This window comes from Callospermophilus lateralis, chromosome 4 (assembly GCF_048772815.1).
Source record: "Callospermophilus lateralis isolate mCalLat2 chromosome 4, mCalLat2.hap1, whole genome shotgun sequence".
In the NCBI taxonomy this organism is placed as follows: Eukaryota; Metazoa; Chordata; class Mammalia; order Rodentia; family Sciuridae; genus Callospermophilus; species Callospermophilus lateralis.
This window is the reverse complement of record NC_135308.1, coordinates 48,245,617-48,312,156: the sequence shown is the minus strand read 5'-3', so window position 1 is coordinate 48,312,156 and position 66,540 is coordinate 48,245,617. Positions and strand designations below refer to the sequence as shown.

General features: G+C 42.3%; 2 pseudogenes; both read left to right on the top strand.

Moving 5' to 3' along the window:
- Positions 1-26,976: 26,976 nt before the first annotated feature.
- On the top strand, positions 26,977-28,279 carry LOC143398230 (melanoma inhibitory activity protein 2-like; annotated as a pseudogene).
- Positions 28,280-28,743: 464 nt separating this feature from the next.
- On the top strand, positions 28,744-29,440 carry LOC143398229 (melanoma inhibitory activity protein 2-like; annotated as a pseudogene).
- Positions 29,441-66,540: the final 37,100 nt, after the last annotated feature.

The following is a 66,540-nucleotide window of genomic DNA, read 5'->3' as shown; positions in this document are numbered from 1 at the left end:
GGTCGTGACCTGCACCTCTTCCCTCCTTCAGGACACAGAGGTTTTGAACACAGCCATTCTCACTGGAAAGTCCATCTCGGTCCCTGTCAAAGTCATGGGAGTTCAAGAGGATGTTTCTGTGGTGGACATGTGGAGTGCAGGTCAGCCAGTGAGGATGTCATGAAGGTATGGGTCTTCGTCTGCCTGTCTCCCAAGTGCACATGGCTTTCAGGGCTCACTGTGCCCAGCCTCCAGATCTAGTGAGCACTCATGCTTCTAGGGGCTGTAGTCCAGAATGACCTCATTAAATAGCAAATGGCTGAATCAGAGACACCTGGGTCAGATCATGGCTGCAGGTGGCTGAGCTGCTCCCCTCTGCTGAGCCAAAATCCCAAGGGCAAATTTGTGCTCATTCTCAATTCTCAATCTCCCTTTTCTTCTCCTCCCTCTCTTTCTTCATGGGATAATGTTTTCTTAACATCAAAAGTCCCCATACCAACTCAATTGTTACCAACTCTCTGTGCCCAATAATATTGTTTGCTTAATATATTTTCTTTAATGGACATGCTTTCTTGGAGTGGCTGGTTGGATAAGCTACTGGTTAGAGTGTGGTATTAATAAATGCCCCCTGTTTCAAACTTAAAAAAAAAACAGATTTAGTCTTGTTATAGGATAATAAAACTCATGAGCTTGATGTACTAAATTTTTGTTAGTAACATTAAAATAAGTGACTATTAAAATTTCAAATAGCTAAACCTATTAAAATTTCAAAAGCTACCTACCTTAATTTGAATATAAACTGAGGCATATGGTTCAGTTGGGGTATCTGTCTAAAGGACATTTTTACTGTATGCTTTGTTCTAATTAGCTACATTTCTGACTCCAAATTCTGCCAGGAAGAAGTCCATGTTTTCAGTTTTCCATAGTCTTTACAATGTTCTCCTTGAACTACTAAATTTGGTGTTTCTGCTCATTTTTTCTTAGTACATTGGTTGCTGCTTCATTTGACAGCAGAGACCTGAGGGAGAAGGGACTTCAGTCTTGTGGGTGATCCTTCCTCCTTCAAGTGCTGAGAGAGGCTTAGGTTCACTTTATCCATGTTTTAGAAGACAACAATACCCAGCTCTGCCCTTTCTCGCCTTCTCTCAGCTCTGGTTCAGACAGTTAAGGAAATTGTTCAGTCTGAAGAACTTCATGGCAAACAGTAAGGCCTTCAGGAGTTCCCCACATAGAAAGGGTCTGGGAAGAACTTATTTCTCCACAGTGTGACCTGCAGGACACTGTGTCTTGGTTTAGAGACAGTTTAGTAAGGAACAAATGGTGTATTTGTGAGATCTAATAAAAAACAATGAGGCTAAAGGAAACTCACGTTTTGTGTGGGTTGTTTCCTGGGCTAGAACACTAATTCTCTCTGAGAAGAAGTCTGGACTAGCTTAAGACCTGTACATACAGCCCTTCCTGGGGCACATGATGATGCAACAAGCCCAGGCCTTACCTTTTCAGCTCAGGGAGACCAAGTGCTTGCAGGAGGTCATGTGCATGGATGAAAACATGGACCATGCACTGCTTCTGGCTGCCTTTGGCCGTGCACAGTTCTTACCTTCCCCTGCCTTCCAGAAAGCAGGATCAGAGATGGCTCTGTGTGCTTATTCCATCAACTCCCTCTAGGTCAGTTTCCTAAGCCTTCAGTCCCCTCCTGAGAGCCTCCTGTGGAGCCCCACACAGGATTCTTGTTCTCCTTCCTGAAGAGCTCAATTTGAGGGAGGCCAGTTCAAGTACAAGTTCATGGATCCTGCTAATAATACCCTTGGCCCATCCTGATAGTTAGAGTTTTGGAAACAGATGGGTTTTGCCTATTAACTGTTGCAACCTCATGAAAAAGCAGAGTTCTTTAGCAAATGATTGTCCACTCTTCCAGGAATGAAATGGAGCCCACAGATCATGAAGCTCAGCCCTACAGTCAGACAGGTCCTGCAGCTGTCCTTACTGCTTATATCAGTGTGCCAGACTTAGTTAAACAGCTGTGATGCACAGGCTGTGGCTTCATTCTTAATGTTCATAGTAAATTTTGCCATGACTCCAAGATGGATGGAGATGTCCACAGAGCCCTATGCTGGCCTCAGCCTCATATCAGGGACAGCACCAGATAGTGAATAGTCATTAGTACCCTTAAGAGAGCCCCCTCCATCTGTGGGGCTGTTGATTAGTTGCTCCTTCACAGCATAGGAAACACCACAGGGCTCCAAGGAGGAGTTTGCTGGGTCCTCAAAGATCTTCATGCACTGTAAGTTCAGTGGCCTGAGTCAAGGATTGAGAAAGCAAGGAAGTGAGAATTCATGAAGATGCAAATTATGCCAATGCACAAATTAGCTTCTTCAACCTGGGATTGTATGACTTTTGAAAGACAGAATCTGAAGGCATAAATATTTTAAAAACCTGGAAATTGACTCTGATTGGGCAAGATTGGAGAGGATAAATGCCAAGTTTTAAGTCAACAATTACTCTGAAGTTAAAAATAAAGAAAAAATAGTAGGTGTTGCAGCTTGAGAGAGAGACAGAGAGAGAGAGAGAGTGCACATGCACGTGTGTACATGCACTGTGTACATGTACATGGATAGTTGGCTTTTATTATTTAATTTGTTGCAGTCATGTAAAAATTGGCAAATGTGAGCTTCTAATGAAAAAATCACAAGATCATGTGGTCCTGGGCCTTGGGCCCATGTAGGCCTCACCTAGAGTTGAGTATAGGATACCCTTTGTGTAAGGCCTGCACCCCCAGCTCACCACAGTCTCCACTACTCCGTCATCTTCCCCCCAAGGAGGTAGAGGGACATTTATCACTTCACATCATACTTGTGAGGCTGGCTTTCTGATCTTAGATTTCAGATCAAAGTGAGTTTTTCTTGTATTGTGGTCTTATTCTATCTTCCTGATTGAGATTTCTGTATCTTTATAGCCCCTAAGAGGAGAAAATTGGATTGTGTTCTGCCAAACAATGTCTGGGTGGCTAAGGATTCCTGAAATCAATTCAGAGGAGAAAAGGCTATAGCAAATGTGAATATTTAGCTTGTGATGAGAAGAATAGGCCCAGGGATGAGGTGATGACCATGATGTTATGTCTATCAAGGGCCATCATGTGGAAGAGGGAGATTTGTTCTTTTTGCATTCCTAAAGTGAAAGCTAAAAGGACCATTTTTTAGTTAATATAAAGGAAGGATTGCATAGGTAGTGAGTTCTTTGGGTAAGCTTTCAGACAGATGAAACTCCACCTCCCTTACCACTAGACTCCACCTCCCTTGCCACTAGACCTGGGGCAAATTCCATAACACCTATGAACTCAGATTCTTATGTACAAACGGGGATGATAATGATATAGTAAAAAGTTACCTTCTATATAGATTTCTTCTAATGTCATTGGGCAAGGAAGAATGAACAGCAATCAAAATAGTTCTGGAAAGTCCTTTAGAGGAGACCTGGGTTTTGAAAGTTCAAAAAACATTTGATTAAAAAAGTTTTTTCCTTGCTTTAATCCACACCCAAAGGGGAAGGGTTAGTTTAAAGGAAATGCTGAGGGGAGCTGAGATAAGCTTCATTTGGGTAGCTCCCTCTTTTTCTTCTCTGTGTCTTCTGGTGGAAGTTTCATCTCATGGCAATCCAGGTATTCTAAGCATGTCTAATTGAAATTGCTCAAGAGAGGAAGATGGCCGCGAAGGGAGTGCAGTAACTCCGAGTACTGCGTCACTGTGAGGGAAAATGATGAGTTAGAACGGCTAAAAGCTATCTGGTTAGGAATTTCCAGCAAAATTGGGGTGCTCCAAAACCTAGTGGAAGGATTTTCATCGCACGAGGATCAGCTTCAGGGGCTCAAAAGCGAGCGATTTGTCCGTACGGAGCGCTTATTGTTCGGCAGATCGCCCTGCGGCTGGAGTCTGCGGAGCGCACTGGGAAACGACGGGCTGGTGGCGCAGAGATACAGCGATGCTGATTCTGCGGGCTCCTGCCAGCTAGGCATTTGCTGAGCTCGGAGCTGAATTCTGGGTTGGAGACGGGGAAGGAAACAGTCCAGTTCGGTTCTCCACACCGGTCAGACCACGGAGGAAGACAGCGGCCACCATCTTGGAGAGCTGACGTCACCATCCTTGTTTTTGACTGATTGCAGCTCTTTCAGCTATAGAACAGGTAATTTCAGGCTGACAATTGTCTGCGTCTCGCAGACAAATTGCTCAGACTTAGTGCTAAATAACACGCGGAAACTGCTTCTTGGAGCCTGCTCCTATCAGAACACGCACCGAGCCCGGAGCGGCGGAGCTCCGGCTACCGGAGCTGCTCTGGCCCAGGGCTATAGAACCCGCGGAAACTGCTTCTTGGAGCCTGCTCCTGTCGGAGCATGCACCAAGTCCGGAGAGGACGAATTCTGGCTCCCGGAACTGCTCTGGCCCAGGGATAAAGAACCCGCGGAAACTGTCTCTCGGTCCGGGTCCTGCTGAATACTGTGAAGGCCAGAGGGGCGGAGCAGAGCCGCCGCCAGAGCCCGGAACAGGCCCAGCGACCTGCCGGCGTGGTGTCGCGTCGCCCCGGCTAGAGCAGGGGCCGAACAGAGCCGCCGCCAGAGCCCGGAACAGGCACAGCGACCCGCCGGCGTGGTGTCGCGTCGCTCCGGCTAGAGCAGGGGCCGAACAGAGCCGCCGCCAGAGCCCGGAACAGGCACAGCGTCCCGCCGGCGTGGTGTCGCGTCGCTCCGGCTAGAGCGGGGGCCGAACAGAGCTGCCGCCAGAGCCCGGAACAGGCCCAGCGACCCGCCGGCGTGGTGTTGCGTCGCTCCGGCTAGAGCGGGGGCCGAACAGAGCCGCCGCCTGCGCCCGGAGCAGGTCCAGAGACCCGCCGGCGTGGTGTCGCATCGCTCCGGCTCGAGCAGGGGCCGAACAGAGCCGCTGCCAGAGCCCGGAATAGGCCCAGCGACCCGCCGGCGTGGTTGTCAAGAATCCCCAATTGGAGTAGGGGGAAAGCAGATCCTCCACCCGCGTCCGCAAGGTAGGCAGGCCTGTGGCAGTCTGGCAGAACAGCCCCAGCGGCCTGCCGGCGTGGTAGACACGTCACACCACTTGGGGGAGGGGCAGAGCAGAGCCGCTCCCCGAGCCTGGATCAGGCCCAGCGGCCCGCCAGCGTGGCAGTCACATCACTCCATTTGGAGTAGGGGCAGAGCAGAGCCGCAGCCCGCGCCCAGAACAGGCACAGCGACCTGCCGGGGTGGTAGTCACGACAACCCAATTGGAGAAGGGGCAGAGCAGAGCCGCCGCCCACGCCTGCAAGGTAGTCAGATCCGCGACTAACTGGTGGAACAGGCCCAGGGGTTCACGGACATGGTGACGTGGTAGACACGTCACACCAATAGGAGGAAGGGCAGAGCAGAGCCGCTGCCCGCGCCTCCAAGGTAGGCAGACCTGCGACCGACCGGCAGAACAGTCCCAGCTGCCCACCAGCGTGGTAGACAGATCACCCCAATTGGAGGAGGAGCAGAGCTGCCGCCCGCCCCTGCAAGGGAGACTTTTCAACTATACAAGAGCAATATAAAAATATAGGGGGAAAAATTTCAAAAACACAATAGTTTCACTAAGCAGAAAGAAACACGAGCAATATGAAAAGACAAGGAAAGAAAGGACCACAAGCAATGCAGGTCAACTCAACTTTAGAAGAGGTTATAGCTGCAGCAGATGGAATGACTCAACTTTAGAAGAGGTTATAGCTGCAGCAGATGGAATGTCAGATAAAGAATTCAGGATATACATGCTGCAAATGATCTGGAGTCTCAAGGAAGACATTAGACAGCAAAATCAGACAATGAAAGATCATTTCGACCACTTCGACAATGTATTACATAAACAAATCCAAGAAGCAAAAGATCAACTATACAGGGAGATAGAGGTAATAAAAAACAAACAAACAGAAATCCTAGAAATGCAGGAAGCAATAAACCAACTTAAAAACTCAATTGAGAATACTACCAGCAGAGTAGAACACTTAGAAGATAGAACATCAGACAATGAAGACAAAGTATTTCAACTTGAAAAGAACATAGATAGCTCAGCAAAACTGTTAAGAAACCATGAGCAGAACATCCAAGAAATATGGGATAATATAAAGAGACCAAACTTAAGAGTCATTGGGATACAGGAAGGTATAGAGGTCCAAACCAAAGGAATGAACCACCTATTCAATGAAATAATACGAGAAAACTTCCCAGACTTGAAGAATGAGACAGAATCCCAAATCCTAGAAGCATACAGGACGCCGAATGTGCAAAATCATAAGAGATCCACACCTAGACACATTATAATGAAGATGCCCAACATACAGAATAAGGAGAGAATTTTAAAAGCTACAAGAGAAAGGAAGCAGATTACATTTAGGGGTAAACCAATCAGGATAACAGCTGATCTTTCAACACAGACTCTGAAAGCTAGAAGATCCTGGAATCACATATTTCAAAAACTGAAAGAAAATGGGTTCCAACCAAGAATCATGTATCCAGCGAAATTAAGCTTCAGGATGGAAGATGAAATTAAAACCTTCCACGATAAACAAAAGTTAAAAGAATTTGCAGCTAGAAAACCATGTCTTCAAAACATCCTCGGCAAAACATTACAGGAAGAGGAAATGGAAAATAACAATGAATACCAACAGTGGGAGGTAGGACAGTAAAGGGGGGGAAAATAATCAAAAAAGGAAAACAAACCATGTTTAGTAACATAAATAAACAATTATGGCTGGAAGAACAACCCATATCTCAATAATAACCCTAAATGTTAATGGCTTAAACTCACCAATCAAGAGACACAGACTAGTAGAATGGATCACAAAACAAGACCCAACAATATGCTGCCTACAGGAGACGCATTTGATAGGAAAAGACATACATAGACTGAAGGTGAAAGGTTGGGAAAAATCATATCACTCATATGGACTTAGGAAACAAGCAGGAGTGTCCATACTCATATCAAATAAAATAGATTTCAAGCCAAAGTTAATCAAAAGGGATAAAGAGGGACACTACATACTGCTCAAGGGAACCATACACCAACAAGACATAACTATCATAAATATATATGCCCCAAACAATGGTGCAGCTATGTTCATCAAACAAACTCTTCTTAAGTTTAAGAGTCTAATAGACCAACATACAATAATCTTGGGAGACTTCAACACACCTCTCTCACCACTAGACAGATCTTCCAAACAAAAGTTGAATAAGGAAACTATAGAACTCAATAACACAATTAATAACCTAGACTTAATTGATATATATAGAATATACCACCCAACATCAAGCAGTTACACTTTTTTCTCAGCAGCACATGGATCCTTCTCAAAAATAGATCATATATTATGTCACAGGGCAACTCTTAGACAATATAAAGGAGTGGAGATAATACCATGCATCTTATCTGATCATAATGGAATGAAACTGAAAATCAACGATAAAAGAAGGAAGGAAAAAACATGCATCACTTGGAGAATGAACAATTGGTTACTAAATGATCAATGGGTTATAGAAGACATCAAGGAGGAAATTAAAAAATTCTTAGAGATAAATGAAAGCACAGACACAACATATCGGAATCTATGGGACACATTAAAAGCAGTTCTAAGAGGAAAATTCATTGCTTGGAGTTCATTCCTTAAAAAAAGAAAAAACCAACAAATAAATGATCTCATACTCCATCTCAAAATCCTAGAAAAAGAAGAGCAAAACAACAGCAAAAGAAGTAGAAGGCAAGAAATTATTAAAATCAGAGCTGAAATTAATGAAATCGAAACAAAAGAAACAATTGAAAAGATTGACAAAACTAAAAGTTGGTTCTTTGAAAAAATAAATAAAATCGACAGACCCTTAGCCATGCTAACGAAGAGAAGAAGAGAGAGAAATCAAATTACTAGCATACGGGATGAAAAAGGCAATATCACAACAGACACTTCAGAAATACAGAAGATAATCAGAAACTATTTTGAATCCTTATACTCCAATAAAATAGAAGATAGTGAAGGCATCGATAAATTTCTTAAGTCATATGATCTGCCCAGATTAAGGCAGGAGGATATAGACAACCTAAACAGACCAATATCAATTGAGGAAATAGAAGAAACCATCAAAAGACTACCAACTAAGAAAAGCCCAGGACCGGATGGGTATACAGCAGAGTTTTACAAAACCTTTAAAGAGGAACTAACACCAATACTTTTCAAGCTATTTCAGGAAATAGAAAAAGAGGGAGAATTTCCAAATTCTTTCTACGAGGCCAACATCACCCTGATTCCTAAACCAGACAAAGACACTTCAAAGAAAGAAAACTACAGACCAATATCTCTAATGAACCTAGATGCAAAAATCCTCAATAAAATTTTGGCAAATCGGATTCAAAAACATATCAAAAAAATTGTGCACCATGATCAAGTAGGATTCATCCCTGGGATGCAAGGCTGGTTCAATATACGGAAATCAATTAATGTTATTCACCACATCAATAGACTTAAAAATAAGAACCATATGATCATCTCGATAGATGCAGAAAAAGCATTCGACAAAGTACAGCATCCCTTTATGTTCAAAACGCTAGAAAAACTAGGGATAACAGGAACTTACCTCAACATTGTAAAAGCAATCTATGCTAAACCTCAGGCTAGCATCATTCTGAATGGAGAAAAATTGAAGGCATTCCCTCTAAAATCTGGAACAAGACAGGGATGCCCTCTCTCACCACTTCTGTTCAACATAGTTCTCGAATCACTGGCCAGAGCAATTAGACAGACGAAAGAAATTAAAGGCATAAAAATAGGAAAAGAAGAACTTAAATTATCACTATTTGCAGATGACATGATTCTATACCTAGCAGACCCAAAAGGGTCTACAAAGAAACTATTAGAGCTAATAAATGAATTCAGTAAAGTGGCAGGATATAAAATCAACACGTATAAATCAAAGGCATTCCTGTATATCAGTGACAAATCCTCTGAAATGGAAATGAGGACAACCACTCCATTCACAATATCCCCCCAAAAAATAAAATACTTAGGAATCAACCTAACAAAAGAGGTGAAAGACTTATACAATGAAAACTACAGAACCCTAAAGAGAGAAATAGAAGAGGATCTTAGAAGATGGAAAAATATACCCTGTTCATGAATAGGCAGAACTAACATCATCAAAATGACAATATTACCAAAAGTTCTCTATAGGTTTAATGCAATACCAATCAAAATCCCAATGGCATTTCTTATAGAAATAGAGAAAGTAATCATGAAATTCATATGGAAAAATAAAAGACCCAGAATAGCAAAAACAATGCTAAGCAGGAAGGGTGAATCAGGCGGTATAGCGATACCAGACTTCAAACTATACTACAGAGCAATAGTAACAAAAACAGCATGGTACTGGTACCAAAACAGGCGGGTGGACCAATGGTACAGAATAGAGGACACAGAAACCAACCCACAAAACTACAACTATCTTATATTTGATAAAGGGGCTAAAAGCATGCAATGGAGGAAGGATAGCATCTTCAACAAATGGTGCTGGGAAAACTGGAAATCCATATGCAACAAAATGAAACTGAATCCCTTTCTCTCGTCATGCACTAAAGTTAACTCAAAATGGATCAAGGAGCTTGATATCAAATCAGAGACACGGCGTCTGATAGAAGAAAAAGTCGGCTACGATCTACATACTGTGGGGTCGGGCTCCAAATTCCTCAATAGGACACCCATAGCACAACAGTTAATAACTAGAATCAACAAATGGGACTTACTCAAACTAAAAAGTTTTTTCTCAGCAAAAGAAACAATAAGAGAGGTAAATAGGGAGCCTACATCCTGGGAACAAATCTTAACTCCTCACACTTCAGATAGAGCCCTAATATCCAGAGTATACAAAGAACTCAAAAAATTAGACAACAAGATAACAAATAACCCAATCAACAAATGGGCCAAAGACATGAACAGACACTTCTCAGAGGAGGACATACAATCAATCAACAAGTACATGAAAAAATGCTCACCATCCCTAGCAGTCAGAGAAATGCAAATCAAAACCACCCTAAGATACCATCTCACTCCAGTAAGATTGGCAGCCATTAGGAAGTCAAACAACAACAAGTGCTGGCGAGGATGTGGGGAAAAGGGTACACTTGTTCATTGTTGGTGGGACTGCAAATTGGTGCAGCCAATCTGGAAAGCAGTATGGAGATTTCTTGGAAAGTTGGGAATGGAACCACCATTTGACCCAGCTATTCCCCTTCTCGGTCTATTCCCTAAAGACCTAAATAGAGCATGCTACAGGGACACTGCTACATCGATGTTCATAGCAGCACAATTCACAATAGCAAGACTGTGGAACCAACCTAGATGCCCTTCAATAGACGAATGGATAAAAAAAATGTGGCATTTATACACAATGGAATATTACTCTGCATTAAGAAATGACAAAATCATAGAATTTGGAGGGAAATGGATGGCATTAGAGCAGATTATGCTGAGTGAAGCCAGCCAATCCCTAAAAAACAAATGCCAAATGTCTTCTTTGATATAAGGAGAGTAACTAAGAACAGAGTAGGGACGAAGAGCATGAGAAGAAGATTAACATTAAACAGGGATGAGAGGTGGAAGGGAAAGGGAGGGAGAAGGGAAATTGCATGGAAATGAAAGGAGACCCTCAGGGTTATACAAAATTACATACAAGAGGTAACGAGGGGAAAGGGAAAAATAATACAAGGGGGAGATATGAACTGCAGTAGAGTGGGTAGAGAGAGAAGAGGGGAGGGGAGGGGAGGGGAGGGGGGTAGTAACGGATAGGAAAGGCAGCAGAATACAACAGACCCTAGTATGGCAATATATAAATCATTGGAAGTGTAACTGATGTGATTCTGCAATTTGTAAACGGAGTAAAAATGGGAGTTCATAACCCACTTGAATCAAAGTGTGAAATATGATATATCAAGAACTATGTAATGTTTTGAACAACCAACAATAAAAAAAAATATTAAAAAAAAAAGAAATTGCTGTTATATCTGTTTGTGATAAAGTCTTAATGTGGAATTTGGGAAATGATTAAATGAGAATGTATATCTAAAGGAAGTCACAAAGTGTTTGACCTGTCATATGTCAATGTTGCATTGATAGATGTGCATATTTGTATCTTTATCTATACACATGTCCACAATCATATCTACAAATCTTAAGCTCTACTTGATTGTAAGGGCCACAGTATCTATCGCTGTGTCTATGCTGTTCCCTGTCCTTAGCACAGTCTGGAACAAGTAAATGTCAGTTGAAAATACAAATGAATGAATGCTAGAGATTCCTGGAGGTGAGATAAGATATCATGCTTGAGTGGTTTTCTCATCTTTGTGGGGTATCTCCACTGAATTTCCTGTTATTGGAAACCTTCAAAGAGAGGTGGAGGGGGCTCTAAACCATAGGACTTGGTGATGGGTGAAGACTTGAGCCTGGTTTGTGGTTCACCTTCTTTTGCTCTCCTGGGGATATTCCATTCTGCAACACATCTTGATCATTTGCTTGTGGAGGGCAGCACATACAGAGCCACAGGAGCTACCAAGATGGAGTGTGTGTGACAAGTTCCCTTTGCAGTTTTCAATAGCACATGAGTATTAAGAGGCACTATTTGTTGAACATTTACTGAGGGTTAAGTATTATCATAATAAGCACATTAGTACTGTAAACCCTCTTCATATTTACATGGGCCTTTAAGCTAGGCAATATCAGAGCCTGGAGTTTGCACCCAAGTAAATGGCATGTAGAAGGGCGATCCACTCCCTGGGGCTCTAGTGGATGTGAGGATTGCAGTCCCTTCCACGGCCTTCAGACCTGTGCATAATAAGTGTCACTCTAATGTCATGTACTGCATTGTGTGGGGGAGGTGGCAGTGACCATCAGGGAGTCACTTGATGATGGCTTTCTCTGGATCTGCAAAGGACTTATTTCCACCAACAGCACCTGGAAGGCACGTATGTTAGTCCCTGTGGTTGCTATAGCAGATTACCATAAACTGTGGTTCTGGATGTGGGAAGCATGGGAGAGGCCAGTAGGGCCACCTCCTCCTAGAGGCCCAGGGGACACCTGTTCACTGCCTTTTCTAGTTTCAGAAATAGGCTACTTTCCCAGGTCATTTCCCTGCTTCATCTCAAAATTAGCAGTGTGGTGCCTTCACCTCTCTCCATGGCCTCTGATCCCACCACCACATCGTCTTTGGCTGTAGCTCTCCTTCTCCCCTCAGGAAGACCCGCCCAACAACTGCCCCAGTCAAGGTTCTTAAAGGCATCTGTGACATTCCTTTGCTACACATGTTGCTTTCCTAAGACTGGTGTCACAAGTTATTACAAATATAGTGACTTGAACAACAGAAATTTACATTTACCTTGCTCCAGTATGTTTAACTCTAGCTGTTTCTGTTGCTCTTCAAGTGACTTTCATTAAGTTTGAGGAATTTCCCTTCCATTCCTGCTTGTCTGTTTGTTTGTGTGTCTGTTGAGATGACTGCATGGATTTTGTCCTTTGTTCTATGTGGGGTTATAGAGAAAAAGAGTTTTGAAGTATTTTGAAATGGTTTTTCTTCACAAAGTGGGAGATGACAGCACTGTGGGCCACCTCTTTTTGGATCATGTTTTAATTTTTAAATTTAAGTTAAATTTTTGCTTGTTTGTCCCCTAATTCCATAGAAGGGTGGGGAAGTTGCAGCAGAACTGTCTTTGGTTATTTAACAACACTGAGAAGGAAACGCTCTGTGAGAGGTTCTTTGGTGAGCTGATGAGCTCCTGAGCTCCCCAGGGCAGCAGACATGTCCACCTGACACACCCTGTTCCAGCTCCTCCCCTGTCACCTGGGGAGCAAGCACTGATGGAGGAGTATGTGAATGGCACTGTGGATATGCCAAAGGGAACATGCAACAGGAATTTGGTGTGGCCCTCTCCTGAGATGCAGTGCTCCCTGCTCAGCTCTCTCCCATGTGCAGTGCTGCTGTGAGGCCCCATTCTGACAGGTCATGGTGGAAAGGCTGTAAACATTGATGTAGCTGCATCACTGTGATATGATGATTTTAAACGCTTTAAATATAGATAAAGGAGTGGAATAGCTAGGTCAAATGAGGGTTCCATTAAAAATTTCCCAAGGAATCTCCATACTGCTTTCCAGAGTGGTTGTACCAGTTTGCAGTTCCACCAGCGGTGTATGAGTGTAACTTTTTCCCACATCCTTGCCAACATTTATTACTTCTGTTCTTGATAATTGCCATTTTGACTGGAGTGAGATAAATCTCAGTGTGGTTTTAATTTTCACCTCTCTACTTGCTGCAGATGTTGAACATTTGAAGTGAGCCTCAGAGTTGAACTATGTAAAGCTTTGGAGCTACTGGGCACCCATGCATTTTACATGCATGAGTTCATGCAATAATGTGCTCACAGTGCCTGAACCTTACATGGCCTGGCTGTAGAATCCATATCTTACAGGGGTGTCACCACAGTCAGTTATCCCCAAATGAAGCAAGCACAGTGCAGGGTCTTGCCTCTGAGCTAGGCTCTCAGGCTGCTTTCTTTGGTGCTCCTTGACTTCACACTGAATGTGCCCTGGGCCTGGTCTAGCTGCTGATATTTGGGGTGGGCTGTTCTCTCCCTACTCTTAGATTGCACATTGGCCATTTTGAACCTACCTTGAGAGGTTATGATTATTACCTTCTATAGATAAAGGTGTGTCCTCTTTTTCTCTTAAATATCTCAAATGTATACAGAGAAATTCACTCATGTTAGGAACTAACGAACATCAAAAGAATGAAAGACTGGAACTCCTTTTGCAGCCAAGGTCCTGGCACCAAGGAGACATGATGAACATAGATGAGAGATTCAGAGACTCTCACATGTTTTCCCCAAATACAGGGAGATTAGCAGGAGTAATTTATTGTGCTTTGTTGATGATACTCACTAGAATGTTATGAACTCTTGGAAGTGATCGCTCCCTGTTCAGGTGGTAAAATATGAATTCTATCTCAGAATAAAACAAGGGTATGAGCTTCCTTGGGGAGCAGGCAGAGGGGATTGCATAGTCTGCTGTTCAAAAGACACGGGATTGTCACTTGCATTCTGTTGTCAAGAGGAATGGGCTCCCAGCAGTGAGAGATCCTTTTCCCCCCACACACAATCTTCTCATCCTTCTCTGATTATATTGTCTCTCACATGGTCTTGGTTCTCTCAGCCCTCTTCTACTTACAATAATGAAAGACCTGAGACTGGATAGCTTTATAAGGAGAAGAGGTTTAATTTTGCCTCATGGTTCCGGAGGTCCAAGGTCAAAGGACTCCATCTGATAATGACCTTCTTGCCAGCAGAGTTCTGAGTTCATGTAGCCAGAGACAAACAGCACACATTGAAAACTTGCTATTTCAAGTAGAGGTCACAGTAACCCCTTTGGATAACAGGAATTTTACCTCCATGAGAAATATGTTCTCCTGTCCTAACCCAAAGAATGAACTGAGAGTCACAAAGTATCGCAAAAAGCCAGGCTTTACTGACAACCTTGGAAGCCTGGGTTTCTGAGGACACAGGCACACCCCTACTATTAAAACCAGCATTTTATCCTCTACAGGTGCAAGGTCCCCCTCCAGCTCCTCAGTGCCTGAGAACCATGGGGTGCACAGTCTTCCTGAATGTCACCCAGGTTTTACTCTCCACTATTGGTTATTTAAAGGGATATACCTGGAGTTTCTCCACCTCCCTTTCTTTTTCTGGGCAGGAGGGCCTTTCTGGGTTTGGTCTGTCCTGTGTGAGGACAGGCTGTTGGTCTGTTGGTCAGGCTGGGCCCTTTTCCCTCACCTCCTGTGTGTCAAGTTTGTCTTTTTCCTCACTCAGGTGTTAACTACTGGTAACCATTTGTTTGGTTTCCTCTTTGGCTGATTTATAGTATTTTGCATTTAAGACTAAATGTTGCATTTTGATAATGGACAGCTGGACTTTCTATTTCTCACCTCCACTGCAGAGATGAAGAGATGAATGTTCCTAGAGGTAAACTGTCCAGGCCCATGCATATGTGATGGAAGGCACAGGAAGCTGGAGCCCAGGTTCAGGTTACTCCAGAATCTGCACTTCACTGATGATGTGCCGCCAATGTACATGTGATCTGTAGAATTTGAGGAAGATTTAGTGAATCTGGAGGATTCTGATTTGGGAGTGGGATGTCTGGTGTGCAGGGTGTGGGAGGGCACAGTGAGGCTGGAGGACATTTTGATGAAGGGTGTCGTGGTGAATCAGAGCCCTAGACGGAAACTGCAGTCTGTTGAGATGTCAGCAGCGCTGAGCAAGCAGACTGCAGTCCTGTGTGAAGCCCAGACCACTGGTCTGTTGAAGGTGGGGAGAGTGTGCAGTCTGCACAGCTGCGTGCCATCGGGAAAGCCACTGCTCTTGAGGAGACCATGAGGATGAAATTGGAGGTGACACCTGATGCCTGAAATTCAAAATGTGGATCATTAAGAAATTGATGACCATCCCCAATCCACAGCATTTCAGGGCCTAGGCCCATCAGACAGCAGAGGTGGCTCATGGCACAACACAACACAGCCATGGTGTCCTGGGCAAAGGAGGCCCTTCCAGGGCAAACCAAGAGGTGCACACCTGCAGCCTGCCTAAGGATGGATTCTTTATGGAGTCTTGTATTTGAGTCAGGGTAAATGGGTATAGATCTTGAGAAGAGTCCTCAAAGATGGAACTGGCACATCTATTAAGAATAGAACCAAAACAATATAGGAGCATCTCACAAAAAATCCTTTTTTTGAGATGTGCACTTTGCCTTGGTAAGCTGGGTATGTTGTGGGGTGGGGCTGGGTGTGTTGTGGAGTTGGCCTGGTCACTGTCCCCAGTGAAGGAGCTGAGCTCTGTATCTCTGGAGGCTGAGGCAAAGATGTGTTAATCAGAACTGTGGCTCTGAGTGGCAAGGTCCAACTACTGAGTTCCCCCAGTAGAGGGGTGTGATGGTGACATAGCAGACAGTGGGAGGCATGGGATCTTGGTGATGGCAGCAGCCAGAGAATGGATCTGTTCACTATACTTTCTGTTCTTGTAACCATGCACCAACTTTCTTCAACTTTCACCAACTTTCAGGATCACAGCTGTTTTAGTCTCAAGTCACATCTATGTATCATTGTAAAAAGAGAAGAGAAGAATCTTTTACCCTCCTGTTCAAAAACTTTTGAGGAAGTCTCCTGGACAGTTGAGAATAATCCAACTCCTCAGCTTTGTGCTGGGGCTGGTGGTGGGAACTTGGCTGTGGTGGGGCTGCGGTGGGGATGGGGGGCAAGTATTGTGGGCATGCTCAGGGAGCCGATTAGGCATGCCTGGGTTACATGTTTATCTGGCAAGCAGAATCTTAGGACATAGGAAGAGGCTAGAGTTGCTAGGCAGATGAATAAGACAAGAGCCCCTCTGCAAAGATTTCTGCTTTAGAAGTTAAAAATTCATGTGTGTTTCCAGACCTAACTGTTGGGTCTGGGAAATCCAGAAATGCAGGTGATATTCTAAGTTACCAATGGCTGCCCTCAAAATTCATGTGTGGAAGAAAAGCAAGCTTATCACCAGAGCTGTGAGCCCTCTGTTGGGAACTTTGTTCTTGATGGTGACTAAGCAGTTCACCAGGTAGTCCAAGAACACCCAGGTCCTCCTGGCAGGAGAAGCCTGCAAAGGCAGAGATGCGGAACAGTAGGACATAGGATGGCAAAGAGCCTGGGAGGCAGGCAGCAGCTGGGTTGCAATGGCCATTCCAGCTTCTATCCTGACATCCCTAGAGGATGTTATTTTATTAAGTGAGAATTTTAGAAAGTAAACTGAAAATAAAGGTGATTTTGGCAATAGGGTGAGGGATGGATGAGAGGTAGGAAAAGGCCCTTGAAGAATACCCTTCTATTTCTCCAATAAGAACCCAGGAATGGTTCAGACAGCAAAAAACAGGGCAATGAAGCTGAGTGGATTCAGGGTGAAGAGGACCTTGCCATCCTCATGGTCCACACTTTCCTACACCTCCGCCCAGTCCCACCCAGTCTCTCTCTATGCCATCTCCTTATTGTCTTCCATACCATTTAGCTCTGGTTGACATTGTGATATTTATTTGCTGTGTTTATCATTGGCATTTGAAATTTTGCTGCCTCATGTCCCACATCATTCTGTGAAAAAACAGTGTGTCTAAATTACTAAGCAAATGTCTGGTCAAGTGATCATGAGGCATGATTTTCATCTTGCCACGAACCCATGATGTGACAGGACATCTCCCAGGAGCACCCACCCTGGAGAAGGAAAGTTTTCCTCCCTGAAGTGGGTGCCATAAACAGGGAAGAGCACTATGGAATGTCATGCCTGGCTTGGGGGGCAAGTTTTGCCCCCCAAATTATAACTTTGGTCTCATGAGCTTATAGCCAGGTCACATGAGTGAGGCTCTGTGACAGACACTCCTGAAACTCTCATGCCTTCTCACCCCCTTTTGACCATATGGAAAAAGGATGTGTTCAGAGCTGTGTGAGGGGAGGGGAGCAGTGGTTGGCAATGTGAGGGAGAGCAAAACTTGGCCTACAGACAACACAGTGGGGAAAATGCTGCTTGGCTGGTTCTTGGCTACTGTGAACCTGGTGTCAATCATCTGTAATGAGGAAGCAGCCTGTGTGCAGACCTCGCTCACTTAATTAGAACAACATAGGAGACACCTGTGCAAGTCTGCCCAGGTTGATAATTATCTTTCCCCCTTTTTTTCTGTAACTTTCTATTTGGGGTGATAGGCTTCACTGAGCCATACTCCATGCTTTTGTTGCTGTTGGCTTGTTTGTTTATTTAGGGTCTGGAATTAGAGCCTCTCTCCTGTCCTGTGTGGGGCTCTTGCTGCTCCTCAGAGGGCACAGCCTTGGTCAAGCTCATTGCCTTCTGGTAGGACAATGGGGTAAGCAGTGCTCTTCCACTGCCTAGTACTTGAAGTCTCTGCTAAGTAGTCTAAAATTCAAATTCTGGCCTTGCAAATCAATCTACAGATATTGCTTCAGAGTTTCTTCAAGCATGGCATGTGGCCCTTCTGGTACATAACATGAGACTTGGTGGGACTTAAAACAAGTAGCTATCAGATTGTTTTTAATGTACCTCAGGAAATGATGTATTTAGTGCAAGGAGCCCATTCCTCATGAATGCATTTTATTGGGGGCTGAGCTGCATGGGCAGAACTGAGCTATTACTTGTCATTCCCAAACTGTGACCTGGAGGGACAGGAACAGGTCGTGTCTGTGAAAATTATGATCCTACAGCAAGTGACTTCCTACCAGGAGTGTTGGAGAGATGGAGAGACTGAGGGTATGAGTCACCAGCAGAGTTCCTCCTGCTCTGATTTGAAAGCATTCAAAGCTCCACTGGACTATCTTTCCCAGTGGAAATGAAAGCTGTTTATGAAGCCAAGACATGGCAGACCCTGTGACCATGCCACACAGATAACCGAACTTTGGGAGGCTTGGCCTGAGAAGCCATTGGCTCAAACCTCACAGGAACTTGAATCTCCATTATTTTTGTTACTTTACAAACACATATTGTGCTGCCAGGTGCTAGAGCTGCACAGATGATTAAGGCCTGACTCTTAGCCTCAGTGGTCACAATTTAGAAATGCTCCTTTAAAGCTGTATGCAAACTGATATGGGGACAGGAGAGTCATGGCTGACAGGCAGTAGTGACTTCCTGGAGCAGGTGTTTTGGGGGCTGTATCTCAAGGGATGGTAGGAGGCATGCAAGTCCTTTACAGTAAGAATCCCTGTAATTTCACCCTGGGGGGCTACTTCTCAGGCCATCCCACAACAGAATTGTAGCCAGGATTCAACCAGCAATTGCCATGCTAGAAAGGAAAGAGTCAATCAAGGCATGGATTCTGGTGACTAACTGGGCCAGCAAGGCCTGCCCTAGCACCAGGCTTTCCTCTCTGACCTTGGTTGGATGCTGGTTTCCTGGACCTCCCCAAAATCTTTACCATGTGAGAATGGGTGTCCAGACTTCTCTTGGCAGCAGAAAATGAGTCTTGCCTCTTCCAGGTGTTCAGCATGGACCTTTCTATGAATTGTAGTAGGTGGTGGGAGGTTACTTTTCTCCTTTTCCTAAGATCTCAGAGATAAAAATTCTTAGCTTCTGATTTTTACAAGTTAAGTTTACAGTTCACACCATTTACACATTTACACCATTCTTTTTGTAAAACTTTATCTTCTTTAAAAAATTATTTTTCATTGTGGTGGTACACATCTGTAAACCCAGTGGCTTCAGAGACTGAGGCAGGAGGATCACGAGTTCAAAGGTAGCCTTAGCAACTTAGAAGACCTTGTCTCAGAATAAAAAATTGAAAAAAAATGATGTGTGGGGATGTGGTTGAGCACTCCTGGGTTCAAACCCTAATATCTCCTCACTAAAAGTAGTTTCAAAACAAGTTTGAAAAACACACATAATTCTATCCTTCAGTATTCCTCTACTTTCTGAGACTATGCTAATCCTGCAAAATATTTGTCTTTTATATGAAGGATTTATAAACCCACCATGAAGACTTAAGCTCATGGTCCCAACACCTGTGCATGTGGCACATGGTACCTATGCTCCAGAGATACGACCCAGAAGCCTGTGACCTGGTTACAACTGTGCAGGATTCTGGCAACACCATGTGCTTCTGGGCTCATCAGGTGGACACTCTGTCCTTCCAGGCATGTGAAGCATAGGACTCTTATAAAAACATGTAAGTGCTGGTGGTACATTTTATGTCTTCCCTGTGAATGGATGAAGTGCTTAAATGAAGATATCTCATAGATAAGAACATGATAAGGTTTGCACCAAAATCTTAACCTTGGGCTGTGGTTGCTGGCATACTCTTGATAAGGGGCACCATTTTGGTAGTGCTTGTCTAAAAAAGTAGAATTGAACTTTGCTGAATGCAATTGGGGCAGGGATTTCTTTAGAAGTAAAAGACTGGCTTTTTTGTCCATTTTTTTCCTCTATAGAGGTGGTTTAGCAGTGGAGGATGAGGGACAGAGAGTCTCTTTCAGCAGGAGATGTCGTGGGCATCTCAAATTAAGGTAAGCAGCAGCCCCTTGTTTGGATAGACTAAATGTAGCCAGCAAGCCCTGGGCATCTCCTAAGCACAGAGAGTGCACATGTGATTCCATCTAGATGAAATTCTAGAGAATGCAGAACAGTCTACAGTAGAAAAATCTCATCAGCAGTTACATGGAGCCAGGAACTCAAGGAGTGCTGGATGGAAAAGAGGCATTCAGGGCAACATTAGACATCAGGATTCATAGATATACACAGTATCAAATTCACAGACCTGTACCCTTTAAATATATGCATCATATTAATTATACATTAATTATAAATTATATCTCAGCAAGGTTGGTTAAAGGACCCCATGTGTGCATTAACCTTTCCCCATTAGCCTATGGTCCTCTAAAGCCAAGGCCACACCTTCCTTGTGTGGGCTGCACCAAGGTAGCAAAGCATTGCACCCAGGAGTCCTCTAACACAGAGCCGCAGTGTGAACACACAGTCTACATCTCCCAGCTGTGATCACTGGAGAAGCAGCCTAACCTGAGCCTCAGTTTTCCCATCCATAACATCAGGACACAACACCTAATATACATAATATTTGGAGATTGTAATTGGTATGATTCTAGGTAAAACTTTGAAAACAATTGTTATGCAATAAAAATACATGATAGGTATTATTATTCATTTTTTTATTATTTGGCAGAAATTCAAGGTAAAATAAATAGTTTGGGATCTATTGTACCTTAGAGTCAACTTTGCTAAACAGTAATACATAAAAAGTGTTCAGATATCAATTAAGTAGGTTTTTTTTTTTTTTTTGCTGTCTTGTTATGAAATTTCAATATATTCTGTGAATTTTGTGAGAAACATACTACCCGATTATGTAGTGTTCTTTTCTTCTAACTTAGGGGCACACTTCTAAAGTTGTAGAAGGTGTCATAAGGAAGAAGTTTAATGCACAATCTCCCATTTCAAACTGATGGGTCAACAGTTTGGCAAACACAGAGCATGGGTAATACAGATGATATTCCTGCTGCTCTCCTGAATAGAAAATGAAGATGATTATGTGTTCTCTGAACAACTGTGTAGAGAGTACACACACCCATCTCATAGGCTTTAATCTCAATCCTAGAAACAGCCTGTTCTATAAGATTCTGTTTTCTTCACCCAGGAGACAATTCAGAAGTATTAAGTGAGTTGCTTGATGCTGCCCACTACCGTGTGCTAGAGTCAGGATTCAAAAACCCTGTCCTAATGGAATGAGCCTCCTGACCCGTGCTGTATTGCCCTTCCCTGATCTGGTCTTCTCCGCAAGAGATGAAAGAAGAAGGCAGTGTCCATTCCCATGGACCTCCTCAGCTGGGGAGTGTGTGTGGGACAAGTGACTCAAAGTTTTCATTGCAGTGTACATCTCCACCAATGACCAAAAAATATCTCAGGTTGTTGCTTTTGGGGTTACAAATTCCTTAAGATTCATTAAGATGATACTGATGTTGTGAAGTGGAAATGCCAAAGGTCCTTCTCTGTGACTGGGATGAAGGTGAGAGTTTGGTTTTAATCAATGGTCAACTACTGCATCCAGAAACATGACTGCTGGGTAGTGGGAAGCCACCACTTCCTCCTCATGGAGTACATTTGTAATGGTACCATTTCACTGAGGAAGGTGTTAACTTGTCTCATAAGACTTGGAGGTTTTCTGTGGGTGTGGAAGTTTGTATTTCCGGTATCACTCTTGAGCCATTCACCTGATGATCCTTAGCAGGCAGGTGGGGTCCTGGTTTGAGACTTGGAGGAGAGGTCTGAGCTTCAGCTCCAAATCCAGGTGAAGAGGGGATGAAGGGAAGTGTCAGGTTCTAGTTAGTGGCTTGTCAAATTGGCTGTGTGGAGGCATCACTGGTTGAGTTGTGAGCCTTGCCATATGTCCCAGCCTGACACAGACTTTTAAGAAAACAGCTCTGCCAATTTTAACCAAGACTAATTTTTGGACTTTTGACTTCTGGCACTTCAAGATAATAAACTTATTTTAAGCTTTAAAAAAAATAGGGAGACTGGGGTTGTGGCTCAGTGGTAGATCACTTGTCTAGCACATGCAGGGCGCTGGGTTTGATCCTCAGAACCACATAAAAATAAAGTAAAGCCATTGTGTCCAACTACAGCTTAAAAAATGAAAAATAGTAATCTGTGACCTTTATCCAATTATGTCATATTGCTAGCCTCAGTTCCTTCATCTGCAAAATGAGAACATGTCCCCTTTTCAGTTTTTTGATTGTGTTGTGAATTGGTGGTTTATTTCCTGATGTCTCTTAATGACATGTTGTCTACTCTTTCTTTTTTGCTCAACTATACATTTTCCTGTTGGGCCAGGAGAGCAAAGCAGTAACACTTTATTTGCTTATCCTGAAGATGAAAATTGAAATGGAGCCTTATATTGCCTAAGTCTGAATCTGTGAATGGATCAATTAAAGGGTTGCCTCCAAATGCTGAGTCAAAAAACCAGGCTAAAGTGTTACATTCTTACCACTATTCTGCACATTTCATGAGTGCTTTGCCTCATGGATTTACCAGGATTTTAATCTAGTGCAAATCTCTTTTGGTTTTTCAGAAGATCCTCTTTATGGCTTGAGTTAAATATGTTTTTATGTAACCAAAACCTTTTGTGAATCTTCTAATATGGTACCAGAGTGAAATAAATTGCACCTGGGGTTTGATTACTGGTGGTTTGAGTTAATGGGAAAAGGTAAGGAGAAGAAAAACCACATTGCAAGTTTATGTGACTTTATTAAATTATGTTTACAGGTTTACTTGTCACAATTTTATATCAAAATGTTTTTTATGGCATCTGTTTATCAGTATTTGCAACTAATTAGTGCCTGAAAATTTCCTTTTATGGGAATCATGTTCTTGTGGTCATACTGATGTCTAATAAATCAGAGCTGTCACAGCTCACATGATTTGCTGTTGTTAGGTTTTGTTTGTATTTTTCTGGCTGGAGCATCTCCTTTTCTCTCTCCTTCCCACAGGTTTCCAACAATGGTGACTTCAATTTTTGTGAATAGGAAGAAAATGAAGAGTAAAGTGGTGAGGCCTTGGTTGTGGCTCAGTGGTAGAGCACTTGCCTAGCATGCATGAGGCACTGGGTTCGATTCGCAGCACCACATAAAAATAAACAAACAAAATAAGCTGTGTCCATCTACAACTTAAAAAATAATAAAAAAGTAAACTGAACACAATAGTGAATTTCATTCACCAGCAACCTGGGAGGTGGAGGTCATTGTCACTTGTAGATTGAGATCTCAGACACAGAGCTGAGCCAGATCAAGGGCTAGAGGATTTTGGTGGCTTCCACAGTGGTCAGTGTTCGAGGTTCAGATAAATCTGACTTGGGACTCACTCACACTTTAATATTAACATCTCCTAGATTAGTTGTGGGGATGCAGTGAGATGACAGATGCAGCTGGCATGAGATCTGGCATTGACTATAGCTGTTTTGCATCCCCATATTATTCCTGTTCATTCCTGTGTTCCTCTTTTGCAGTCTCCCTGCTAATGGATGTTAACCATTTTTTATGGACACAGTGCAGAGATTAAGACTATAAGCACTAGAATGAGGCTTCATTCACTTTAAGTGGTTTTCCCACTTAAAGTTCTGTGAACTTGTAGCTTCACCTGTCCATTCTTCAGTTTATTTGTCTAAATTGAGAATAATAAATAATATTATTGAAAAATTGTCCTATTAATTCAATGACATGATGCATACTTCAGTAGATAGAATTCTAAAGATGAACTGCTTGCTCTCTAAGAATCCCATCTCCTGCTTTACCAAACACTGATCTGATAGTGTGATGAGGGGACTTCACAGAAAGAACTACAAACAACTTATGGATCTTATGAAGAGTACCCTCATGGTCCAGACCAATCAGATTAACCATTTTAGAGCAGAACATTCTTCCTAGCCTCACGGACATACCATCCAGTATATGGCCCACAGGCTTGGTCTGAGAGTGTCCTTGGCTTCTTCCACTTAATTTACTTAGTTACTCACTTCCATTGTATGTGACACCAGTGTTGGTGTGCAACAGATTGGACAGGCTTAAAAGTCATCCTTCAGCCTGGAGACAGGGGAAGCCCTGGACTAGTTGTCCTGTCACTACACAGTAACTGGGTGTTTCCTATAGCAAGACATTAGGAACAGCAACTCTTTCTAGCTCATTAACAGCACTCAAGACTGCTTCTTCTACACTCACACTGCCATGATGTATATCAATACTAGCCTTCTGAAGACAGAAATTGGCAGTGATAGAGAAAACTTGCATATCTTTCTCTTTGACAATACTTTTCCAATAAGTCCCAGAAATTCATGGTATTTATTAAGTTCATCTTGGATAACCTCTGGAAATAGGAAAACTTCCTCTGAAATCTGATAAAGAGCTAGGGAAGTAGCTCAGTGGTGATGCAGAAGGACCCTGAACTTGACCCCAATAGCAGTAAATATTTTAAATATTTATTAAAAATTTAATTTTAAGAAACTTCCAATTATGGTACTATCCAAAGGGAAACAAAAGATTATACGGGATTCCCCATCTGGTCCCAGAACATGACTCATAGGAGTCAAAGCCAACCTCACAGGTGCTACAGACACAGGAAGTGGGTCAGATTCCACTTTCCACTTTCCACCTCCATCTCCCTCCCACACAGGCAGGTCTACTCCTGATTTCCAAAAGCTTTCTCATCAATAAGAAGTCATGAAAACAGGGCCATGAACAAAGAACTTGTAGATGCCCTGGTCTATCCCCTGTTGCTGCTTACTAATTGTGTCCTCATTGCAAAATCCCAGCACACCTTGGGGTTTCTATTTTCTCTCCTATACAATGCAAATCACCTTTACCCAAGGTCCTTAGGAGGATGGCAGAGCACAGTGAATGCAAAATTCTGCCACTGGGGACAGCACACAGAGGTCACCAGGACCATTTCTTACAGCTGTTGACCCACCACTGACAGCAGCTCCCTGAGCTGAGGTGTGAGGGACTGGGCCTGAATTCAACCAGGTTGACCCACTTCTGAGATGTGTGACTTGGACAACTCACAAGTTGTCTCTTGGTGACAATTTCTCTTCTATTACAAATGATTCTGTTCATGCCAGAATCTAGGTGTGATACTCAGAAAAGGTCAGAAATCGTAGAATAAGAAGGAGCTATTTGTATCAGATTATATCTCTGCCCTTATCCACACTCAGGGCCTGGAGAGCTTAGCTACCACCTCTTGATTTATACCAATCAGTGGCCAGCAAGATTGATATCACTTCTGGATCCACCAAGACCTGAACTGCTCTGGCCTTCTCTGCTTCAGTCACCACTTAGCAGTTGCCACTGCATGAAGATGTGGCTTTTAATCTATGGCTATTGAGCAGTGATGGCTCATGAGCTGGTGGGTCAGGAGCCCTGCCTCTCATCTTGTGTCCTCTCACCAAGTGTCCCGGAAAGTCTTCAAAGGTGTTTTCAAGCTTCCCCACACCTTTTGTACCCCTAACCAACAATTTCTCTACAATGTGCCAAATATGCTTTCTCTACCCAGGACAACAGGCTTCTGTGTCAGTTTCTAGCCACAAATGACAGTGGATCTAAAGGAATTCCTGCCTGCACCCATCACAACCCCCCTGTCAAGATGATCTTAAAAAAAAAAACATGCAGGTGATTCCTATCACTGCAACCTCTCAAAACAAAGATGTCCCTTTGCAGAATCAACTAACCTTTAAAGCCTCCTGAATCCCCTGGGGCTTGGACAAAAGGCATGGTAGATAAAGCTGATTCTGATATCAGTGGGCAGAGGAAGTAAGAAAAGTGAGTGGCTGGTACCTAGATAGTCTTCAGCCTCCATCAAAGTGTAACTATGACCTCAGGGAGGGAGATCCTGGGCATCAGGGAGAAACACCTGTCTGGCAAAAAATGCTAAGACTCAACCCCATAAGTTATAGCCCAAAGGTGGTCTACTGGATAGCTACAAGGGCACTGCCTTCTGTAGGGTCAATGTCAAGATAGCCTGCTTGTAAGGCTGGATCTCCTGCCTGAAGAAACTCCTTCCCAATTCCAGGTACTGCAATCAAAGCCCTCATTGAACTTGAGGGCATAGAGGTGGGATGGAAGTGAAATCCTCCAAAATCAGGGCCTTGAGGTGCCCTAGAGAACAACCACAACCCAGAGATATGGAATGAGGTGAGGGCCTGGGATCAGGGCTCAATGCCTAGATTCCGAGACCATTCAAACTCTCTGCATCTTAGATATTCAAGGTGCTGCCAGGGAATTAGTTAGAATAGCCTAAGAGAAAGGAGATCCACCAAGGGATCCAGATGTCAAGTTCTTCCCTTCTTCAAACTTTTCTCCCCACCAGATTGCAGGTAGAAAGCTGCTCATTGCTAACATCGATTTAGAATTTTAGTGACATCAAAGTGGGTGATATTATGACTGTACAGAATGGCACATAATAAGTTCTGCCTTGGCCTGGCCCAAGCCAAACCAAAGGGTGGGTGACCTGGAGAAGATTCTCTCTGGTTGATTGAGATAGGCTTGAACCTGTGATGCTACCGGATTCACAGCATAGTGAAGGGGCCAAGACTTCTTTGACAGGCAGCGTGAATGTGCTAGGCCCCTGGGAACCCATGACCAGGGCTCCCCATGCCCATGCTCCCTCCCCTACTCACTGGTTTACAATGGTCTGCTCTATTGCCTGTTGCAGGTTTCTTCCTGACCAAAGGCCTGAGTGTTCACAGCCAGTTTTGGTGTGCCTGAGCATGGTGTGGTTGTGGAGGGAATAGCCAAAGTAGCCTTAGTGTGAAGGAGAGGCAACAGCTGCCCTTCAGCCCTACTTGGTGTGGTCCTGGAAGAAGTAAGCAGGATTGTAGTCTGTCTTGTTTGCAGACATGGAAACACACCCTAGTCCATGGGAGTTGGTGATATGTACAGCTATTGGATTTTCTGTTGGTCTCTTGTTTTTGTGGAGAAGTTATCAGTCTGTGAGAAGCAGGCGTTACACGAAAACAGAAGAAAAAAAAAGCTTGCTCTAAAACTTTCTGGACTAATTGAAGAAAAATGTGAACTACTTGAAAAAGTTAGCCTTGTCCAAAGAGAGGATAAAGGCTTAGAGTCATCTTTAAAGGATGCCATTTTAGAGAAGGTGTCAATAAAAGCAGAAAATTTGGAGACAATATATAAAAACCTGGATAGGTCTGAATCTAAACTTGAGGATGAAATACTCTTTCTAGAAAAAGAGGTAAAAGAAGAGAAAACTAAACATTTTCAACAGGATGAATTAATGGTGGATATGTTAAAAAGAATTAAGTCCTTAGAATATGAATCAAAATCCCTCAAATCTCAAGGTAAAAAAAAAAACTTGAGAATATTTAAAATGAATAAAGAAGCAGTTATTATAGCAATAAAAGAGGATTTGAATGTAAATTCCCAACTTCAGGAAACTCATAAACAGCTTTTACAAGAAGTTGAGGTATGGAAAGAAAAAGTGAATGGCCTCAATAAATAAAAAATGACACTTGATCACTCTAAAGTACATGCAGGACAATTTCTAAGAGATAAAGAAAATCACATTAAGTCTCTGACTGAACACTCGATACATATGAAAGATTGGGCATCTGTGGTTGGAGAAGACCTAATAGATGATGGCAACTTGGAGTTGGAAATGGAGAGTGGATCAGAAATTGGTACTCACTTAGAAGATCAGCCAAAAGGGACTTTGAAGAAACTGATTGATGTTGCTAAGATAAAGGCCTCTTTTAAACCCTTAGAAAGAGAAAGAAATCAAATTTTTAATTTATTATCTGAAGTAATTGAAACAAAGGAAGACATTATGCAGCATATTAAGAATCTTAAGACAAAACAAGCATCTTTGCAAGCAGAAAATACACAGTTTGAAAGTGAGAATCAGAATCTTCAGCAGAAACTTAAAGTTATGATGAAACTATATAAAGAAAATGTAATGGAACTGCAAAGGAAATTAATAGGAGAAAAAAATTACCAGGTAAAGCAAGAAGAGAAATTTTCCAAAGTGGAAGCAAAGATCAGCCATACATCTAAACCACTGGAGACCTACAGAAAGTGAGCAAATTATCTTCAAGAGAATTGGAGAGAACCATTCATTTTTATCAGGGGCAAATTATATACTATGAGAAAAAGCACATGAGTTGGCAGATCAGAGTGCTGATATTATGACTGTACAGAATGGCACATAATAAGTTCTGCCTTGGCCTGGCCCAAGCCAAACCAAAGGGTGGGTGACCTGGAGAAGATTCTCTCTGGTTGATTGAGATAGGCTTGAACCTGTGATGCTACCGGATTCACAGCATAGTGAAGGGGCCAAGACTTCTTTGACAGGCAGCGTGAATGTGCTAGGCCCCTGGGAACCCATGACCAGGGCTCCCCATGCCCATGCTCCCTCCCCTACTCACTGGTTTACAATGGTCTGCTCTATTGCCTGTTGCAGGTTTCTTCCTGACCAAAGGCCTGAGTGTTCACAGCCAGTTTTGGTGTGCCTGAGCATGGTGTGGTTGTGGAGGGAATAGCCAAAGTAGCCTTAGTGTGAAGGAGAGGCAACAGCTGCCCTTCAGCCCTACTCTGCCTTTGGCAGAGAGTATTCCCCAAATTGTCCCTCACCATTGGGTCAGCCTTCATGAGAAATGAGACCTTCTTATGTGGAAAAGAATGGTCCACACATACTCTCACCTTTGGTGCCAGTGGTAGAAGAAAGAGGCTCAAAGGGTCCAGAGAATTCTCTTGACAATCCTACTAGCAAGGAAAGAAGAGAATCAAACTGATGGGTTAACTGATCCTCAGAGAACACCTTCTGACACTAGGCCTCTGGCACCTCCATGTCAACTGGCCCATATGATATGATCCCTCCACCAGACCAACCATATTCTGATCCAAAGATTCCTCTTCAAAAGCAAGATGGATTTTTTTTTTTAAATTCTGGTAGACCATCTGTATCAGCAGAATTCAAAAGTTTCACTATGCTGCCTTTGGATAAAATTGATGGGTCTATGTCTTCAGATATTGAATCCAGTAGAAATGATACCCAAGTTGATCTTGGTGATTCCAATGTATCTGATTCATCTCTTCCTGCTGAAAACCAGGAAACTGGCTCTGGATTTGCTTTATCGCCTTTCCTTCCAATCAGAGGTCCATTGTTTCCAGTGGATCCAAGGAGTCATTTCATGAGAAAAGGACCTTTTCCCCCACCCACCTCCTCCAAGAAATATGTATGGAGCATCTCGAGAATATTTTCCACCACCCCCTCCATTCCCATGGTGTTTTCCTCATTATCTCCCCCCAAGAGATGGATTTCTTCCCCCACCTCCCACCCCTGCATTCTGAAAACAGAAGTGAGTTCCCTTCAGGTTTGATTCCACTTTCAAGTGAGCCTGCTACTGAACATCCAGAAGCACAACAAGAAACCTGACAATATTTCATATCTTCTTTCAAAAGTAATTTATCTCTCATTTATAGTTTAAGTAACAGCTTTTATTTAAGTGTTTAGACTTTTGCTCCAATTGAAGCTTAACGAAGATATAATTTTTAGGATAGTATTTTGTAAATAAAGATGGTTTAAATATTAATCTTATGAGCAAATTATTTCCATTTTACCTTATTCTAGAGTATAATATTTAATTTGATTAATGTACTATTATATGAGCAACAAACAGAGTTTTATGTATGTAATCTTGCAGTTGGGGATATTTTAAACTCCAAACAAAGGCTGTCCCTTTTTACAAAGAGACATATTTACTGTGATTGTAGCAAATGTGAAAGTAACTTTATGCTTAATGAAATATTTTAATTGATTTAAAGTCTTGTTTGGCATTGATAATAAAAATCAGCTAGTTTTTCCATAAAAAAGAATAACTAGAGGACATTAAGAGTTAATCAGAAAACACAACTAATAAAGGTCATGAAAATAGGAGATTTCAAATACAAAAAATAAACCAGTTCTCAGGAAACTTGTAGAAATTGGAAACCATAATATAAATTCATTCTGTCCCTGTTTTCCCTTACAACTTCTTTATTTTATACCCATTTTTCTGTGGTTCACTGATATGGAGAGTGCCCTTTGTTTTGTTTTCAGGGAGACATTTGTAAAATAGAGATGAATTATTAGGACACTGAATTGAAGAAACAAAGACATATCTCCAAATTTTGTTATTGTTAGATTCGATAGTCATAAAATGACTCTGCGAAACTACCATACTTGTTTGAAGTTCTTAATCTCAATTTCTATTTCATTTCAAATAAGTAACAATTTACAAAACTGCACCAGTCTAGAGATGACACTTCAAACAATATTTCACTGAAAGAGACCAAGAAAGAATATTTATTAAAAATTCCCTAATTAAGAATTAGTTGTTAAAGCTTTTTTTCAAGTGTTAAATATGCTCTTTGTTTTTTTGTAAAGAGTATATATTTAAGTCTAAAATAAATGCTGTAATATAATTTTCTTCTTAATTATAAGAGGCAGCTTAATCAGAATTGATGGCCAGTGAAGACTTTCAATGATACTTGAGCCCATGATTATTTTAAATGAGAAAATGGGCATTGAAAAATAATCTCTACAAGTTCAATAAATCTAATCTGTTTTCCCTCAATAGTAACACTGGTTGTTAAATCAATCCTATAGTTTTTACTTTCCAGCATAAAACATTACTCGCTCTAAATGAGTGGAAGACAAGTCTACTTTTATGGTCTGTATAAAATGGACTGATGATCCCTTACTGATGTTAATACAGAACTACTTCTGCCTAACTATTACTGGAGAATAGTTCCTAGTATATTTCATGTTTGACACCAAGAAACTGAAAGTCAGGTAATTTCAGGTTGAAAACAGGACTAAAATGCCTAAATACCATGATACAGTCCTATAAAAATTTATAGCTTCAGAAAAAAACCTGAAAGACCCTTCTAAATATGACACCATTTATTGAATCAGGTTCCAACTTTGTGTACAGTTCTGAAAATATCAGTTAAATAAAATAAAACAATATTAAAATTTGGCAATTTATAGAAAAATAAAAAAGTATCAAGCCCAAAAATGAAGTCATACACAGTACATATTTATATGTACCTAAATAATTGGGCTGTTATTACAGAAATCAAAATTCTCAAAACTAAAGAAGAGACCTGCTTCTGATATTTGAGCTGTCATAATTAAAGTAATGGTCTCTTTTACATGACTTATGTGGAGAAATATAGCACCAGTGAATGAAACTAATAGGCACATGATTAAGTGTACCTATTATCTATCTATCTAGGCTATTTGTTTCTTGTTGAGCTCCTGGGGACTTTTCTGTGGAGGGATTGACTTGCACCTTATCTGAGCCCTGGAAACCATGCAGGTTGGCAAAGAAAATCTGGGTCAGTGCTGAGCTCCTGCAGGGGATCTCCTGGTGGCGGGATAGATCCAGGGCTATCCTGTACAGTGGGCTCCCATGCATGTCAGCAAGGCAGATCTTGGAGGAGCAAGAGGTCCAGTGGGGTTCTGCAGGTGGTGGGATAACCCTGGGCCTACCCTGAACTCTTGCTCCTGCACAGGTTGTTGAGGAGGACCTGGGCTGTGTATGAGCTCCAGAACATGTCTTCCTGTTGGCAGAGGCCATCCTGGGTGGATGCTAAGCTCCAGCCAGTGTATCCTGTTGGTGGGATGAACTTGGGCCTAACCTGTGCTGAGGCTCCCTTGCAAATCTGCATGGTCAATCTGGGCAGAGACTGAGCTCCTGCTGGGTTCTGCAGGTAGCGTGAAAGACCAGGGCTTACCCTGTGTCCTGCTCCCGTTTAGGTCATAGAAGCTGATCTGGGCCAGTACTGAGCCCCAGCCGATGTCTGTCTGTGGCCAGAGGAGATCCTGGGCCATGCCTGAGTTCTGGAGAGAGTTCCAGTGGGCAAAGGCATTTCTGAGCTCCAGCGTGGTTGGCTGGTGGGTGCAGGTTGTCCAGGACAAACCTGAGCTCTGGTGGAGGTCTCACAGAAGTTTTATGGACCCAGGCTACCCTGTCCCCTGGCTCTTGGGCATGTTGGCAGTGTAGATCTAGGCAGAACCTGAGATCCAGCAGGGGTCAGTTGGTGGAGGAATGGACCCTGTGTTACCCTGGGCACCATCTCCTGTGCAGGTCAGCAAGGCGGACCTGTGTGAGACTTATGACTAAAAATTTCTTAGAAAAAAACAGGAGACAAAAAAACTTCATTGTCCAGTCATTCTCATTAGTCTTGGCAATGATTTCTTTCTTTTTTCTTTTTTTCCTTCCTTCCTTCCTTCCTTCCTTCCTTCCTTCTTTCCTCTTTCTCTCTTTCTTTCTTTCTTTCTTTCTTTCTTTCTTTCTTTCTTTCTTTCTTTCTTTCTTTCTGATACAACACCTATAGCATAGACAACAAAAGCAAGAATAGATAATGAACAACATCTGCCCATACTACAGAAGGGGACAAAAATCAGCGCAGGAGACAACCTGTAGATGTGAGGAAACACGTGAATCTGAATTTCCAAAATATATAAGAATGTCCTGGAGTTTAATGGGAAAAATGTTACCAATCCAGAGAAACTATGGCCCAAGAGCTGAGAGAGACAACTCTGGAAGGAGGGTTGTCTTTTTATGATCGTAAGCAACCCCCAGGAAAGGCATGGGTGTGAGCAATGCAATGGTGCCTAATGACTTTCCCCAGGGACCTGAGGTCTGATCCCTAGCCAATGGGGACCTTGATTACAATGATCAATTTCATGGTAAAATTTAAAAATTTGCCACAATAACTATACATAAGTTATTTGAGTTGGAATTCTTGGGCTAAAGGAAAGTGTGCACTTCAAATTTTGGTATATATTTTAAACTTCTCTGCAGAAGGGTTATGACAATTTTTCATTGCAATTATCAGAGCATGACAATTCCATTTTCTAACACTGCCAACATTAGGTTTTTTCATTCTCTTTATTCTTTTTATGTGATATGTACACACATAAATGTACTTTATATATTCTTTGGATTACTATATTGACATGAAATGCCATCTCAAGTGTATGGTATGTGATATTTTATAAACAGCCTACATTTGTCTTTTCCCATTTTTATTAAGGTGTTTGTTTCTTTTTCTTGAATTTTACGAGCTCCATATATGATTAACCTCTAGTGAACTGTTCAGAAACCCAAAGGAACATCACCAAAATACTGTATTCTACCAACTGGGAACAATTTTGCCTCATGTAGAGAGCCCTTTGACAGCTTGGTAATTCTGGTTCTATTTCCAGATTTCAGATGTGAAATCAAATTTTTCAGATGGGGTATTCTGGTGAATATGATTGATATTAGTGAAAGTCAGGGAAGAAATCTTCAATATTTTACAATCATGTTTAATTTTTACATGGATAACATTTGGGTCACCCAAATCAGGCTTAGGTAATATAAGTAAGTCTCTTGCATTGAAGAATAGAGTCAATCCATGAAGTCCTACTGAAAGTAAATGTGAATAAAATCAAGAATATGAATGAGCTAGTTTTCTTACTTTTTCCTTCCTTCCTTTATTTATTTATTGTTTTGGCTATTTATTTATTCATCAGCTCCTGGGGGGTTTCCCCTGGTGGGATTGATCCATACCTAATTAGGGTCCTGGCAGCCATGCAGATCCATGAGGAGGATCTGGCCTTACCTGAGCTCCACTGGGAGTCTGCTGATGGGTCATACAGTCCTGGGCCCTGCCTGAGTTCTGGAAGTGTCTGCCAGTGGACTGAGATACTCCTGGGTTGAGCCTCAAATCTGGTGAGAGTCTGCTGGTGGCTTGATGGACTCAGGTCTACCCTAGGTAAGGACACCCATGCAGTTGCAATAGGCTGATCTGGACAGAGCCCGAGCTCCAGAACAGGTCATCCAGTGGTGGGATGGTCCTAGGCTTACCCTGAGCATGAGCTCAGGAGAGTTTGGCCAGGCAGATCAGATCTAGGCATAAGCTCCTGCAGTGGTTGGCTGGTGGGGGAATGGACCTCTGGTCATTCTGTGCCCAGGCTTCCACTGCAGGTCATCCTCACAGATCTGGGGTGATCCTGAGCTCCCAAAAATGTCTGGCAATGAGTGGAGGAAGTCCTGGGCTGAGCCTAAGAACCACAGATGTCAGGTGGTGGCAGGTAGAACCAGGGCTTTCCCTGGGGCCTGGCTCCTGGGCAGAGCTTGAGGTCCAGGTGAGGTGTGCAGGTTGTGGGATGGAACCAGTCCTACACTTGCCAAGGTTCCCGTGCAGGTCGGAGAGGCAATCCTGAGCCAAGCCTAAGCTTCACCTGCTATCTAGCAGTGGAGAAATGAACTCAGGCCTACTACTGGACTCCCACAGGTGTACTAGGATAATGTGGGCTGAGCCCAAGCTCCAGCAGGAGTCAGCAAGTGAGCAGAGGCAATCCTGGCCCGGGCCTGAGTCTGGTGTGCATCTGACCATAGATAGAGGTGGTATTGGGCTGAGTCTAAGCTCCAGCCGGGATAGACACTGGCAGGATGGCACTATGTCTATCCATGCGTGGGCTCCCAAGTAGGTGGACTAGGCTGATCGGAGAAGAGCCAGAGCTCCAGAAGGTGTCTGCCTGTGGGGTGAGGCTGTAGAGCATGTGGCCTGAGCTCTACCAGGGGCCTACTTGTGGCTGTTGATCCCAGGCCTACCTTGGACCAGGCTCCCACACCTGTCAGCACTGCTGATCTGGGTGGGGTTGAACTTCGGTGACTGATTGTCAGTGGGTGGAGTCATTCATGGGCGGAACCTGAAGTTTGGTGCCAGTCTCATGATGACTGGATCGACTTGGGCTACCCTGTGCTCCTGTTTTGTCTCCTGCCAGGACACCGAGTTGGATCTGGATAGAGCTGGAGCTCTGGTGGGATTCTGCAGGTGGCAGGATGGAACTGGGCCACCCCTTGCACAGGATCCTGCACAGGTCAGCAATCCAATCTTGGCCATGTTTGAGCTCTGCCTGTGGGCAGATGTGGTCCTGTGTCTGGCCTGAGCGCTGCTTGGGGCCTGCTTGTGACAGTTGGCCCCAAGCTTACCATGAGCCAGACTTCCTCACCTGTCAGCCCTGATGATCTGGGCTGGGGCTGAACTTCTGCAGCAGACTGTCAGTGGGTGGAGTCCGTCATGGGCAGAGCCTGAGTTCTGTTGCCAGTCTCTTGATGACTGGAAGGACATGAGCTACCCTGGGCTAAGGTTTCCTCCTGCCAGGTCATGGACTTGGATCTGGGCAGAGCTGGAGCTCTGGTGGGGTTCTTCAGGTGGAAGAATGGAACCTGCCAGGGCTCTGGTGAAGGTCAGCCAAGCCAATCTTGGCTATATTGGAGCCCTGCCTGGGGGATGAGGAGGTCCTGTGTCTGTCCTGAGGGTTGCTTGGGGACTGCTTGTGGCAGTTGGTTCCAGGCATACCATGGGCCAGGCTCCAGTGCCTGTCAGCTAGGTTGATCTGCACAGGGGCTGAACTTAGGTGACTCTCTGAATGTGGGCAGAGTCATATCTGGGCAGCGCCTGAGATTGTGTGCCAGACTGAAGGTGACTGGATGGATTTGGCTACCTTGCTCTTGGACTCCTTTTCCTGCCAGGTCATCGAGTTGGATCTGGGCAAATCTGGAGCGGCTTCCTTTCCTACCGGGTCATAGTGTTGGATCCGGGTAAATTTGGAGCTCGGGTGGGGTATGCAGGTGGTGGGATGCACCTTGGCTTCCCCTTGCCTAGGCTCCCTTGCAGGGTAGACATGCCTATCTGGGTCTTGTATGAGCTTGGCAGGGTTTTGCCTGTGGGCAGAGTCCGTCTTGGGGGGATCCTGAGCTCAGGTGGTGGTCTGGTCTAGGCCATATGTTCTCAGTGCTACCCTCTTCCCAGGATCCTGTGCACAGCTGCAAGGCTTACCTGGTTGGATCCTGAGATCCAGTGTGTGTGGTGGGGGGGTTGGCTATTGGCAGGAGAGAACAGGATCTATCCCTTGCAGGACTTCTGAGTGGATCAGCAAGATGGATTGGGGCAGAGATGAGCTCTGGCAGAGGTGGGCCTTTGGGAAGAGACTGTCTTGTTTCTGGCCTGAGCTCTGCTCAGGGCCTGCTTGTGGCAGTTGGGTCCAGGCCTACCTTGGGCCATGTTCCTGCACCTGTCAGCAAGGCTGATCTGGGTGGCTACCAAAATGACTTTTGGCAGGATAGGCCTTTGGGCAGAGACTGCTAGTCTCATGGTTACTGGATTACCTTGGGCTACCCTGGGCTAGGACTTCATCTCCTGCCATACCATGGAGTTGGATCTGGGTAGAGCTGGAGGTCTGGTGGGGTTTTGCATGTGGCGAGATGACATTGGGCTTATCTTTGCCTCTGCTTCCAAGCAGGTCAGTGAGGCCAATCTTGGCTGAATTTGTTGATTTGAGGTGGTCCTGTGTCTGACCTGAACTCTTCTTGGGGCCTGCTTCTTTTAGCTGGTATCAGGTCTACCTTGGACTAGGCTCCCGTGCCTGTCAGTGAGGCTGATCTTGGTTGGGGCTTAAGTTCTGCAGCTGTCTGTCAGTGGGCAGAGTCGATCCTGGGCAGAGCCTGAATTCCGATGCAAGCCTCTTGATGACTGGAAGGACAAGGGCAACCTTGTCCTGCCAGGTCTTTGAGTTGGATCTGGGCAGAGCTGGAGCTCTGGTAGGGTTCTGCAGGTGGTGGGTTGCAACAGGGCCTCCCCTTGCCTGGGCTCCTGTGCAGGTTAGTGAGGCCGATCTGGGACTTGTATATGCTCTGGCAGGGTTCTGCCTGTGGCAGAGTCAGTACTGTGCCGAGCCTGAGCTCTGGTGGTGGTGTGGTGTTGGACATATGCTCCCAGGGCTACCCTCTTCCCGGGCTCCTGTGCCCATTTACAAGGCTAATCTGGTGGGTGCCTGAGATACAGCAGGGGTCTGCTGGTGGTGGGATAGACCAGGGCCTACTCTAGGCTTCAGCTACCACTCAGGTCGTCGAGGCTGAAATGGGCCAGGATTGGCCACCAGCGAGTGTTTGTTGGTGGGCAGTCTGTCCTGGTCCAAACCTGAGCTCTGGAGGTAGCTGCTGGAGGGTGGAGGCAGTCCTGAGCAGAACCTGAGCTCTGGTGCCAGTCTCAAGATGAGTGGATGGACTAGGGCTACCCTGGGCCCCGTCTCCTACGCAGGTCCTCACAGTGACTCTGGACTGGATCTGAGCTCCTGCAGTGGTCTGCTGGTGGGCAGAGGCAGTCATGGTCCGAGGCTTAGCTCTGGGGAGGGTCAGCCAGTGTTGGGATGGACCTGGACCTACCCTTTCCTGGGCTCCATGCAGGGTTGCGAGGCTGATCTGGGGAGAGCCTGAGCTCCAACAGGTGTCTGCCAGTGTGGGGAGGTGGTCCTGGGCCAGACATGAGTTTGGTACAGGTCTCCCAGTTGAGGGATGGACACTGGCCTACCCTGTGTCTGGCCTCCTGCCCAGGTCAGCGGGGGCAGATCTGGACTGTACATGAGCTCTGGTTGGTGTCTGCAGGTGAGTAGAAGCATTCTGGGCTGGGCCTGAGCATCCCACTGCAGCTCCAGTGCATCTGGGAAGGGCCTGAGCTCCGGTGGGTATCTCTGGACCTTTATTTTATTCATTTGTTCATAGAAGGTACTGAGAGTCAAGCCCAGTGCCTCACACGTGGGAGACAAGGGTTCTATCACTGAGTCACAACCTCAGCCCTATTTGCTTCTTGTTGACCTTTAATCATACCATCTTTTTGTTCTATATCATTTTTTTCATGCATGAATTTGAATTTTAATAAATAGCTATTATTTGATATCACCACCAATGCTTCCCAAGCTGGCCCCAAATGAGACCTTGATCCTCAGCAGGATTATATCCCACACATCCACGTCACCTCTGGCATAGGTGCGGAAGAGAGATAACTAAGACATGGTCCATGACTCTCAAGTTTTGGGAAAAATTGCTTTGAAGAGGTAAAGGATAAGCGGTCACTTGACAGAGATCCTGCAGAATTCAGAGCAGGTATGTTTTTGAATAAGATTTATGTATTGATAAAGTTTGTTTATTTCCTTTTTGATGACGTTGATTTATCTGTAATCTTTTTTTTCATTTTTCTTTTTGGAACAGGGATCAAACCCATGGCTTTGGGAATGAGAGGCAAGCACTTTGCGGCTTTGCCATTGATCTCTTCCCGGGCCATTCATTCATTGTCAGCGTGGGAATTTGGGGCTGCTTCTATGAATGAATCTACTATGAATATTAAAAAGAGACTGACCGAGCCGCCCAGCCAGACCGGAGCAGGAAGCCGCGACAGCCGCCCAGCCAGACCGGAGCAGGAAGGCGCCAGCCGCTCAGCCAGACCGGAGGAGGAAGTCGGGTCCCGCCCCGAGTGCTAGTCTCCAGGAAGCCCATCAACCCTTAAAACCCATCAAAGTGGGTGTGGCTAACAGCACAGTTGCGGCTGATCCAGGTACCCAGTTTCCAACTCCCCCACCCTTAGCTGCGATAAACTCAAAATATTTCCCACAAGCTTTTGGGGATTGTAGCTATCAACACAAAACAACAACTGTAGAGGCACCTGGTTTCTACCTCAGAGACTAGAGTAGGGAAGATACAGGTGGAAGCTCATTTCCCTTCACACTGGCTATACCCACCACCCTGAATACAGAGGCTCAAACTAGGAATAGACAACGCCACCTACTGGAAGCAAGGAAAACAGTGTTCTGAGAGACTTTTTTTTTTTCCTCTCTTTCTCTTTTCTTCTCTCTCTTCCACAACTTCAGCATATGTGAAACCAAGAACTGAGCATGAACAACTGAATTACCAAAGTAATATAATATAGAGGAATTGCTTATACCCCACCTCCCCCCCATTTTTTTTTCTGTATTTCTATCTTACTTCCCTTTCCCTTCTCTTATTTCTCTTTTCTTCCTTGTTATTTCTTTTCTTTTCTTTTTTTTTTTAATTCATATTCTCTCTATACCACTTTCAATCTCCTAACTTTTGCTATCTATACATAGGGTAACTATCTAAATAGGAGGTTGAGTCTATACATTCTTCCATAAATTACCAGTCGAGTGGTTAGAGTTCTCCAAAGGTGCTAAGTTAGTTTAACCTCATTCCCTCACTCCTTTCTCTTTAAGTATAACATCCTTCGTCTGAAATTAAGTTTTCTATATGCCACCAGATATGGTACGCCTTTTATGAAACTAAGGAATATATTCTTAAGTAATAATTAAATCCAATATCTATAGTCTTAGAATCTAACTATAAATGTATTAATAATGAAAACTTGTTCTTAGATAATGTACTGTTGATATTGGGATCTGTTAACATTGTCTTTCTCCGAAAAAGAGGGATATTGGAGCTATTCAAGAACAATACAAATATATAAGGGGAAAAACATCAGCTCAACAGTTTCACAAAGCTAGAAAGAATCATGAGCAGTATGAAAAGACAAGGAAAGAAAGGACCACAAACAATACAGGTCAATTCAACATTAGATGAGGTAATATCTGCAGCTGATGGAATGTCAGACAAAGAGTTCAGGATATACATGCTTCAGATGATCTGGAGTCTCAAGGAAGACATTATTCATCAAATTCAGACAATAAAAAATCACTTTGACAATGAATTACATAAACAAATCCAAGAAGCAAAAGATCAACTCTATAGGGAGATAGAGGATATAAAAAACAAACAAACAGAAATCCTGGAAATGCAGGAAACAATAAACCAAATTAAAAACTCAAATGAGAGTATTACCAGCAGAGTAGAACACTTGGAAGATAGAACCTCAGACAACGAAGACAAAGTTTTTCAACTTGAAAAGAACATAGACAGCTCAGCGAGAATGTTAAGAAATCATGAGCAGAACATCCAAGAATTATGGGATAACATCAAGAAACCAAACCTAAGAGTTATTGGGATACAAGAGGGTACAGAGGTCCAAACCAAGGGAATGAGTAATCTATTCAATGAAATAATACTAGAAAACTTCCCAGACTTAAAGAATGAAAAAGAAATCCAAATACTATAAGCCTACAGGACACCGAATATACAAAATCATAAGAGATCCACACCAAGACAAATAATAATGAAGATGCCCAACATACAGAATAAGGAGAGAATCTTAAAAGCCACAAGAGAGAGGAAGCAGATTACATTTAAGGGTAAACCAATCAGGATAACTGCTGATCTTTCAACACAGACTCTGAAAGCTAGAAGATCCTGGAACAACATATTTCAAACGCTGAAAGAAAAAGGGTTCCAACCAAGAATCATGTATCCAGCGAAATTAAGCTTCAGGATTGAAGATGAAATAAAAATCTTCCACGATAAGCAAAAGTTAAAAGAATTTGCAGCTAGAAAACCAGCTCTTCAAAACATCCTTGGCAAAACATTACAGGAAGAGGAAATGAAAAATAACAATGAAAACCAACAACGGGAGGTAGTACAATAAAGGAAAAACTAAGCATAGAGGAAAAACTAATCATGTTAAGTATCATACATAACCAAATATGGCTGGAAATACAAACCATATCTCAATAGTAACCCTAAATGTTAATGGCTTAAATGCACCAATCAAAAGACATAGGCTAGTAGAATGGATTAAAAAAAAAGATCCAACAATATGCTGCCTACAGGAGACTCATCTGATAGGAAAAGACATACACAGACTGAAGGTGAAAGGTTGGGAAAAATCATATCACTCATACGGACCCCGGAAGCAAGCAGGGGTGTCCATACTTGTATCAAATAAAATAGACTTCAAGCCAAAGTTAATCAAAAGGGATAAACAAGGACAATACATACTGCTCAAGGGAACCATACACCAACAAGACTTGACGATCATTAATATATATGCCCCAAACAATGGTGCAGCTACGTTCATCAAACAAACTCTTCTCAAGTTCAAGAGTCTAATAGACCACAACACAATAATCATGGGAGATTTTAATACACCTCTCTCACCAATGGACAGATCTTCCAAACAAAAATTGAATAAAGAAACCATAGAGCTCAATAATACAATAAATAACCTAGACTTAATTGATATATACAGAATATACCACCCAACATCAAGCAGATACACTTTCTTCTCAGCAGCACATGGATCCTTCTCAAAAATAGACCATATATTATGTCACAGGGCAAAGCTTAGCAATTACAAAGGAGTTGAGATACTACCATGCATTTTATCTGATCATAATGGAATGAAATTGGAAATCAATAATAAAATGAGAAAGGAAAAACCCTACATCACATGGAGATTAAACAATATGCTACTGAATGAACAAAGGGTTACAGAAGACATCAAAGAGGAAATTAAAAAATTCTTAGAGGTAAACGAAAACTCAGAAACAACATATCGAAATCTTTGGGACACTATGAAAGCAGTACTAAGAGGAAAATTCATTTCATGGAGTTCATTCCTTAAAAGAAGGAAAAGCCAACAAATAAATGACTTCATACTACACCTCAAAGCCTTAGAAAAAGAAGAACGAACCAGCAGCAAATACAGTAGAAGGCAAGAAATAATTAAAATTAGAGCAGAAATCAATGAAATCGAAACAAAAGAAACAATCGAAAAAATTGACAAAACTAAAAGTTGGTTCTTTGAAAAAATAAATAAGATTGATAGACCACTAGCCACACTAACAAAGAGAAGAAGAGAGAGAACCCAAATTACTAGCTTACGGGATGAAAAAGGCAACATCACAACAGACAATTCAGAAATACAGACGATAATTAGAAATTATTTTGAAACCCTATACTCTAATAAAATAGAAGATAGTGAAGGCATAGATAAATTCCTTGAGACATATGAACTACCCAGATTGAATCAGGAAGATATAAACAACCTAAACAGATCAATATCAAGGGAGGAAATAGAAGAAGCCATCAAAAGACTACCAACCAAGAAAAGCCCAGGACCGGATGGATATACAGCAGAGTTTTACAAAACATTTAAAGAGGAACTAATACCAATACTCCATAATCTATTTCAGGAGATAGAAAAAGAGGGAGAACTCCCAAATTCATTCTATGAGGCCAATATCACCCTGATTCCCAAACCAGAGAAGGACACCTCAAAGAAAGAAAACTACAGACCAATATCCCTAATGAATTTAGATGCAAAAATCCTCAATAAAATTCTGGCAAATCGTATACAAAAACATATCAAAAAGATTGTGCACCATGATCAAGTAGGATTCATCCCTGGGATGCAAGGCTGGTTCAATATACGGAAATCAATAAACGTTATTCACCACATCAATAGACTTAAAGATAAGAACCATATGATCATCTCGGTGGACGCAGAAAAAGCATTCGACAAAGTACAGCATCCCTTTATGTTCAAAACATTAGAAAAACTAGGGATAACAGGAACTTACCTCAAAATTATAAAAGCTATATATGCTAAGCCTCAGGCTAGCATCATTCTAAATGGAAAAAAACTGAAGGCATTCCCTCTAAAATCTGGAACAAGACAGGGATGCCCTCTCTCACCACTTCTATTCAATATAGTTCTCGAAACACTGGCCAGAGCAATTAGACAGACGAAAGAAATTAAAGGCATAAAAATAGGAAAAGAAGAACTTAAATTATCACTATTTGCGGATGATATGATCCTATACCTAGAAGACACAAAAGGGTCTACAAAGAAACTACTAGAGCTAATAAATGAATTCAGCAAAGTGGCTGGATATAAAATCAACACGCATAAATCAAAGGCATTCCTGTATATCAGCGACAAATCTTCTGAACTGGAAATGAGGACATCTACCCCATTCACAATATCCTCAAAAAAAATAAAATACTTGGGAATCAACCTAACTAAAGAGGTAAAAGATTTATACAATGAAAACTACAGAACCCTAAAGAGAGAAATAGAAGAAGATCTCAGAAGATGGAAAAATATACCCTGTTCATGGATAGGCAGAACTAACATCATCAAAATGGCAATATTACCAAAAGTTCTCTATAGGTTCAATGCAATGCCAATCAAAATCCCAACGGCATTTCTTGTAGAAATAGATAAAGCAATCATGAAATTCATATGGAAAAATAAAAGACCCAGAATAGCAAAAGCAATTCTAAGCAGGAAGTGTGAATCAGGAGGTGTAGCGATACCAGATTTCAAACTGTACTACAAAGCAATAGTAACAAAAACAGCATGGTACTGGTACCAAAACAGGCGGGTGGACCAATGGTATAGAATACAGGACACAGAAACCAATCCACAAAATTACAACTATCTTATATTCGATAAAGGGGCTAAAAGCATGCAATGGAGGAAGGATAGCATCTTCAACAAATGGTGCTGGGAAAACTGGAAATCCATATGCAATAAAATGAAACTGAATCCCCTCCTCTCGCCATGCACAAAAGTTAACTCAAAATGGATCAAGGACCTTGATATCAAATCAGAGACTATGCGTCTGATAGATGAAAAGGTTGGCTCCGATCTACATATTGTGGGGTCGGGCTCCAAATTCCTTAATAGGACACCTATAGCACAAGAGTTAAAAACAAGAATCAACAAATGGGACTTACTTAAACTAAAAAGTTTTTTCTCAGCAAGAGAAACAATAAGAGAGGTAAATAGGGAGCCTACATCATGGGAACAAATTTTTACTCCTCACACTTCAGATAGAGCCCTAATATCCAGAGTATACAAAGAACTCAAAAAATTAAACAATAAGAAAACAAATAACCCAATCAACAAATGGGCCAAAGACCTGAACAGACACTTCTCAGAGGAGGACATACAATCAATCAACAAGTACATGAAAAAATGCTCACCATCTCTAGAAGTCAGAGAAATGCAAATCAAAACCACCCTAAGATACCATCTCACTCCAGTAAGATTGGCAGCCATTATGAAGTCGAACAATAACAAGTGCTGGCGAGGATGTGGGGAAAAGGGTACTCTTATACATTGCTGGTGGGACTGCAAAATGGTGAGGCCAATATGGAAAGCAGTATGGAGATTCCTGGGAAAGCTCAGAATGGAACCACCATTTGACCCAGCTATTGCCCTTCTCGGACTATTCCCTGAAGACCTCAAAAGAGCGTACTACAGGGATACTGCCACATCAATGTTCATAGCAGCACAATTCACAATAGCTAGACTGTGGAACCAACCCCGATGCCCCTCAATAGATGAATGGATAAAAAAAATGTGGCATTTATACACAATGGAGTACTACGCAGCACTAAGAAATGACAAAATCATGGAATTTGCAGGGAAATGGATGGCACTAGAGCAGATTATGCTAAGTGAAGCTAGCCAATCCCTAAAAAACAAATGCCAAATGTCTTCTTTGATATAATGAGAGCAACCAAGAACAGAGCAGGGAGGAAGAGCAGGAGGAAAAGATTAACATTAAGCAGAGTCATGAAGTGGGAGGGTAAGGGAGAGAAAAGGAAAATTGCTTGGAAATGGAAGGAGACCCTCATTGCTATACAAAATTACATATAAGAGTTTGTGAGGGGAATGGGAAAAAAATAAGGAGAGAAATGAATTACAGTAGATGGGGTAGAGAGAGAAGATGGGAGGGGAGGGGAGGGGGGATAGTAGAGGATAGGAAAGGTAGCAGAATACAACAGTTACTATTATGGTATTATGTAAAAATGTGGATGTGTAACCGATGTGATTCTGAAATCTTTGTAATGTTTTGAATAACCAAAAGAATTTAAAAAAAATGAAAAAAAAATAATAAAATAAAATAAAAAGAGACTGACCAATGGCGTTCATATGTGTCCAACCCAATTAGCATAACTTTGGGCCAATCACATTGGTACTTCTTTCAAATCCTAAATAGCATAAGTTTGGACCAATAGCATTGGACCAAGTGCTATATAAACCCCTTGGAGGCTGTTCTGAGGAAGAGAAGCTGCGGAGGCCATCCAGATTACTGCTGTCAAGTTCCCTGGAGTTTCCCCGGAGTTCCGCCTGAGTTCCAAGGACGTTCCAGTCTGCTTTGTTTCCCTGAGATGGTTCCTGGACTTTGTAGAGACTGCCGAAAGAAAAAGAAATGGTTGAGGATCTGCTGGGGTCTGCTGCAGCCCTGGATGGAATGGCCCGCCATGAAGAGCTAGGACTCCTCTCTGCTGCAGAGACCTCCCTGCCCCTCGCCGGCAGCCCCCTACCTGCCAGCAGAAGCCATGGAGTTTCGTCTTTGAACTCCGGTTTCAAAGGTATTGTTATATTTTAGATAATTAGTCTAAATATTGAAATTTGTTAATTTTAATTTCCAACAGTGAAAATTATGAGATTTATAAAGAATAGAAAATTATTTCCCACAGTTCTGGAGGTAAGAAGCCAGAAAAAGTCTGTCCCAATAGTTGTGTCATCATTTGGCAGAAAAGTGGGAGAGACTATACCCACTCTTAAAAGCCCCTTTTCTTTCCATTCATTTGAAGTTGATTTGAGTGTTATCAAAATGTTTTAAAGGAACCGAGGAAATATTTCATTTTATTAATTTTCACTTATTGGTTGTTTTCATTATAAAATCCATTTTTAATTTTTTTTTAAGTTGTTAATGGATTGTTTATTTTATTTTATTTATATGCAGTACTGAGAATTAAACCCAGTTCCTCACACATACTAGGCAAGTGCTCTACCACTGAGCCACAACCCTGGCTCACAAAATTCATTTTGATATAGTCCATATTTGTATAATTATACTTTATCTTTTTAGAGTTGCATTCTTAGGATGTACATGGCGGTGGGATTCACTGTGTTGTTTCCACGTATATACATGGGAAAGCTGTGTCAGAGTCTTTCCACTGTCTTTCCTTTGCTTATGTCCTCTCCTTTCCCTCCATTTCCCATTGTCTAATCTACTGCACTTCTGTTCCTATCACCCCTCCTGTTGTGAGTTAGCTTCCACATATCAGAGAAAACCTTTGTCCTTTGTTTTTTTGTAAACTGGTTTAACTTCATTAGCATGATTGTCTCAAGGTGAATCCATTTATGGGCAGATACTGTAGTCATGTATTTTTCTGCAAATTGGTATGTTTTTTTTAATCAACTTTAAAAAAAAGTTGTTCTAATTCTATATGACAATTGAATGCACTTTGACATATCATACATAAATGTAGTATGATTTCTCATGTTTCTGGTTGTGCAGGATGTAGCATCATACTAGTCATATATTTGTATATGTACTTTGGATGATAATGTCTGATTCATTCTACTATCCATTCTACCCAATATACTCCTTCCCCTCTCTTCACTCCTCTATGCAATCTAAAGCAACTGTGTACTTTCCTACTCCCCCACCTTCTCATACTGTGATTAGCATAAGCATATCAGGGAAAACTTTCAACCTTTTGTTTTTTGGGGATGGGCTTATCATTTAGCATGATAAGCTCCATCCATTTACCAGCAAATGTCATAATTTCATTCTTCTTTAAGGCTGAGTTGTATTCCATCATATATATGTGTGTGTAAAATTTTTGTGTGTGTGTGTGTGTGTTTGTGTGTGTATATATATATACACACACATGTATATCTATACTCATACACACCACATTTTCTTTATTCATTTATCTGTTGAACGGCACCTAGGTTAGTTCCATAGTTTAGCTGTTATGAGTTGAGCTGCTGTAAACGTAAGGTGGCTGTGTCATTGTAATATGTTGATTTTAAGTTGTTTGTGTATAAAATGAGGAAAGGGATAGCTGTGTCAGATGTTGGTTCCATTCCACGTTTTCTGAGGAACCTCCATACTGCTTTCCATAATGGTTGTACCAATTTGCAGTCCCAGAAGCAATGTGTGCATGCACCTTTTCCCCACATTCTCGCCAACATTTATTGTTTCTTGATGATTGTATTCTGGATAATCATGTTTGTGACTGGGGTGAGATGAAATCTTTGAGTAGTTTTGATTTGCTTTCCTCTAATGGCTAAACTTTGAACATTTTTTCATGTATTTGTTGCTTCTTCTGTGAAGTATCTGTTCCGTTCCTTAGCCCATTTATTGATTTGATTACTTGTTTTTTAGGTGTTAAGTTTTTTGAGTTCTGCCTATATCCTAGGGATTAATGCTCTGAGATGCATGTGGGGAAGATTTTCTCCCATTCTGTAGGTTCTCTTTTCACATTATTGATTGTTTCCTTTGCTGAGAATATGCTTTTTAGTTTGAATCTATCCTGTTTATTGATTCTTGAATTTACTTCTTGGAATGTAGGAGTCTCCTTAAGGAAGTCAGATCTTAGGCTGTCATAGTCAAGATTTGGGCCTACTTTTTCTTCTATTAGGACAGGTTCTCTGTTCTGGTGCCTAAGTTTTGATCCATTTTCAATTGAGTTTTGTGCAGAGTGAGAGAGAGGGCTTTACTTTCTTTTTGTTTTATGTGGCTTTACAATTTTCCATGCACCACTTGTTGAATAGACTTTTTTAAATTTAATGTATGTTTTTGGTGCCTTTGTCTAGTATGATATAATGGTATTTTGTGAGTTTGTCTCTGTGTCTTCTATTCTGTACCATTCATTGGTCTCTGTGTTGTTTTGGTGCCAATACAATGCTGTTTTTGTTACCGTGGCTCTGTAGTGCAGTTTAAGCTATACTATTATGATATGTCTTCCTTCACTCTTCTTGCTAAGTATTGCTTTGGCTATTCTGAATCTCTTATTTTTCCACATGAATTTCATGGTTGCTTTTTCTAGTTCTGTGAAGAATTGTCTTTGGGATTTTTATATGAATTCCATAAAATTTATGCCCAAGCACAAATTAGTTAAAACTATGAAAAAGAATCCCAGCTCACCATGGACCTGACAGCTATCTGGTCACTGGTGTCTGTTGAGCCAGCTACTATCTCCTGCACACTGGGTGGTGGATAAGCTGAGGTTACTTGTTCCACTTCAGTGTTAATGGTGTCTTAGAGTTGAGTCGACTCTGCATGTTGGTGCTGAGGTCTAGATTCAGGCACACTTTTGCCACCACACAACCTGGGATACTTTTCTGGGTTTTTTAAACTTTTAATTGTGTTTGAAAATTTCTTTGGGTCCTTTAATCACTTTGCTTGATCAACGTCTGTGTGCTAGGCACTATACTAGGTGTGCAGTACAGAGTGAATAGGCCAAGTCCTTGCTTCCATGGAACTTAATGAAGTTAGTAGGATAATTATAGCATCTATATCTACCTCAATGTTACTGTGAAACTTAGAAGAAAGCATGTCTGTTAATAACTGCAGTTTTGAGGACTATAATATTGTTGAGGAAATTCACAGAAGATTTCATCAGGCACCACCTTGTTTTTGTCTGGGAAGTCAGAGCAATATAAAGTTGTTACTTTTTCTGTAATAACAACAGACATTTTTTATTAGTTACACATGACAGTACAATTCTCTTGACAATTCACACATTTGAATCAAATAGGGTATAATTTCTCATTTTTCTGATTGTACAGGTTGCAGACTCACATTGGTCATACAGTCACCTATATATACATACAGCAATAATAATGTCTATTTTATTCTGCTGCCCTTCCTATCCCCCTTTCCCCCATCCCCTCCCCTCAAATCTCTCTACCCAATCTACTGTGACATACTTTTTTTTTTCCTCCTCACAACATCATACATGTATTCTGTATAATGATGAGGGTCTCCTTCCATCTTCCGTGCAATTCCCCTTCTCCCTCCTTTTCCCTCCCACCTCTCTTTCCTATTTAGTGGTAACCTTCTTCTCATGTTCTTCCTCCCTATCCCATTTTGAGTCACATCCCTTATATCAGAGAAGACATTCAGCATTTGTTTTTTAGGGATTGGCTAACTTCACTTAGCATTATCTGCTCTAATGCCAACTATTTCCCTGTAAATGCCATGATCTTGTTATTTTTTAGTGCTGAGTAATATTCCATTGTGTATAAATATGCGTGGCATTGAAGTCACCCGATGGGTGGATGGTTGACCTGAGGAATGTGAATTCTGTAGTTCCAAGAGGAGGAGAGTGGGTCAGTGACAGACTCCCTGGTCCACTCAAGGGCAGGTTCAGTTGCAAGGTAGCCTGGTATCTGCTGCTTTAGGAAACTTGTCAAGCAGGAACCAAAGTTAACACAATGACATTGAGTCAGACAACAGGTTTGATCTGTGCCTCTGGGGCCCTCCTAAAACCCACCTAGGTAAGCTCCTGCACAGCAGCTCCCACTCCCACCACACACAAGACTAAGCCCCCAGCCACAAGGGGACTCTTCCTTACTGTTATCCAGGGGATGTCATAGTGGTGCAGTTTCAGTCTTTCTGACTAATTTTTAACATGTTTTGTTCCTACTCATCTTTATAGACTTTCAAAGGCTCCACGTTCCTTTGTGGTTCCTATTTGTTCATCTCTGGATGAAGGCCCTTAAGGATGCATTTCCACTTCTGTCATAACAAACTTTTCTCTTTGTACTTAGAAGTCTCCATAAAATCATGGGCACAGGTGGATAATTATTTCTAAATCCTTGTTCTTCCCAAATTGAAAACTCTAACATTCAATCGACACAGTACACTTCCTTTCTCCCTCTCTCCTCCTCTTTCTCCTTCCCTTTCACAGCCTCTTTTCTTTCCTTCCTTCCTTTTTTTCTTTTCTGTTTTAGAAATTGTACTTTTCCTGGATTCTAAACTGGCAGTTGGAGGATTAGCTGTTAGCTCGAATTCTAACTGCTCTGGAAGTTCATTCTTTCTCTTTAAATAACTCCCAGGATCATTAGCTTGAGAAGATTGTTATTACCAGTAATTCTTTCAATGCTACAGAAATTATTTTCATTGTGAATTAATTTCTTTCTTCTGAACAGAGTAAAAGCCCAAGATCATAGGCTGGGAAATGGCTTCAAAGCAGAGCAGTTGAGGATGACCTACAAATCCCTGACCAGGGCCTCTCAATGCTTCTGTGAAGGTCCTCAAAACCAAGGAAGACTGAGATACCATGACTGTCTAGAGGAGCCCACGCAACATGACCACACCCCATAACATAGCATCCTGGGTGGGATCTACAGACAGAAGAAAGACAAGAACTACAGAGTGAGTAACACTTGGACATTAGGCAACATGTCAGTATAGATTTATTGATTGTGACAGATGTTCAAAGCCATGTCTATGCTAACCATTGGTGAAACTAGCTGAGAGGTATCATTAATCTTTTGCACTGTCTTTTTGGTTTTTTCTATAAACTAAAACTGTTCTAAAACTAAAAGTTTATCTTCAGAAAAAAGCCTGGGCATGGGGCACAGGAGATACTTTCATTTGGCTGGTGCAGGGAGAATGAGTTGGAAGTCATGTGGGAGATGCTGATAATAGGAGTGGATCCCATCACACAGGGCCTTACAGCTTGCCTTGGCCTCATGCTCCACCCATTGTGGATGTGGGCTGCTGTTCAGAGGCTCTGAGGGGCAGAGCAGTGTGATGGGCGGTACATCCCAGGCCGTCTGGAGTGGTGTTGAGAAGGAGAGTGGGATGCTGAGTGACAGGTGTAGCAGGAGCTGTGCTCCAAGCTCAGCAGGAAGAAATGAGACCTGGAGTAACTCACTCCGGGAAGGCAGGGAAAGGAGCTGATGGACATGAGAGTTTTGAGGAAACAGAATGGATCAAACTTGGTGACAAGCTGTGGGGATAAAAGGGGGATAATTTTGTTCCTTCCACTCATTTATTTAACAAAAATTCACTGGGAATGTAGCACATTTTATCACCTATCTCAGGGGTCTCACATTCCTAGGAGGGAGGCAGACCACAGAAGGACACACTAGGTTCTTTGCAAGGCCCTTTGGTGGTGAGAGCATGTTGGGATACCATGTTTATCAAAGCCATGGTCCAAGAGGGGAATTGATCTTTCAGGAGAAAAACACAAAATGTGGCTGGCAGGAAAAAGAAATTGAGGTACTGAATCCAGGTAAACTGCACACGTGGATTGAAAGCTTGGCCAGCAGACAGGAACAGAGCTGTGTGCTCTCTAACCACAGAATTGAAGGCCACACGGAGGAGGGCCAGGCCTTGTGACCACTAGGCTGAGGGCCTGGCTGGAGGCTGCCTGGCTCACCCTCCACTCTCCTATAGTGGCAGGGCCTCCCTTTCCCAGTGGTGATCCTCAGGTGGACTCCACAGGTGAAGAGGGCAGTAGTCAAAGGCAGAGCCACTGTATTCTGCAGCTCCACCATTAGGGGATGGACTCTGCAGAAGTAGGAAGGTTTTTGAAGAGAAGGATTAACCTGAGCCTGTAAGCTTAGGAAAGTTTCGGGTGCTGTCAGTCTCCCTGACTGTGGTCAAGCCAATGATGGTAGAAACCTGTTGTAGAGTGTCCACTGGCCTCTTCCATCTGCTAAACAGCGTCCCTTTGGAAAAGAGGACACAGCCAAAAGGGAATGCTGCCTGTTCTGGTATACATGAGGTTGTCTGAGGGCTGGGGCAAGCGTAGCTCCCTTATTCTTGCTGTCGCCTGGAGGATCCAGAGGGGAGTTTCACTTTAAGAAATGGAAACCTTTTTTTTCTTTAATTGATTTTATTTTTTTAAATACGTGATAGCAGAATGCATTACAATTCATATTACACATAGCACAATTCTTCATATCTTTTTATATAGAGTATGTTCATACCATTTCATGTCTTTTATAAATGTACTTTCTTCATTAAAAATCTTATTACACATATATACCTCAGTTTTTCATAACTCTGATTGTATATAAAGTAGGTTGACACCCAATTCGTATCTTCATACTTGTGCTTTGGATAATGATGTCCATCACATTCCACCATTCTTGCTAATTCCCTGCCTCCTCCCTTTTACTCCAAACCTTCTTCCCTATATAGAATTTATCTATTTTTTCCATGCTCCCCCTCCCTATCCCAGTCAGTATGAGTCAGCCTCCTTATATCAGAGAAAACATTCGGCATTTGTCTTTTGGGGGGATTGGCTAACTTCGCTTAGCATTATCTTCTCTAATGCTATCCATTTACCTGCAAATGCCATGATTTTTCTCTGAGTAAAATTCCTTTTTGTATGTATTTCACAATTTTTTTATCCATTCATCTCCTGAAGGGCATCTAGGTTGGCTCCACAGTTTAGCTATTGTGAATTGTGCTAGTATCAACATTAATGTGACTGTGTCCCTATAGTATGCTGTTTTTAAGTCCTTTGGGTATAGTACGAGGAGAGGGATAGCTGGTTCTATTCCCAGATTTCCAAGGAATCTCCATACTGCTTTCCATATTGGCTGCACCAATTTGCAGTCCCACCAGCAAGTATGTGTGTGCCTTTTCCACCACATTCTCGCCAACACTTTTTGTTGTTTGTCTTCATAATAGCTGCCATTGTGACTAGAGTGAGATGATATTTAGAGTAGTTTTGGTTTGAATTTCTCTGATTGCTAGAGATGATGAGAATGTTTTCATATATTTGTTGATTGATTATATATCCTCTTCTGAAAAGTGTCTGTTCAGGTCCTTGGCCCAATTGTTGATTGGGTTATTTGTTTTTTTGTGCTTAGCTTTTTGAGTTCTTTGAATGCCCTAGATATTTGTGCTCTATCTGATGTGTGAGGGGTAAAAATTTTCTCCCAGGATGTAGGCTCTCTGTTTACCTCTCAGATTGTTTCTTTTGATGAGAAGAAACTTTTTAGTTTGATTCCACCCTATTTATTGATTCTTGATTTAATTCTTTTGTTATAGAACTCTTATCAAGGAAGTTAGGGCCTAATCCCATATGATGAAGATGAGGGCCTAGTTTTTCTTCTATTAGATGCAGAATCTTTGATCTAACTCTTAGGTCCTTGATCCATTAAGAGACCCAGAATAGCTAAAGGAATAGTTAGTAAGAAGAGCGAAGCAAGTGGTATCGCTATACCAGACCTAAACTATACTATGGAGAAATAGTAACAAAAACAGGACAGCATTTGCACCACAACAGACTTGTAGACCAATGGTACAGAACAGAGGACACAGAGATTAATCAAAAAATTATAATTATCTAATATTAGACAAAGATGCCAAAAACATAGACTGGAGATAAGATAGCGTCTTCAACAAATGGTTCTGGGAAAACTGGAAATCCATATGTAACAAAATAAAATTATACCCCTATCTCTCACAAGAAATGGAAATCTTCAGAATGTTTACACACTGCAGGGAGGAACACGGACATGCAAGAGACTCTACAGAGCAGAGGCCACTGGTAAAGACAGGAGGTGGAATATTTTTTGAAGCTGCAGGAAGTGACATGAACAGAAGTGTGTCTTCCTGTAGCTATGTGTGCCAAGATGTGAAAGGGCCATTTCCTCCAGGTCACCTTCATTCCTGGGAAGTGGGAAGATGTATGCCCAGAGAGGTGTGCAGGCTGGAGTTGGGATGCGGAAGCACAGAGAGGAAGTGTCTGGAAACCAGTGCAGACAGCGCATCGTCGGGAGCTAAAGACCCAATTGCACCTGTGACAACTCAGGCGTGAGACTTCTGTGGTAATAACGGAGGCATCTACTTTATAATAAATTCTTCTTAAAAATTGGCTTATAAATGACATTTTGACAAATTCTTTCTCTTTTATCCAGGAAGACAAATAAGAAAGTCATGTGCTCATTATGCCTGGGGCTGGGCAATAACAACAAATAAGGCAGAGGATCCAGCCTCATGAAAGAGCTCTATCTATAGGGAAAACAGGCCATGCACAGGCACAGGCCTGCTTCAAGGAGGCACTGTGGAGGCTGGGCTATAAGAGCAAAGAGGAGGGCGTGCATGACTGCTTCAGAGTCTCTAGAAAGTTGATAATTGTGTTAGTCAGCTTTCCTTCACTGTAACAAATATGTGAGCTAATCAGCCTATGAAGAGAAAGGGTTTCTTTGGGCCCACAGTTCTAGAGATGCCAGTCCTGGTTTGGTGCTGTGGCTTTGGGTCTGTGATGGGGTGACACATCATGGTGGGAGGGTGTGTCAGAGCAGAACTACTCCTGTTATCAGCCAGGAAGTCAAAGGGGAGGAGGGACCAGCTAGCGTCCCACACTTTTCCTCAAGGACACACCTCAGGGGCCTCAGAGGCACCTTGGCTAACAACCAAGTTTTGTGCCTGACTGGTCAGATGTTCTATTTGACCCCAGGAAGGTAATTTTGATGTCAATGTTGTTCGTGCCTGTTTAGGGGAATGAAGGTGAAGATTAGTCATGTCCTCGGCAAGTTCTTCATCCTGGGTCGATGGCATCCTTGGGTATGGCTTGGGGAGGAACCTCCACCTGCGATATGGGTGAGTCATAATGTCTGATGAGTCGATCTGGAATCCACAAAGGTGAAGTAGCATCCTGTGGAAACACACAAGCATATCCTTTCCCCGATGTTAAGAGAATATCAGGTTCTTTCCACTATCCAGTAAGAAGATCTTTCCATTTAACTAAAGGTTTTTGAGTTACTGTTTGCTCAGACCAATGACGTTGCATTGGAGTTAATTTAGAATCATTTACATTTAAATGATTAATGACAAATAGAGCATGTTGAAGAATTTGATGAGGAGAGCTATAATGTAGTTCCCCCTCTTTTAATTTATTAATTTGAGATTTTAAGGTCTGATGAGCTCTTTCCACTATGGCTTGTCCTTGTGGGTTATAGGGGATGCCTGTGGAATGAACTATGTTAAGTGTCTGACACAAGTGTTTAAAGGTTTTTGAAATATAAGCAGGAGCATTGTCTGTCTTAATATGAAGAGGTAATCCCATATATGCAAAGGAGGCAAAAAGATGTTGGGCAATATCCTTATAAGCTTCTCCAGTACGGGCTGTAGCAAAAATAACATGTGAGAAAGTATCCACACAAACATGAACAAAAGATAACTTTCCAAACTCTTGAATATGAGTAACATCCATCTGCCACAATTTGTTAGGTAATAAACCCCTAGGGTTGACACCCATCTGTGGAGAAGGAAAGTGAGTAGGACAGATTTGACATTGTTTAACAATTTGTCTAGCTTGTTCTTTAGTTTTATGAAACTGTGCTCTAAGAGCAGCAGAATTTTGATGATGTAATTGATGATCTTTGGTAGCTTGTTCAATAATGTTATAAACAGTCCTAGTTAATACATCAGCTTTAGCATTTCCTGCCACTAAAGGTCCAGGTAAGTTAGAATGTCCTCTAATATGGCCAATAAAAAATTTATAGGATCTCTGTAATATTAATTTTTGTAACTTTTGTAATATATTAACAATTGATGAATGAGAGGACAAAGAAGATGTTTCTATGGCTGGAAAGAGATTAACTATATATTGGGAATCAGTATAAAGATTAAAAGGCTGTGTAACCTTTTCAAAAGCAGTTATAATAGCAATTAATTCTGTCCTTTGAGCAGAGGTTTCAGTTGTTTGTTGAACTATTGGCTCTTGGTCATCTATAATAGTAACAGCTATTCCATTAGAGGATCTATCTGTAAAAATTAGAGAAGCCTGATCGAGGGGCACATGAGAAAAATTTTTAGGAAAAATAGTATTTACCTTAGTCATAAAATGTAGTAATGGGTGGTTAGGCAAATGAAACAATATTTCTCCATAGAATCCCTGCAATGCTATAGGCCATTCATCATTAACATTTAATAAGAAATCTAATTGTTCCTTTTTATATGGAATAATAATGGAGGATGGATCTCTTCCAAAGAGCTCTCTACTTCGAAGTCTACCTTTACAAATTAATGATGACACCTGGGTGGGATATGAAATATTAATCTTTTTTGGAGTAGAAGGCTAATGAATCCATTCTAAAGGATCATCCTGCCATAGGCATCCAGTAGGAGTGTGTGAAGTCTGTAAGATTATTAACATCCAGGGCTTATTATAGTCTATTTGTTGTAAATAGTGATCTGAAATAGCCTTCTCCACCTTAAATAAAGCCTTCTTTCCCTCAGAAGATAATTGTCTAGGTGAATTTGGATTTGAATCTCCCTGTAAAATTTCAAATAAAGGTTTAAGGTCAGCAGTGGTTAATTTTAAGTAAGGCCTAATCCAATTAATATCCCCAAGAAGTTTTTGAAAATCATTTAAAGTACGTAAAGAATCAACCCTAATCTGTATTTTTTGAGAAGTTATATTGTTGGAATTAATTAATCTTCCTAGGTAAGAAAAAGGAGCCTGAGTTTGAATTTTATCAGGAGCAATTTTTAATCCCCAGTCTTGTAAACTTGTAATCATAAAATTAAGTATTTGTTGGAGTATCAAATAATCAGCATGAGCTAATAAAATATCATCCATATAATGAATTATATATCCAGATGGAAACTTATTTCTCGTGGAGACTAAGGCTGCATCAACAAACTTTTGACATAAGGTGGGACTATTTTTCATTCCCTGAGGCAAAACTTTCCATTGAAATCTTTGATAAGGTCTTTGTAAATTAGGGGAAGGCAGACTAAAAGCAAAACCTTTACAATCCTGTTTGGATAAAGGAACTGTAAAGAAGCAATCTTATAAGTCTATCACCACTATGTTACGATCTTTAGGTATAGTAGTAGGAGATGGGAGACCCAGTTATAAGGTTCCCATAGTTTCCATAGTTTTATTTAAAGCTCTAAGGAGGCTCTGAAGACACAGAAACTAACAAATCGGGTGGCCAGTCAGAGTTATGATATCGAACTGCACCCTTCTCTAAGTCCTCCTGATCTTGAGGAGAAAGTTGTTCGTCCTCCTCTTCATACCCTTGTTCATCATCAGATTGAGACTGTTTTTGAGGGGATGTAGTTTTATAAAATCTAGATGTAGCAGCAGCCCCAATTAAGGGGGTTTGTTCAGACTCAGTCACTTGACGAGCCAAACAAACTGCCTCATGGGTCGGATCCAAAGCATCTTTAAAAACATTCCATAATGCAAAAGCATCGACAGGAATCTTTTCTGGCCCATGATGATCATAATAAACCTTCATCTCTTTACCTAGTTTTTTCCATGTTTCTAAATTTAAGGTTCCTTCCTCAGGGAACCAAGGAGAGCATTCTTGAATAAAATGAAAAAAATGTCTTAACTGCTTAGAAGAAACTGAAATGCCCCGTTTATGGAGTATATGCTTAGCTATATCAATAAAGAGTCCTCTTTCTTTAGACTCTTTATGGCCCATGACTTCTCAAAATAAGTTCTCTGATTACTTACCCTTCACTTACTTAGCACCTCGCTAAGGGGTCTGCAGTACCCTAGGTAAGAATCCTATCCTCACCCGAAAACTTCTGAATGAAATGAATGCATCAGACTTACGGATTACCGATCGTCCCTGTTCAGGGGGCGCCAGATGTCGGAGACCAGCTCCAACAGGGGGTCTCAGGAGACGAACGGATGGTGAGGAGTCGGCAAAAGAGGGGTAGAGAAACAACACAGACACCAAAGTGCAGGTGTTGATCCCAATCTTTACTTGTGAAGTTGATCATATATACTTTTCATTTTGGCAGGCTCACAGTACTTTGTGGTTACAAAACAGGAATCGTTATGCAAAGAAACAAAATATTACCTAGCTACAATCAGAATAGAAGAATGTATCTTGGCTTATGCATAAGCAAACATTTGTACTTTCAGTTTGCGTTTTGCTTTGAGCTGTTTCTGCTTAGTTAACTTTTTATAATAGTTACAAATGTCCCAAACTATTGGCCTATACCTTGACTATTCTTTCTTGACTTGCTGACTGGAACCGGTGCCATGGTTATGGCAAGTGGTTGACTTGTTATTAATTTTAATCAAACAAGAGTAAGAGCACAAACCATTGTGCACAGGAACAAGAACAAGTTTCCCAGTACTAAGCACTAATCTGTCTTCTTAACATTAATTTTTCTTCTCTAGATTTTAATTTAATTTCTCAAAAACTTCCTTGACAGGAATACAGGGAGTTTTTCATTAGACATTAACAATTTACACTCCACAGCTGAATCATTGCATTTAGAGCAAACAGATCTATTCTTTAGAAGTAGTTGCATTAATTGGGAAAGTCATGTTTTTTTCCTTCATACTTAATGGTCATATGAGAAGTCACAACTATACTTATTAAAGGAATACAAAAACAAATCAGCCCATTCCCAGAAACATACTGCGCTCCTCCAGAGGATGGATGCCTTGCGCCATCCACCTCAGTAGGTGCTGGGAGCCATCAGCCAAGTAGGTATGACAATTTCCTTGCCAGCTACTCCCATGCTGTCTAGTGGAAGGACTCCTGAAAGGTGACCTTGCTCAAGGACCAGGGCGGATCCGTATTTAGGGTGTCCCCGGTTTAGCATAATAGGAGATTAGGGTGTTCCCCCTTTAGAATAGGGCGGTTTAGCATAATAGGAGATTAGGGTGTTCCCCCTTTAGAATAGGGCATATCCTGCTGCCTGGTTTCCTCTTGAGTTCTTAGGGTCAGACAGTATATTTTGGGAGACAGAAGCCCAGGAGTAGTGGATTTGGGCAGAGAACGTGGATTCCCCCAGAACGTGTTTGTAGACGGCCGGTGTGAGTTCAGGAATAAAGAATTGCTGTTTGAATCTACAAGCTGTGTGGTGGCTCGTGATTTGTGCCCAGCCAGAGACTGCGGCAAGTAGGGCCTTGCCATTGCCTGAGTCAGGGGAGGGGCGCAGCAAGCACCCATCTAGCTGTCCACCTTGATCCTGTCCAGCATCCCTCAATATCTATCTATCCACTCACCCATCTCCACATGTACACACTCACAGACATACACATGACTTCAAAGAGAATAGTACACCTACAGCATATTTTATAATTATACTTACAAATATTATAATAGTGTCTTGTCCATTATATAACAAAGTTTCTGTTTGCCAATTCGATGGTGAATGAGATCATTTTCTGTTGAACTTGGTTTTGGTGAAGACTCAGTTTCTGTTACAAGTGAATATATCTGGAACAGTGTAAAAGCATGAAGGTATTCAGTACTTATATTGATGAGTACATCTTTAGATTTATGGGTGGTTGATACGCAGATCACATCAGAATTGATTTGGTTGTTTTGGAAAAGTTAAACAGCTTGTGGAGGGGCAGTGTTGCTTTAGAGTTCTATCAAGTGAGCTTAGGTTTAACCCATGTACTTCTTCATTTGAAGAAGAATTATATTGGGAGCATGTGCCTTTAGTAATTTATTTTGCTTGGTCTTTATAGTGTGTTGGATGATGTACTCCCCAATTCATGTTCACCTTGAACTTTAGAATGTGAGGTTCATGGTCTTTGCAGATGTAGTTTATTTAGGATTATTAAGGGTGTACCCAAATTCAAAGATTAGTAACCTTCTAAATAAAGAAGAGGACACAGAGAGACAGAGAAGAAGACCAGGTCAAGAAAGAGGATGCCCTGGGTTTAGCAGCACCAGCTGAGGACAACTAGCCAAAGAAGAGACCAGGAGAGATGAAGAGTCCACCTATGATCATAGTCTCTAAGGATCAGAAGGTTGGCAGCCACCAGGCATCCATGTGAGAATAACCAGGAGAGATAGAACCATGTGGTAGCCAGTCTTTCCCAGGAGAAAAAAAAATTATCTTTTTTGATCTATTGCTAATTTTAAAAATAATTTTATGCTATACATGAAATTATACAGCCACATAACAGAATAGATGAAAAATGAAGGGGAAGAAAAAGCCCCCATTGTCCCACATCCTAACACATGGTGCAGTTCCTCCTCCTTCCAGACTTTCTCCTCATCTCTAAGTTCTGCATGGTGCTTGCCATTTCCCCCTTTTCTCTTCACTTGATTTGTTTGAATATTCTAATTTGTTGAGGTGCAGAGGAGGTGTATCTAATATCAAGTGGAATGGAACCTGCCCTCCTGCCACAGGGCCTCCTCTTCCAGCCTTGCTTGCCCACATTGGTCTCACACTGCACCAGAAACTTAGCCATGTTTCAACAAACATAGGATTTCTGGTAATTGCTTCCATAAGTCTAAATGACATGTTCATGACAATTTATTCCTTTTATTGTTTTTTTATTAGTTGTTCTAGACAATACAATGATCTTAACATATCATACATTTGATTCAAATGGGGTATGAATTCTCATTTTTCCACGTGTACAGATTCCAGGATCACATTGGTTACACAGCCATGTATATACATACAGCAATGCTAGTGCCTGTTGTATTCTGCTGCCCTCCCTATCCCCTGACAATTTATTTTTATTATGAATTATTTAAAAAACATCAGAAGTATGGCATAACAACCACCCAGATCCACATAATGCTAAAATTCTGTACCTGGATTTAGTTTTAAAGAAAAAAGTTTGCAGATCCATGTGAGCCCTGCCCTCCACTCACAGACCCCGACCCCAGTGACTTTACAGTGTTCATCTTTCCCAGGAACACTCCTGTTTCAGCTGCTCCCAGTCCTGAAGAATCCCTTCACATTTTTAAAGATTGTAAGGACCCACAAACTATTTCCTGTGAGTGGATAATAACTAACAATATTTACAGTGAAACAAAGATGGGAAATTTTAGAAATATTTATTAATTTGTTTTAAGTTATTTTAAACTCATTGCACATTAGAATAGATATTTTATGAAAAATAGATGTATTTTCCAGAGTAAATGAATAAGGATGAAGTGTTGCTTTTTTTTAGTTTTTTTTTAATGTCTGGCTTTTGTAAAAAGTCAAGTTTTATTTCTGATGTTTTGTCTTGTTTTAGGGTCTTGTTGGCTGGTTCTTGAACATTCAGTATGAGGTCGAACCCATGTGGTCTGGACTCATTTTAGTCCTCTCTGCCATGGACAAATATAACAGAATGTTGGGTGTGTCCACAATTTTTTTAAAAATTAATTTTTAGATAGTTTCCATGTGTGTTTTTATACCTGGACGACAACATGTAATGATCCTAGAACCTGAGGAACCATCCATATAATTGTTGTGAAGATCTTCATTGGTTAGCACCTTATTCCATTATTTATATATAAAGAAAGTGTCTATTTTTCTCAGAATGTCATAGCTGACATCTTTCTCATGTTACTCCTTGACAAGTCAGTCTATCTTGTTAGTTTCATGGCTAATAATAACCATTAATGCTCCTCTTCACTGTCTGGATTTGCATGGTTCCTATTGGAGATGACTGGAGCTAGAAGGACCTGAGGCTTCCCACTCCACCTCCTACTTGAGATCTGAGGAAATAGGTTCAGAGTGGCTACCTGTCTTCAGGTGACTTCTAGAGAGTGTCTCTCGCTAAGTACACAGGGCATGGATTGGACACCGGCAGCATCCTTTCAAAGGTGTAGACACTCCCTTTCCTGTGTGTGAAGGGACCAGAGAGCAGGCACAGAAGGCTCCAGGTACTGGATAAGCACTCTTCATTAATGTATCAGCAGCAGGCAAGCCTCTGCCAGGTGCTGGCACTTGAGGAATACTTCCTGAGGAGCTGTGAGCCAGGCACAATGTGCCTGGGACTCTGGAGAACAGAACAGTCAAAAGTCTCCAGCACACAGTGCACATGGATCTTAGAATGTTTTCAGAAGGCATGTTCCCATCATGGACCCAGGAAGGTCATGGCCCCTTCTTCTCACCCTGCTGTGTCCCCCACAGCTGGCCTGGAATCTGTAAGGATTATAGAACCCAAGGTACTGTCTTCAGACTGCCAAATTCACATGGTTTCCATCTTTGGCATTCTGCCTACCTCAAGTGGGACCTTCATGGGACAGATGGAAATGTCCAGTTTAATAGACTCTTCTTGTTAGAGTCACAATATATAACATGTTTAGTGATATTTGTAACATTCCTGGTTACACAGTTTTGTGAGAGTGTAGAGTTTCATTGAGTAGGTGAGACCTCGAGAGGGGAAAAGAAGATGCTTTAAAACATTAACATCTGCAACAGTTCCTCCCACCTCTGTACCTCCTCACTGGCATGTAATTAACGGCTTTGGACCACATCCAGAATCATTGGCTATGGTTTCATTTATGGGAATTAAAAGACTCTATCTCCAGTCAACAAAATTACATTATATTCCACAGGGCAGTATTTATGGCCCACACAGAAAAGGGAATCAGAGCCTGGTGAGAGCGCAGCTGCTTAACGTGTGCATGGAGTTTCTTACCACAGTAGGTCTGAGTGGAAGAAGCTGTCCTTAGAGTCAGGTTCAGGCCTGTGGGGGCTGACACTAACTCAGCCACAGGGGACATATGACAGCCTGAAGCTCTCACTACCCCAGGACATCTAGACTACCAAGGCAGTCTTAATGGTGACTATTTATTTTGTACTTTCTCCTGTCTTTTCAAATTATCTGTGTTGTGAGTTTGCATTTCTTTATCTCTTAAGGTCACACTTAATAATAAGGAACTTGCTGTGGCCATTATGCTTCCTGTGTTTTTGATACTTTCTTTCTTTTCTCTTTTTCATATTTAGAGTGACAATGCCTATATCAGTCATAGAGGGACTTAAATCATCAACAAGTATTTTCTGAACACCCACCAGACACTGATGGACATATGTGATAACAAACAAAGTCCTTGCTCTCATTTCTGGGGAGAGAGGCCTAAGCAAGAATGCAGGTAACAGGGTAGTGTCTTCTGCATTGCTTAGTACTTTGAAGCCAGGTTAAATGTGTCATAGTCTACTTTGTGCTGCTGTAACAACATGTAAACAGATTGAATAATTTATAAAGAAAATAAATTTAGTTGGCTCACAGTTTGGGGCTGGGAAGGCCAAGGCTAAGGGAGAGAAAGAAGGGTGGAGCCTGCACAGACCAGTCAGTTCTTAATGATTCCTCCTCCTAGAACTGTTGCCCAGAATGAGGTTTCCAGCAAATGAACTTGGAAGGACATAGTCAAACCTAGGAAGGGGTCAGAGAGGGCATTGAGAGAGGAACTCAACACTTTCTAGGGATCCCTGATATGATGATAGATGGTAACAGAGAAACCTGAAGAAAGGTATAGGAGGACTATGGGTCCTGCAGATTCAGTGCTGAAGGCAGGGAGTCCTGGGGAGCACAATGCAAGAGACAGGTGTCCTGGGGGCACAGTGCTGGTGGCAGGGTGTTCTGTGGGACACAGTTGTAAAGGCAGGGGTTCTGGGGGTCACAGGGCTAATCAAGGGACCGTGGGATCCTGTGCAGCTCCTGAGTGAGGTTGTGCGTGAAGTACTAGAGGAGCAAGGGGAGCCAGGGTGAGAGGCAGGTGAGTCAGAGACAGTCCAGTATGAGTGTGAGGCAGAGAGGGCCAGACCATGCTGTGCTCCAGAGGTCTCGTGAGGACTGTGGTGTGGTGGGGAGACAGTTCCTGGGAGGCTCTGACTGGAGAGTGACATAACGGGTTTTAAAGGAATCACTTTGGTTGTTAAATGGAGCAGATGGTGGGAGGACCAGAGTGGGTGCTGGGGCAGCTGGGGCCTTTGCAGCAGTCCTGAGAGAGGCACTGTGGTGGTGGCAGCAGAAGCAGAGTGATTGTAGTGACAGCGGTCTCTGGTGTGCCTTGGCCTTTCCTACCATGGGGCATTCTTTCCCTTTACAATGGAGTGTCAAGGCACAGTGCTTGGCTGGCTGCTTACTCAGTACACCCTGTTGGCCTTACCTGACTATGGGATCATGAGGAGTCTTTGGAGGACCAGGCTAAGTTCCAGGGTGGCCAGCATGTAATCGGAGGGTGGAACTTTGAGCTCACCCCTGGATCTCCAGGAAGAGAGGGAGCCAGGGATTGATATTCACTTCTGCTAGTGAGTCCCCATCCACACCCACACAATGGAACCTCCAGTTGACCCTAAAATCTACAGTTCTGAGAGCCTCCAGAGTGGTAGACACAGGGGCTGTAGGGCACCTAGGAGAACAGAGATGCCCCACCTCAATTAGTCCTGTTTTTATTATGTCGCATCAGAGGAGACTATTCAAGGAGTGGAATTTGGGAGTTGCCATGTAACCCAACAAGTCTCCTCTAAGTATACACTCTGGAGAACTAAAGCCACACAATGAGATAAAAGTGTGTGTGTGAAGTCTATAGCTACATTACAAAACCTTGGCTTTGAGACAAAACCAAGCTCACTATGGTTGCTGGCAGGTAGAGCCAAGAAGTGCAGCAGCAGACCCCAGCAGCTCACCAACACTTTTTTCTATTTGGGCTTATTATCTTGTGCATTTGATGAATGGAATCCACAAAAAAAAAGGATGAATCAATGTAACCATAGCATTTGTTGAAGAATGGAAAGCAAACACTTGTCATAAAACAGAAGATGCTGGTGACAGAAACAGCAGATTTGACCTGTCAGGGAAGGATGTTTCAGGTTGTATATAGCTCTTGGGTTACTGCTATTGGTCCAAACTTATGCTAATGAGAGCTTGGAAAGGCAATAATGCTATTGGTCAGCTCTGGAGTCCTGACTTCCATTCAGATCTGCCAACTTCCATTTCCTCAGGGCAGGTCATAAGGGGAAGGTTTAGGTGCTGGAATGGGAATGCAGCACTGCAAGAAATGGGCTTCTGCCACAGGCCTCAGTACTGGGGCCAGGTCTGGCTGACCAAGGGTGACAGGTGGGCATGGCTTGACTGGCCTGGGCTATGGTTAACATGCCTGAATGGCAGGTTTGAGTAGGTCCTGCTCGCCTCCTGGACCCCACTGGGGCCACCACTCCTTGCTCCACTGCTCTGTTGCCACTTTGCTTCATGACAGGGACCAGTAGACTGGCTATGCAGCTGCAGGGAGCCACGTCAGTTGTCCACAAAGCCTAAAAAACAGAAACAACCCAAATAAAGAATGGAGAGAACAATGGAGAGGATGAGGGAGGTGGAATATGGAATATTCTAGTTGAAGAGGAAGACAGTTGTGATGTGTGTCCCGCAGGGCTCCTCCACAGCTTGAGCTAAATAAAGACACCTGCGTCAAAGAATAGGTGTGATCCCTCTATTGGAAATGTCAATAACTGGTAAATTCATGCAGAGAGAAAGTAGGTAAGCTATTGGGATATGAAAAAAAAAAAGTAGGTAAGATATTGGGTGGGGGTTCTTGGAGTGACTGCAGAAGCTGTAGGTCTTCTTTTGAAGGTGATGGAAGTATTTCAAATATGATATGGTGATGGTTATCCAGAGCCCAGGAGTATATTACAAACTGCTTTCTCATTCGTGTACTTTAGGATGATGAACTTTATCCCAGTAAAAAATTTCAAAAAAGGAAAACACCTTCAGAGTCATACCTCTCTGGTCTTCTCTCCCCAACAATTATTCAATCTTGCAATTCCTGTCTTACTTGGCAACCTCCTGAGAATTCCATTTCCTTCCAATTTCTGTGCCACATGTTCAGTAATTGCCTTCTTGCTGCATGACCTCCCTCCATCTCTTGTTTCCCACCAAATAATCCAGCACCTTGCCACCAAATTTCCCCCCAAAGCTCTTAAACCCAGCAGGAACTCATGCCTCCAACCAAATAATACAAAATAATACAGGGTGTAAGCAGTTTGCAAATGGCATGACATGGGCTAGATATCCATTTATACAACAGGGCTGGTTGGGATGCCATGCCTCCATTGCCATAAATGTGATACCCTGTTGCAATTGGTTTTTAAGTGAATTAGGCAGATACATCTGTGGAAGCCAAATGTTTGGTAGATTCCTTGGTAGAAAACCTAATTGATTTTACACAGCCTCTCCAGTGCCAGCAGGCCAGATACTGCTTTGAGGTTGGCTAAGAGTCTTTTCTCTTCCTAAGGTTGCATGATGTTTGTCAAGATGAAGAGAAGGGTAACCAGTTTCTGTTTTGAAAAGAGGAGGCATATGAACATGCTGCTAGGTGAAAGTTTTTGCTTTTGCCAAAGTCCACATATCTGGATGATACTGGTGTCTCCATAAAGCAAGCATGAACCACTTGTCTACTTACTTGGGGCACTCTTCTGGGAAGCTGGGCCAGACATGTACACAGCCAGAATCACTGTGACTGAGAGTGAATGCTTTGCAGTCTCTGAGAGGTAAGTGGCTATCTGTACTCAGCCACAGTGACAAGCTGGATGTTCTGCTGTGATCTGGGCATTCAGAAGAGCCCATTGTGAGGATTAAGATTTTTTTCATGACTTGGGAGCATGGTCACAGGGAGGAAAAGCAGGACACAGGGAGGAAAAGCAAAGTTCTTCCAAAGTGAAGTTCTAGATATGAACTTTCTCGGTAATGAGACTGGAGGAAAAACTTAAAACTAAAGTTGATATTGTGCATGTGCTTGTGGGTCATAACTTCCATCATGGATGTCCACAAATGTTAGACCTTCTCTGCTGTGCAGGTGCTGGGAGTCATTTGGGTTTGAGCCATTCAGTTGGTTTTGGTTAATGAACAGGATGCTTTATTTTCCAGTGACCATTCTGATTTTTAGGAAGCAGAAAAAGGCTCAGCATCAGTGCTATAGTGAATATTACTGTAAACATGTCTAGGTTATTTGGAGGAGTATAGATTTGATGGACATGCATGATGTATACATTTCATTTGCAGTTTTCTGCTGAGGTTAGTTTGCATTCAGAACTGAGCAATACAGGAGATGTAAAATAACCAGCATTCTCTACCCAAAAGCCACTCCTGGCCAAGGTCTGCTGAGCACACTCGCTCCCTCCCTGGCTAAGGTGTCCATCAGCCATCAGAGGAGTCATG